This window comes from Dermacentor andersoni, chromosome 2, assembly GCF_023375885.2.
Source record: "Dermacentor andersoni chromosome 2, qqDerAnde1_hic_scaffold, whole genome shotgun sequence".
In the NCBI taxonomy this organism is placed as follows: Eukaryota; Metazoa; Arthropoda; class Arachnida; order Ixodida; family Ixodidae; genus Dermacentor; species Dermacentor andersoni.
Window position 1 is genome coordinate 207,301,397 of NC_092815.1, and position 72,089 is coordinate 207,373,485.

The 72,089-nt window shown below is 46.1% G+C and overlaps 1 protein-coding gene across 1 annotated transcript; it reads left to right on the top strand.

Annotated features, from left to right (window-relative positions):
- The first annotated feature begins 7,012 nt into the window (after positions 1 to 7,012).
- On the top strand, positions 7,013 to 52,551 carry LOC126540194 (uncharacterized). The gene is made up of 5 exons (XM_055075859.2): positions 7,013 to 7,119; positions 21,558 to 21,684; positions 31,851 to 31,996; positions 44,561 to 44,681; positions 51,045 to 52,551. The coding sequence occupies exons 1-5, from the start codon at positions 7,035 to 7,037 to the stop codon at positions 51,292 to 51,294; spliced, it is 729 nt and encodes a 242-aa protein (XP_054931834.1). The 5' UTR covers positions 7,013 to 7,034; the 3' UTR covers positions 51,295 to 52,551.
- The last annotated feature ends 19,538 nt before the right edge of the window (positions 52,552 to 72,089 follow it).

Here is a 72,089-nt window from a genome sequence, read left to right on the forward strand (position 1 = left end):
ATAAATCTCGTGCGAACCCCAGCTTTTAGCAAAAGAAGAAGTTATTGGCGGCCAGTTTCCTTAAATCAGCTTCGCCCCACCGTTATTCTTAAGTTAGCTTCGCCACAATGCGCTTTTGTTTAATCGTGTCCGCGTGTACCGGCGCAGGCAGCCGCAGGCCCAACTTTCTTTAATCTTAAGCCCATGTTAGAACCGGGTAAATGCCTTAATCATTGTGAGATGCAGTTATTGCTTGAACATTTTCCTAAGGCGGGCCGAAAATAGGCGTCTTCGACGAGAGCTGTTCTCAGCGTATATGTTGTCAGCGCATACACTTCCCCCAAAGCGCAGCCGAGACAGTCGCTGCCACTAAAGGGGTCGCTATCGGGGTCACCATAGGGTTCTCCTATAGGTGTCAGATCCGTGCATGCAGTTTGTCAAGTTCGAATTATCTGCTGAAGGCCAACTTTACGATGGAATAACGAAAGTTTGGGCCCATAGAAATACATAGGCGCCGGCCGAGCCCTTCGACCGGGTTAAAATTAACCGAAATATTTAAGTATCAAGAGTCAGATTAGCGGAAGCTAATCTACTGTTTCGCTTGGCGTTCTAGTAACACCTGCAGCTCATTCGCTCTCGTTCAGTTTTGTTTCAATAATGGCAGAATTAGTCCAGCGCGGTATATATTTACTGGTTATTTATACATTTACTGGCATATCTTTACTGATATATCGCTTCCACAAGACGAAACTTTGAGAATATAATACATACTATCATAGCCCCCCGCAGATGTTTCCACATGTCGTGGAGTGCTTAGAAATTCGGCTTCCTTTTAGTTCAACACTAAAGAAGTTTGTCTCGTTATTGCTTAGCTGCATTGGACATCGAAAATTAATTACTTTGATGCTCAATGCACAATGGAAGAAAGAGGAGGACGTAAAGGCAAAACGAGCGCTTACTTTCAACTATTTACTCTCCACGGTGGCGTAGTGGCTACGAGGTCGCGCTGCTAAGTTCGACGGCGCGGGATCAAATCCCGGCCGTGGTGGCCGCATTCCGATGAAGGTGAATTGCAAGAACGCCGGTGTACCGTGCATTGGATAGAGAGAGAGAAGTTTAATGATACGAAATGCTGAGAGGTCGGCCTGAGGTGTATTCCTCTAGCCAGCTACTCGGCATTGGGGGAAGGGGAAGAGGGAAAGAAAGAGAGAAGAGGTGCATGATGGGTGACGATGACGATAGAAGGAAGATGTAGAACATATCGCAAGCAATTTAGCATGCTCAAAGTCTGCAATCCAAGCCCGTAGTTTTTAAGAAGTTCAGTAATGCCTGAATGGCCTTGAAACTTGATCGAGCATCTGGCCAAGGGCCTAAAATAACGTCCTCCGACAACGGTGCGCTGTCGAGACGCGTAAGGTCGTTGTCCAACCTTTCACGCTCTTCCACGTACTTAAGGCAGTCACAAAGCACATGACCTATAGTCTCAGGCACATTGCACACCTCACAGTGCGGAGGCTCGGTGCGTCGCATGAGGTGCACGTATCCGCGCGTAAACGCTACCCCCAGCCTTAGTCTGTGCAGAAGACTGGCACCGCTTCGATGAATTTTCGGTGGTAGCCTGAAATTCATAGCAGGGTCCAATCTTTGGAGTCGTCTGTGGCGATTATCCGGATTGTCCCAGTGCTGTACTGTCAATTTTCGGATGACACTGGAGAGGAGACAGTTGGCGTCCGCTCTTGAAAAAGGAATTGAAAGCAGTGACTCTCGTTCTTCGAGTGCTTTCTTCGCTTCGGCGTCGGCCAGTTCGTTGCCCTGTATACCACAGTGACTGGGAATCCACTGAAATGTGATGTGGTGGCCGTTTTCTTGTGCTAAAGTGTAGATCTCGGCAGTTTGAAGAGCCAACACTCTGTAAGCGCTTTCTTTCAACACCACTCTAAGTAGTTGAAGAGCCGATTTTGCGTCACTGAAGACTGTCCATATTTGAGGAGGCTGTCGCGAAATATATTGAACGGCCTCTCTGATTGCCACTAGTTCCGTAGATGTTGAAGTCGTCTTGTTATGCAGACGAAACCGTCGAATGACTTGATGCGCAGGCACGACGAAAGCCGCACCAGACGCATACGACGATACCGATCCGTCTGTATACACGCTCACCGAGGAGTCATATTCTTTCGATATATATTCAAGTGTTAAATGTCTGAGGCCGACGGTAGGTATTCGCGATTTTTTAGAAATTCCCGGAATAGATAGACGTACCGGTATTTTGGACATTACCCATGGGGGCATATGTGGAAGGTCAGCCGGGGCAAAGTATGCTGGTATGGCAGATTCTTGCCATTTAACGGCTCTTGAGAAAGTGGAGTCCGGCCGTATATCGGGTAATGTCGATAAGGGATGGCGTCCATGACGACAAAGCAGTCGCAGGAATACTCGAAGAGGTTCGCATCGTAGATAGACAGGTAAAGGGGCGACGCGAGCCTCCTCAATTGTTCCGTGGGTTGAGGTGCAACGTGGAACACCGAGACATGTTTTCAGTATCTGTGCCTGGGCACTTTCCAGCGTGCGTAAACATGACGGGCTCATACCTGATAAAACTGACAGGCTATACCGAATGTATCCGACGTAGAGAGCCTGGTACAGCCGGAGTAGCGAATGCTCAGATGGACCCCACTTCATACCGGCCAGAAAGCGAAAAACTTGAGCAAGCCCCGTTAATTTTTTCTTTAACATTGCCACATGTTTCGACCATGAAACACCGCGGTCAATGACAACGCCGAGGTACTTGTGGTGGGTGACATATGGGATGGCATTTCCATTGATCATAATTGGATACCAACACATAAGCTTCCGTGTGAACGCTATCGCAGCGCACTTGTCTGGGGCCAGTTGCAGTCCTTGGCACTGCAGGTACTGAGACGTTAAAGAAACAGCACGCTGCAATCTGGCACGAATTTGCGGTCGCGTGACTGCGGATGCCCACATGATACATGTTGGATACATGTTAAGAAAACCCAGGTGGTCAAAATTAATCCGGTGTCGTCGACTACGGCGTGCCCTGTAATCATATCGCGGTTTTAGCACGTGAAGCTCCACAATCTAATTTTTTTTTCAACTATTCATTTTCACAGACAGTGATCATGTAAAAGGCATCCTTTTTCATAACGCATGCGCGGTGTGCAAGTGCTCGCATCTCCCTTCACACAAACAAACACTTTCATAATAATGCATTACTGAATCAAGCAAAATCAGTGATGTGCCCGCCTACACAATTCTTACTTTTCCTTTCGATAAAAAAATGCTTGCAAGTTTTCGCGAGCTACTTTGTTTTTCCTCCTTCATATGATCCGTGGTTCACGTCCACACGTTGTCACATGAGCTCTTAAATGCGCTCTCTGCTTGTTCTTGACATTGAGTCCGTGTTCCTTCACTCGATCGTAAAGGCAGCGCCCAGTGTGGCCAAGCTGTGATTCACCCGCACGTTAAGGGTATTGCGTAGACCACCTCAACGGCACACTTCATGTACGGTCGATACGCTTCGTTTTTACAACCTTTCGGCTGCTGACGATCATTCCCAGCGATGCGAGGGCACAACTTCGCCAGTTCGTTTGGCTCTACGAAAACCATCGGTGCACCATGCTGACTCGCAGCCTTCTTAAGGTTGTTAGTTACCTTATATACGAATATAGGGCACCACTCCAGGCCTTTCTTTCGCCATTTGCGCTTGAGACCTGCTATGTTTAACATTATGCATAAGGTTTTCCGCCACCGCATTCAACGAGGGAGGGAACCCGGCGGCGCTTGAACGCTCTGCTTGCTCAATGAAAGTTGACTTCATGAGATGCGGACACGATTTCCGAAGTGCGGACTTTAAGCAAAGCATCGCAATGCCGATTTTCACGGTTTTTGAGTGAGTTGAGCCATATAGTAACCAATTCTTTGCATAAAGGGGATATCTTGAGCGCATCTCATTGTCATTAGGAGTCATCTTTAGATCTAAAAGATGCAGCAGATCCAACGAGTTGGAATCCATATCTAGCGAAGCTTTTTCTGGATCCACAGAGAGTGAAAACACGACTTTTTGTTAACTGAATATCCGAACAACGTGACACCGAAGGCTTTACTGAGGCATAGTAGAGCGGCTAATGTAATGCCGCCACGGATGCGCGAAGGCGAGCTTTCTGGTTATTGTTTTTCTTTTTCACCGCACGGCCGCCGCTGCCGCTAGCGTGGAGGCGAGCGCCATCTGGGAGTGGTGCAAGGAACCCGGCGGTGGAGACGTCGCGCGCGTGCTCCGCCGTGATCGGTTGGCCTGTTCGACAACAGGAGAACAGCCACGCAGCACCCATGGCCACGAAAATCCGGCGAGGTTCGTAAAGAAAAGCTTCGCTCTTAAAAACGCAGTGCACCCAATTCTACGCGACCTACAGACTTGGCTACATGCCGACCCTATCCCCAAAAACATCCACCCGTCCTACAATAAAGAACGCCAGAAGGCAAGGGCTCCCTCATTAAAGCCTATGGCGACACCACGGGCGTCACCGTCGTCGACGCAGCTGAATATCAAGGCGGGCACAGCTTTGCGACGGCTACCACAGTAGGCGGTTCGCTCAAACACGCCGCCAGCATCGTAACCCAAAACGCCGAGACGGCCGGGGAAGTGGCCATCGCTGTGGCCACTCTCGATCCGGACTGCCACACCATCGTGAGCGATTCACGCACGGCAATCAGCAATTACATCAAAGGTCGTATTTCACATCAAGCACTACGCATCCTACACCAAGCCCCTCACTCACCCGCAAACCAAATCACACTTGTCTGGTTCCCAGCGCAAGCCGGCGACGTACATCCGCACCTCACCAACCTCAACGAGGTCGCTCACTCCGTAGCACGAGGCCTTGTCAACCGTGCCGGAGACAGCGCAGTTGCACCCGCGGAACGCGATCGCCTCACCAGGTACAACGACCTTACGAAATCATTCAATCTCGAAAGAAGAACCTTCCTCATCGCAAGCTAAACAGAGCACAGGAAACCACTCTTCGCCTGTTACAAACACGTACCCCTCACTAACTTGGCCTGGCGCGCTTTGGTCATACTTGGCCCTTGCGCCACAAAACATTATATTCATCATCATCAACCCTCACTAACACGTTACCACAGGATCTACCCAGACATCTACCCTAGTAACACTAGGAAGACCTGCAATACTCAGGCACCTTCACTTCCCTACGTGCTATGGGAATGTAAACACCAATATCCGACACTTATTTTGTGACCATCTCGTCGAGGTGGCAGCCGCCCTGCGCAGCTCCCAACTCGACGATCAACTCTGGGCTACCGAACAAGCCTGCCAGGCGGAGAAGAGGCAAGACCTCGACGTCCCGGCGTGGGGGGGCTAGGCCCAGCCAACTAAACTGCTGGTTTCAATAAAGGTTTGTTCCTCCTCCTCCTTTGTTGTGAAGCAGCGCCTGAGTGAATATTAAGCCTTGTGCGTGTTGCGCAAATACCTCTAAAACATAATTCACCACTACGTGGTTCGCCAAGTCGTTCTACTTTGTGAACGTACCTAAAATATTTACAACCGGGCCACTCGTAAAAACTTGCTCCAAAGCCCCATGAATTTGGGAAAGGAATTCCCTGTTTGAATCAGTGAGATCCTTTATCGACAAGCGTGGGGTTGTTGACTTCCAAGATTCCGTAGGTATGCATGTGGATAATTTTTTAATCTTGGTGAAATCTTATATTGCCTCTACCTTTTCGTCGAATTACAGTGAGGTCCTCTTGCAAAAATGGCAGATATGTATTCGATAATGTGTTGCTCCTTTCTAAAGTTTCTGTGCACTGATATAAATGATCACACTCCTGTAGGCTTAAACCGAATTGCCGAAAACAATTCTTTCTGCTTTTTCTCATATTATCGACCTGTTGTAATTGCTGTATACAAAGAACAGCGAATTTCTAACGTGCAAAAGAGGTGTTAAAATCCCAACGCAAAACAAACACAACCAGAACACAAAGAATCTAATGGTACTGGTTTTGATAAATCAACGAGAACGGCTGTGTAAAATACTGGTGCTAACAGCGCAAAACGTAGGCGCGACACGAGACGAGAAGACGACACCACAAGCGTTGACTTTCAACAAGGTTTAACGTAGACTGGACACGAGACGAGAAGACGACACCACAAGCGCTGACTTTCAACAACCTTGTTTAAAGTCGACGCTTGTGGTGTCGTCTTCGCGTCTCTGTCCCGTCTACGCTTTGCGCTGTTAACACCTAGATGGAAAACCAACAAGCCCAAGCTGCTATTCTAGTGTGTAAAATAAGAACGCGCTGAAACTTATAAGATACAACAACGAAATTCCAGCTTTCAACGGAGGCAGAATATTACTAAAATGAAAGAAAGTTTGGCAACTGCGGAGATTGCTTAGTGGCTTTGGCGTTACGCTGCTATGGGTCATGGTATAAAATCCCGGCCACGGCGGCCGCATTTTCATGAAGAGGAATGTAAAAAAAAAAACAAGAAAAACGGCCGTCTCCCGCGCATTGCGCGCTCGTTAAAGAATTCCAGGCGGTCAGATTTACTCCGGAGTCACCGCCGCTACGGCGCGCCTCATATTCAGATTGGGGTTTTGGTGCGTAAAACCCAAGAATTATTTATTTCTTTATTTTTTATTCAGCTCCACGACTGAATGCGCCCCACGCATAGCCTTTGAACAATTTTTGTGCAAGCCGTTGCGCCGGAGTTACCCACAGCAATGCAACACTTCTCTTAGGCGGAACTTCCTTGGATCGCCTGCAACTTGTAAACTGCGTTTCTACGGCATTGTGCAATACCTACCACGATTGCACCGGGACTACCGCACAGTCGGCCCATTTACGCCGAGGTAAATGCCTTCCGTTCAGAAAGGATGTGGCGCCTGATAAGCTGACGCGTCAACCGTGAAGCCGTTATCGGGTGCGAAGCGTTCGACGCCTCATGAATGTACGAAAAGTAGGCGAAGCACCAAGGAAGAAGATAAACGCTCTTTATAACCAACATCCGCCGCCGTGGGATGTCATTCGAAGAGTCGTACATGGAGGCCGCAATGTCGCATGCGAGTTTTCTGCTTGCCCTGCTCCTTTTCTCTCCGTTAGCAGGTGAGATTCGCCGCTGACAATCGTAAAGTGGTTGAACATGTACCTAGGCAGCCATGCTCTCTTTCGAGCGCCCGCCAGTCCGTTAATGTAATGTATCAAGTTGCAACGCATGCTCGGACTTGGCGAAAATCGATGCAACAACCTTTAAGATGCTAGGAAATGTATTCGCTTTATACTTAACAGTTTCCAAAAAAAAAACTACCTCTAGAAGTTCCGGGTCATATTATTTGCAACGCCGATGCATGTTCAGTCGGTGCATGATCCATTCCAAGGCGGCGAAAATACTCCGGAACCAAGTAAATAATGCAGAATGTATGCATTGTTCCGTAGGATTAGGGGCATTCCCGCGGTATTGGGATAGACCATGTACTAACCGAACCTTGAATTTGTTGGATACGCAATTCATGTACTTGAACGCTATGACAGTAACATGAGCAAAACGTGAACAAGGTGAATGCAGGAGCCAACGTTTCGACAAGTGGACTTGTCTTCTTCAAGGCGACGTACGCTTTCCTCGCCACAGTGCATATAGGTGGGGTTCTTCTAAAGGGGAGAGGGTGTTAGGCGGGAGGGTGCGGAAACGAGGGAAGGTGTGTTAGCATGTCGAATTGAGAGTATAGGAACGCTGTGCACAAGGTCAAAGCCAGGGCCACCCCCATCCCCCCACCCCGGTCTCTCAAGGCACGCGTGTTAGCCGGCGTGTCAAGGGCGTCTGACACGCCGGCTGAAAAAAAAAAAAAGAGGAATGGAATGGGGGGGGAGAAAGAAAAGGAGGGGGGGATACGGCAAGAAATCAAACTAAATGTTGCTGCCTATAGCTTGAAGTTTAGCTGAGCGAATAGATTCTAAAGATCCCTTTGAAACGTTTATGCCTATTGGTTGCAATGTATTGAACTTATGGATAAGGTATGATTCTCTGTATTTTCTTTCTCGTTCAGAACGGTAATTTGACTGTAAGATGTAGAGTTTAAGTTCATCAAAGTTATGAGATTTGGGCACATGGCGAAAACCTGCCGCAGCACACGTCGATGCAAAATCTGCTCAGAAGATCATGACCACAAAGAGTGCAAGTCACTTCTTCAACCTAAACGTGCAAACTGTGCGGGGAACCATGCCGCCTCCTTCTCAGGCTGCCCTCAGAAAAAAGCAGCGGCACAAATGCGTCGACATGAACTAATCCATGGAAGACAACCGCGACGCAATGAACCCGCCCCAAACCTTCAGATTGTTCATCCAGTGCCAGATCACCCACCTCAGCGGGCCCCGGAACCACCACAGCCAAGAGCACCAACAAGCTATTCCTCCTCTAGAGAACAACCAACAGTGCAATCAAGAGACCAATCAAGAGGATCACAGTCGAGTACCCAGTCTTATGCATCAGTGCTACGGAAACCCAGAAGACAACAGGCAGAAAGTAATACACAAAAAAGCTCCAGTGCTCGTACACATTTCTCTCAGCGACCTTACTCATCTACTGCAGAAGTAACACCAGCTAATAGCGAACATACCACAGCATCGGTGACACAACTGATTTTGCCAATGCTTTTCGCAGCTCTTAAGGCAATCCTATCTGCTCTGCCGGAAGCAAACAACCTACCAGAAGTGAAAGCCTTGTTGCCTCTAGAAGCACTATTGTGTCAATAATCCGGGCCAAAACTGCGGCAGGGAGTACATGAATAACCGCTACAAAAATGTCTCCATATTTCAGTGGAATGCCAACAGTCTTCGAAGGAAGTGTGCTGACTTTCGTAAACAGCTTGTGAAATACAACTTCCCAATACTTTGCATTCAAGAGGCGGGAAACCTCGAATTATGTGATATACAAGACTTCTCGTCAAGGTGCTGTTAGCAGAGTGCTCCTGTGCGTCAGAAAGGGCCTGCCATCTTATCAAATTCACTCCAGTGATTCATACTTCCCGGAATTCATCGCATGTAAAGTATCCTTTGGCAAGCTCTGTATAACAGTGATTAATCTATATCTACAACCTTCAAACCGGATTTCAGTAGAAGCGCTCGTAGATATCTTCAAAATAACTCATTCTAATGTATCTATATGTGGCGACTTCAATGCACACAACATCATCTGGGGCAGTGATCATTGTGATGCACGGGGTAACGTTATTGAGTGCGCCATAGATAAATGCAACTTGACTGTTTTAAACGATGCGTCGCCAACATTCCTTCGTGGATATAATTACTCAAGCTGCATAGATGTTACCCTGTGTTCACATGATCTAGTGAATGATGTGGGATGGACAACAGATATGGAAATGCGCGGAAGTGATCATTTTCCCATCCTTGTTTACCACCCTAGCATTCACTGTGATATCAGGCGTTACAGCAGACTAACCAACTGGCAAGCTTTTCGGTACCGCCTACGGATCAAATTAATCAACATGCAACAGTGGAAAAATTTACAGAATTTTTGCAGGATAATATGACCATATGCACAAAGAAGGTCCCAATTCCAAAAGATTATGCTGCAGTTGACGGAGAATATGAACACCTAAGAGCCATCCGACGTCGATCCGAAAGAGCTTACCGACGGAGCGGAAGTTTAGAAGCATACAGAAACGCTCAGAAAATAGACAATGTAATGCGCAGACGAATGGAAAATTTAGGCAAACGGCGCTGGCGCCATTTCTGCGGCACGCTGTCTCCGCACACGGCTGTTCCACGAATTTTTCTGGTAATTCGTTCTTTAAGCAGACCTGTAGCACAGAGCTTCCCATTTCATGCTCTCGCTGTAGCTCGGGACACGTGTGAAATAATAGTTGCAGATGAATTTTGTGAGCTTATTTCCAGACCTGCTTTTTCATCGCAATGTGCAGAATTTGATATTTCAGTAGTATTGGCTAAGCGAAAAATTACTGCTTGCTACTGGGCCCAACATACTCAATTAGATCATACTTTCACATTAAGCGAGCTTCAATCTGCAATTGCATCATGTCGCCAAAAGTCCGCTGCTGGGCCGGACGGCATTACGTACAATATGCTAAGGAACCTCGGACCGACAGGTACAAATGCTCTCTTAGACATCTATAATAACTTATGGGTAGAGGAAACTGTACCTGACTCTTGAAAAGTCGCTCGAATCATACCAATTTTAAAACCTGGTAAGACGCCCTTGTGCATTGAATCCTTCCGCCCTGTTAGTTTGACAAGTTGTTTATGCAAAGTAATGGAGAAAATGATTGACGCACGACTTCAATGGTGGTGTAATGAAACGAATGTGTTGTCCAACTACTTAGTAGGGGGTGAAGGAAGAAGACGACGAACCTGCTGCTAGCCTGTCTGAGTAGCTCTGCCTACATTTATCGTTATTTTCGTTATTTTCTGGTAATATTACTGGTCAGAACGCTTCAAGACGTCTGTCGACTCGAAAAGGTACCTTCCGTATCGGAGACCGACGGGTGCTGCGCCACCCGCCGCCTCACAAGGTGCTAGAAGGAACCAAGCTGGCACCGACGAGAACCCGGCATGACCTCCCAGGTCAGAAACGCCAGCTGGTTTGTACAAGCCAGCGTGACTGCAAGCGACAAGACACTGGTGAATCTGAAGATGAGTCAACTATCATCGAGGACGACAACGTGGCGAACCCTTCAGACCTAGACATGGACGAAGGTGGTTTCCGAATTGTGCGCCATTGTAAAGACAGGGCGGAGGGCATTCCAGTGTTAATCACTGCAACATCCGAAAGAGATGATTTAAGGCAAGTAAACCCTATTGTCCTGTATTCTGAGCTTGAAACGATTCTCGGTGGAGCACCAGTGAAGAGCCACTTCACAGCACAGGGATCATTGCTCTTAGATGAAGAGACAGAAGGAAAAGCCAACGTCCTTCTAGAGACCAAGAATATCGGCGGCATAGTCATATCTGCCCGTGTCCCACAGAGTTATATGAAAAACACTTACATTGTTAGAGGAGTCCCTAAATGGTACTCGGATGAAGAGCTGCTCACCTACCTGAGACCTCAGGGAGTATTCCATGCAAGAAGAATCATCCGTCGGGTCCAAGCCTCGTCATCTGAATGGGAGTCAAGGCGCACTAACTCGGCGGTTCTCACATTTGCTACAAATTCTGAACGCCCGGAGAAGATCAACCTTGGTTTCACCAGACACGAGCTTGTCGACTACGTGGAGACACCACCACGCTGTTTTAAGTGTCAGCGCTTCGGACATATCGCTAAGTACTGTCGTGGGGAACAGAGGTGCAAGCGCTGTGGGGGACCTCATGACTTTAAGACGTGTGCAAGTAAAGACAACTTTGTGTGTGCAAATTGCGGCGGTGACCATCCTGCTAGCTACGGTCGATGTCCTGCACGGATAGCTGCTCAGCGAATAAATAAGTTGTTTGTTCTGGGTCCAAAGAGTGCAAGTGCACCATCGAGCAGGAAGAAGACGTCCAGAGCGCCACAACTAACTGGTTTGGAAACAGAGTACGCATCTCATTTCCCGCGTCTCACACCGATAAACGAAGTTACTGAGCCAACGCAAACGGTCACAGCGGCTGAGAAACCTGTTCGAAAACAGTCCGAAAAACGCACCTATGCGGCCGCAGTAAACCGACCTCAAGTACCACTTGGCAACAGTCAGTAGGAAAACTGCTCAACGAAGGATAAGATGGAAGAAGTGCTGGCTCTTGAGTCAGTAATACTCTGCTCTGCTTCCACATACCCTCAGTAGCATAATGGCAATTTCTCGCCCACTTGGTACATTCCGTCGTCCAAAAGTACCCTTAATAATGCAATGGAACTGCGCCGGTATTCTACAGCGTCTTTCTGAACTCGGCCTTCGAGACATAACTATACCAATTCTAGCCCTCTCGGAGGCCGGTCTCCCAAATGGAAGGACGATCCCAGGGTACATCAGACATGGAAATCCGAGTATACCATCATTTGCAAATGGAAGTGCGATGATATACATCAGGCGAGAAATACCTCACGTCACCTTACCAGTGCAAGACCTTTGTTCTACCTTCTTGGAAGTCGCCGCTGTGCAAGTGTGCCTAGGAAAACGAAAACTCAGTGTGGTATCGGTGTATATAAGTCGGCGCAGGAAGGTCACCATGGAGGCGTTCATAAAGGACCTTTGCATTCATTGCCCCCCTCTCCTATAATTATCTGTGGCCACTTCGACGCACATCATTCGCTTTGGGGAGATAAGACTGCAGATTCCCGAGGCAAGGAACTTGTCACAGCCGCGGATGCTGCTGACTTATGTATCGTGAACGATGGCAAACCGACTTTCTTCAGACCACCAGATTCATGGAGCGCCATAGACCTCGTGATCCATTCTACAGACCTTGTCGTATCGTCAACAACGGCCCCAGACACGATGGGCAGTTACCACTTTCCGATCTTCACCAACATCACCGGATTTCACACTGCTGGGCGACAATTCTGTGCTGTGACCCGCTGGGACACATACAGAGAAGCGTTGGACGAATCCCCTGGTGAGCTGTTCGCAGATATGCTGCGGAGCAAAAGAGTGGCTACCTCAATGTTGAAACTGCCAGATGATTTCCCTACTCCTGATTTGAAACTAAAGAACCTCTGCGCAGCGCGTAGGAGAGCGGAGCGAAAACTAATGAGAAAAATGGGAAATCCATCTGCGAAAACTGAATACAACAGGATAAACGCTGTCATCCGTCGTTACACAAAAAGGTTCAGACGAGTTCATTGGGCTGCTTTCTGTGAGAGTTTATCGGCGTTTACTCCCATGACAAGGATATGGGGAGTAATGAATAGCCTATCCGGAAAGATTCGCCTACACAGGCCATTCGAAACACTTGCTTTAAAGCAAGGAAAAGATTTGCAACCCCTTGCAGAAGATTTTGCAGACGTATACACATCTGGCAGATCAGCAGGAGTATCGAACCCTCTGTTGTCTGAAGCATTCCATACCATGGATACGCCGTTCACCTTTCGCGAGTTGGATTTGGCGCTTAGCAAATTAAGAAGACGCTGTGCTGTGGGTCCCGATTCGATCAGCAATCAGATGCTGACAAATCTGCCATATGAACGAAAACGAGCCCTTCTGGACATATTTAATCATGTCTGAAGCACAGGAGAGATCCCAGAAGCGTGGAAGACAGCATGGGTGGTGCCAGTGCTCAAGTCCGGAAAGGATCCTGCAAACCTCACCTCATATCGGCCAGTATCGCTAACATCATGCGTATCAAAGTTGATGGAAAGACTAATATGTACGAGGTTAACATGGTATCTTGAGCAAGGAAATAGACTGCCATCGTGTATGACCGGATTTCGTCCACGGTTGAGTGCCCAGGACAGTGTCTTGGATCTACTAAGCCATATCGAGCACCATCGCGTAGATGGCCTTTCCACACTCGCCATATTTATGGACGTTGCCAAGGCATACGACTGTGTGCTTCATACAGGAATCATCAACGGACTCCGAGCCATGGGCGCCTCGGGAAATGATCTTCGATTCGTCCATGAATTTCTCAGTGATCGATGTGTCCAAGTTAAGCTCGGAAGTATAATGAGTGACAAGCGACGAATTTCCCTCGGTGTCCCACAAGGAAGTGTCCTATACCCCTTGCTTTTCAACGTTGCCATGGCCAGCCTTCCAGATGCCCTGAAAGTAGGTCGGACGGCAGTTAAAATGTCCATCTACGCAGATGACATTTGCATTTGGATCTCGGGGTACCAACACAAACGTTTGGCCCGGATAGCCCAGGCCACAATCTTCACTATCGACCGCCACTTATCGACGCTTGGCCTATCTTTATCAGCAGAAAAATCAGCCTTCATGTTTTTCCCGGGAGTGAGACGCAAGTCAACACGTCTGACGCTGAATATCAGAGAGCATTCAATTCTTCGTGCAACTCATGTTCGATTCCTGGGCGTCACCATCGACAACAAGCTACTCTGGCGTGGTGCGGTCGAAAGTGTTGGGGCTGCACCAGTGCAAAGAATCAACGCACTTCGTCGATTGGCAGGTGTACGTTGGGGAAACAATCCTGTATCCATGCTTAAACTGAACGCTGCACTGATAACAAGCAGCATTATCTATCAGCTCCCTCTGATATCACCGTCATCGAGTCAATTCGAGCGCTTGGAGGCAGTGCACAGAAAAGGACTTCGCTTGGCTATGGGAGTTCCAACGACGGCTTCAAACAAGAAAGTCACTAATGAGGCAGAGTCTCTTCCACTATGCCTCTTGGCATTTCAGGCCTTGCTGACGCAGCTATTAAAGCTGGGCGAGTCACGCGCAGGCACGGCGCTTCTCCGGCGGCTAAGAGCAAGACCTCGCTCACATTTCCATGCGGCGCTGAACACCTTCCGATTTTTAGGATTGGAATGGCCTAAACGAAGTCGCCTTGACCCGCCATGGTCTTTTCCGGACGTTACCTGCAGCCTCAATGTACCCCACCTACCGACGAAACGCACCATTTCAACTGCCGAAGCCAAGTTTATTGTGCTGGACCACTTGAGCACTGTGTTTCAAAGCCATCTACGAGTGTACACAGACGGTTCGGTGTGCGCACAAACAGATAGCTGTGCAGCGGCATTCTGCATACCATCCCTTGATGTGTCATGGTCTGGCCCACTGGATCGCGTAGTTTCCTCTACAACAGTAGAAAGCGCCGCAATCACCGTGGCTTTGCGGAAACTACGGGCCTTTTCTGCACGAGATGTCGTGGTGCTGACGGATTCCAAGTCATCATTAAAGAGATTACATCGGGGCCTACCTCCAGAGAAATTTACAAGGCAATCTCTGGCACTGATTGACGACCTAACGAGCAAAGGATTTAACATAAGGTTTCAGTGGATTCCATCACACGTAGGAATTGATGGAAACGAGGAAGCTGACGCCCTTGCACGCCTAGCGCTGACATGTGTCCCAAAAGTGAAAGCTCCAAAAGCTTTTCGAAACCCTAAGGGTGCAATCCGCCTTCACTTTAGAGAGATGCACAAGAATCCACACGAATCCTGTGTGACTCATGGATTTACACGCGAACAAGCGACGCTTTTATACCGCATCAGGACCGACTGCGCGTACACCCCAGCTTGGCTATTCAACACTGGGCTTCCCGCTTCCCCACTCTGTGTTTTCTGTGGTGACATTGCCGACATCGAACATTTCATTTGGCTATGCCCGCAGTTTGACACAGAAAGAAAAGCGATGGTCGACAACCTACAAAAAAGCGGTCTCACGCACAGAACCTTTAAAGACGTGGTTTTCCCCGGAGGGCCCGTGGCATTCAGGAAGAGAGCGCAACGACTGCTGATAGCCTTTCTGCGAGACACGGGGCTCATCGACACCTGGGGACACACCCCTGATCTCAACTCGAAGGAGGATCAGGCGGAAGAATTGCCGGCTATGTATGCCAGGCTAATCCCGCCTGCTTCAACATCACCACCACCACCACCACCGCCACTACTTAGTAGGTTTTAGAAAACAGAGATGCACAATGGATGCAATATTAGATATAGTAGCCTGTGTGCAGCACGAGCGTCCACGCGGAAACATGACGATAGCAGTATTCCTAGACATCAAGAGGGCATTTGACACTGTTAGTCATGTTCATGTTTTGCTAAGCGTGTTGGAACTTGGTCTGTCTGGCAGGTCCTTGCGATGGATTTCTGAATTTCGATCAGGTCGCAAAATATTTGTTCAGACGGGTGAAGGAAAGAGTGCTGAACATGTTGTCAAACAGGGAGCAAGTACCACAGGGAAGCGTACTCAGCCCCTTCCTTTTTAACTGCGTCATGGCTGATTTAACAAGAAGGCTGCCATCACAGTTACAGTTTTCACTGCATGCAGATGATGTGTGTATTTGGACATCTGGGTCTAATGCTAAACTACTTCAAATGGCATTGCAAGACGGCATAAATATAATCAACAAATTTTTGAGAGATAGGAATGGTACTATCACACGCAAAGACAGCTGTATTGCCCTTCACTCGGACAGTTAAAAAATTTCACTCTTAATCTGGAAGGACACCCTCTAATGATTGTCACTCAGCATCGATTTCTTGGCATAATACTTGATAGGCAGCTATCCTGGGCACCCCACATAAAAAAACTCGAAAACGAGGTCAATGCTATAGTGACTGTACTTCGCAGACTTGCAGGTATATCATGGGGCGGATCAGTATCGTCCATGCTGACTGCTTACAATGCATTAATACGACAAAAAATTGCGTATTCCGCGCCCATCTTACACGGACTTTCCCACACGTCAGAAGAGCGACTTAAAGAACTTTTAGCTAGAGGACTACGCCTATGTCTAGGAGTTCCACGAGCGACTTCTAGTTCTCTTGTAATAGCTGAGGCTCGCCAATCACCATACCCAGTTATGCGAACTACAGAAACATGCCGACATTATTTCCGTCTTCAAACCCAGCATAAAACCACCCATTGGCTCTAGACATAATGAAACGAGATAGAAGTTATGTTCATATAGAAATTCAAGAAAATCTTCACGTATAGCCAAGAAATGAATTTTGGAACTCAGACATCGCATATCCTCCATGGCTGCTTACAGTTCCAAAAATCGAATTGTCAGTAGATGGGATATTCAGAAAAAGAGACATGTTTGTTCGAGCTGCTCAACAACTAGCACTATACCAGATATATATGCAGTATTCAGGATACACGCACGTCTATACAGACGGCTCTAGTACAGCAACCTCTTCAACTTCATCATTCTTTATACCGCACCTCAACAAACAAGAATCATTTAAGTTATCTCGTGCGACTTCGTCCACAATGGCTGAACTGTTCGCAATCCTATGTGCGATAAAATTTATATTGTCAGTAAGAGGTGCGCAAAAATAGGTCATTTTCAGCGATTCACAGGCGGCTCTAACATCACTCTGCAACACAAAAGGGAAAACATTCAGTGACAGTATAATATATGAAACACTTAAAAACCTCACAAAGGTAAGCGAAGCTAAACATGCAATAACATTCCAGTGGATACCAGGGCATTGCGACATTCCTGGCAACACAGCAGCCGATGAAGCAGCACGACAAGCGCACCTCAAAGATGATACGGCTCCGCTCCCAATATCAAAGGATGAATTACGCTGCATTATAAGGACAACGTCTCTCAAAATGCCTAGAAACACTTGGTTTGACCAGAATTCTAAGAGCTCGGACTTATACCATATTGATCCATTTATTGAATTCAAATTTTCATTGTCATTAGATAGAACTATGGAAACCCTTATTCATCGATTAAGGCTAGGCACTGCTTACACAAAGCATTTCTTACACAGAATTGGCCGTGCGGAAACCCCCGAATGGGATTGTGGATTTGTAGACGAAGATATATATCACCTCCTTCTTGATTGCCCACATCGCGACACACCAAGATGCCGACTTAAGAGGAAGCTTTAGCTCGGGCCCAACTCCGACGCGGCTAATTCAAATACATGTAAAACGCAAAAACGTTTTTATGAGATAACCCCTGGACCGATTTTGATGACATTTGTTGCATTTGAAAGAGAAAGTTAAATTCTAGTGACTGTTGGAAGCGGAATTTCGATTTAGGGCTTGAATTTTCTTAAATCGATTTTCAAATATTTGACCGTTTGAAAAAAATGGAAGCACGAAGTTTACAAATTCATAGCTCTGCATCAAGAACTGATATCGCGGTTCTGTAAACGGCATCCATTAGGTCATTCAAAGCGGACAAATTCAATGTGTCATTTTACATCTTACGTGAATTTGTTACGTTGGTTACAACGGTTTTGCAAAAGTTGTATTTCCCTACGATTAAATTTTTTTTATATTCATGTGTAACATATCAATTTTGTCCGCTTTAGATGTACTATTAGATGCAATTCACAAAATTGTATTATCATTTTTAGTGGTTGAGTTACAGAGTTGTAAACTTGATAGTTTAGTTTTTTGAAAATTTTCGATTTTCGCAATTTTTAATAAAAAATTCACAACCTAACTCAAAAATTCGAAACCAACAGTCACTAGATTTTAAGTTTTTCTTTTAAATGCAACAAACCTCGTCAAATTTGGTGCATTGGTTGCCGAGAAAAACGAATTCTCCTTTTACATGTATTTAGATAGGAGCACTCGAGCTAAAGCTTCCTCTTAAATCAGCGGTAAGTAAATTAGACCGCAGACCTTTCAGTTTAAGGAGACTTTTGGGCCCTTGGCCAACAACGGCCTTGCAGAAGATTGCTTTAAAAGCACTAAAGATTTCTCTTGAAGACAGCGGCATTGTTGGACGTTATTAGCGCTTTCATTGTTCCCTTCATTTCAATGTCACTGTATATATGCATCTGTTTGTGAATTATGTTATGTTGACTGTTCTGTTGTGACTGTATGTGATAATGCATTTACACGATGTATGTACCACCCGCTGACTAGACAATGTGTTAATAGGCGACAGTATCGTTTGTACTTTTGAGACTTTCATCTACATAAGTGTGGAGACATTTACCTTATATATTGTATGCACCATGTGTTCCTTACGTCATAGTCTTCCTGTGGAAACGTTGCGTAATAAGTCCTAGTGCTTGTGTGAAAAGACTGATATGTAATCTTGAACCCTGTACGATGTATGACGGAACCACTCAAGATATGAGGAGTAGCCGGCGCCTTAAAGTGTGCGCCAACATCTCCTTATATCATATCAATAAAAAAAGCGCTTCATAAGAAAAAAAAATGATCACAGACACTTAAGATGCATCACCTGTGGGAATACGAAAGCATTGTACCATTTGTAGACCTCGGAACGCCATGAACGCGCTCATGTTATACACTCATGACGTGGCGCCACCTCCTCCCCATTGGCTGCGTCGTGACGTCCCAGTGACGCAGTCACGAGGCCACACATTTTCTCGACCAAATGGTTGCGGCGTGACAATGACGCACGCACTAGGCACAGATTTCGTAAGCCGAAGCCGTGAAGCCGTCAAGCGTGCTCAATCGTCTTGCACTCAGGAGCCTGAGGCTCGATTCCCACCCAGACCGAAGTTGGCCAAATTTTCTTTTCAATGTCATCAATTTACTTTGTTCACAGGAACCTCCCTGAGAAATATGAGGTCAATTCGGGGATTCTTTTGACGTGTTTTACTCTGTGTGCCGTCGACCATTTCGGGTACCATCTTTTCGTCACGCCGACTATGACAAGGGATTTCGCCTAATGGGCTATGTAATGCTTTCCCATTAACAATCCGCATATGCTAATATCTGGATGTAATTCCAAACACGTACCGAATATATGCGCGGGTCGACGCTTTAACCTTACGAATAAAAAATAATGATTACTTAAGATCACTGCACTAAATACTAAACACATTACGACCGAATCTTTCTTAAAAGGAAGCTTTTGCTCGGTGCTCCCATCTAAATACACGTAAAAGGAGAATTCGCCTTGCTCGGCAACCACTGCACCAAACTTGGCGAGGTTTGTCGCATTTAAAAGAAAAACTTAAAATCTAGCGGCTGTTCGTTCCGAATTTTTTATTTAGACTGTCAATTTTTTACTAAAAATCGGCAAAAATCGGACATTTTCAGAAAACGAAACTATCAAGTTTACAACTCTATAACTCAGCAATGAAAAATAATATCATAATTATGGGAACTGCGCCTAATAGTACATCTAAAACGGACAAAATTGATATGTTACACATGAATCTCAAAACATTTAGCAATGTGTAAATACAGTTCTTGCAGAACGCTAGTACACAACGTAACCAATTCACGTAAGATACAAATTGACATATTGAATTTGTCCGCTTTGAATGATCTAATGGATGCCGTTTACAGAACCGCGATATCAGTTCTTGATGCAGAGCTATGAATTTGTAAACTTTGTGCTTCTATTTTTTTCAAACGGTCAAATATTTAAAAATCATTTTAAGAAAATTCAAGCCCTAATTAGAAATTCTGCTTCCAACAGTCACTAGAATTTTACTTTCTCTCTAAAATGCAGCAAATTTCATTAAAAGCGGTCCAGGGGTTATCTCAGGAAACCGTTTTTGCGTTTTACATGTATTTGAATAACCAGCGTTCGAGTTGGGCCCGAGCTAAACTTCCTCTTAAGGGGAGTTATTGTGGCGTGAAGCGCTACACTCTTAGGCAAAGTTACACCCCTTGGAGTGTATCTCTGCCACACAACGATAATCGTCACCTGCCTTGCTTGCGTTTCCTTTCTTGAAAACGCCGTGCCCGCTACTTTCCTGTCGGGGATGCTATACGCCATGCTGATAACGCGCATGCAGTTCGTTACTGGAAAGTACCGGGCTCACCGCGTTAAAGAAAGTAAATGCGGACAAGACAGATGACGATTATCGTTGTGCGGCAAAAGTGTGTAAATTTGCTTAACAGTGAACATAGTCTCTCCCTATTTAAACCACTGGCGTTACACTCGAAAAACAGTTGGGGGTGTATATTTGCCACACAACAATAATCGTCATATCTGTCTTGCTTGCGTTTCCTTTCTTGAAAACGCTGCGCTCGTTGCTTTCCTGTCGAGAATGCTCTGTCATGCTAATAACGTGCATGCCTTTCGTGACTTAAAAGTACCGGGCTCGCAGCGTTAAAGAAAGGAAATGCGGTCAAGATGGATGACGATTATTGTTGTGTGGCAAATATACACCCCAAAAGATGCAACTGTTTTTAGAGCGCACATGGAAGGATCAAATGGCGTCACCGACATAAAGCCACTATGTACTGCTCGCACCACAATAATTCTCGCTTTTTCCCTCACCTCCATAGCGGCCTCATTATTCTTGGCGTAACTTGCGCGTTAGCGAGCTCGAAGCTCTTTCTTCCCTTCTTCCGTTAGATTAGGTTAGCGCTACCTATCCGTGGTTGTCCTGGCGCATGACGTAGTAACAACGCTCACCTACTTCGATCGAGACATGCTTCCAATCTGAGAGCAGGAACTGCTGTAGAGAGGGGCGAGGGGCGGCGCCCGGTGTCCCACAATTGCACCAATGAGCGCGCGACTACGTACGCGCTAGTTGCGCCGCAGCTGCGTCTCTAGCGCGTGATGCAGGCGGAGCTTCGTACTTGCGCATGATGTGGCCTTCGGGTTCAGCGGTTCTAGGGCCGGCAAATTATAATACGGTTACGTGACTCACATAGATGAACCGTTACTATATAGATAATACAGCGTGGCTATTTTCGAACTACCAAGTTAGCTAATCACTTAAACACTCATCTCTAAATTGAAACATTGACTTTCATTTTGAATTTCATTATTGACAACTGCATGTATCTTCATGATTTTTCAGTACTATGACACATAATTAGGTCTATATTAAGGTTGTTGCATTATTTTCCCATCTTGGTATACGAAAAATGATCTTTTTAAGGTGAACTGAAAAATGACCATGTCTGACTTTGTTGAAACCTTCCTATATGATGCTTCGTATTAAAGATACCGTGCTGTTCTCTATTAACAATTATGTTTACGTTGAACTCTCTTTGTAGATGGTGCAGTAACGCCAGACGCATGCCAAGAGCACGCCATCATGGATTGTCTGGGGGAGCGGTTTGCAGAGATTCAAATAGCAAAGACACCAACAGATTTCGATAACATTTACAAGGCCATCTGCACGTAAGTCTGCTTTTAGATAAGGGGCTATCGAACCAGGAAGATTTTGAGTTGTTTAGTATTGGTCTATTGTATTCCAAGGTACGCGCAATATGTATGGCTTCATAGCCAAAGGCCGATAAGGGTGATCATTTACTAAGGAATATAGTCGAGAAACTATCAACACAGTATAGAACGAAGACAGAAAATGTGATCAAATACGACGAGATTGAAAAACATATGCTACAGTACGAACAACAAAGTAGAAAGAATACGCTTGCATACTTTAGAATGAAGCTCTTCAGGCGACCAAATTAGTAAAATTAATAGCAAGAAACAGGAATTGACGATAAGCACAGTCGACAATGTCAAAAATAACTACGCACGCATGAACAAAATGATTTGAATATAAAGACCTCCACCAATGCAGCAGGTAGAACGTATCAGCGCAAAACAATACTTTCTGAGTTTTCTTACTTTTCCGGGCAAATCCATGTTCTAACGAACCCTCAGTCCCACGCTGGTTGAAGCGCCATTCTTGCCACTGCCGTACACAGGAGCTTCAGAGTTCCCCTGTAACAATTTTTCGGGGAACTGCGATTTCAACAACATGTAAGGGTACCGCATATTAAACAAGATTTGCGAGAAACTGCGCGGTATCTGGGGATTTCAGTTCTATCTGCTGCCGCAGTAAAAGAGTCCAAGTACCGAATGGTTTCAGTGAATTCTATCCATCCACCATCTTCTTTTTATCTGCGCGGATTTAATTTCTGGGAGAAACTTAGTTTGTTTTGCATATTGTAAATTGGTTCGTTGATTCGCGCGGGGTCCATTTCCGTCCAAAGCGTATCCATGCGTGGTAGCGCAGGCTTTGTTTCTTGCCGTTAGGTATGCTGTTTTGACTGTTCGAACATATCCAGAAACAAGACGAGCATGGATGTTCATCAAGATATTAATGACCTACTTGTTTTATGGGGAATTTACCTTACCAGACGGTATTCCGTCGAACTCTAGAGATTGCGAACAAGGGATCCACACAGATCCCGAAACCACATTTTGTTGTGACTTTGGTCAGTGACCTGCTTGTTTTCTAGTGAATTTACCTGACCAGACGGTATTTCGTCGAACCCCTGAATATATTTTCTGTAGTAAAATACGTTTTCAATCAATGGTACACATAATCCGTAATTATAGTACCAATTGAAGACTTCGCCAGCGTAAACATACGTCAGTGACGTGGCAAGGTTTTTAATCCCGGCCACGGCAGCCCCATTTCGATAGGGGCAAAAACACACGTGTGCTTAGATTTAGGTGCATGTTAAAGAACCCCAGGTGGTCAAAATCTCCGGTCCCTCACTTCGGCGTGCCTCATAATCAGATCGTAGTTTTGGCACGTAAACCCCAATAATTTTTTTCTACTTTTAATAATAAGAAGAACAACAATGGTGAGGATAATGGCGGTGGTGGTGATAACATTTATTTCTTTTAGTAAAGGTGATGAAAAATGCGAGCCTGAAAACGGAAATACGATTGACGTGGGCCTAAGCCCTTTCACAGCAGGAAATCGAAGAGTATATCACATATTTTACAGTCATAACGCCAAGGACCAAAGGAACTTCTTAGCGATAACCGTAGCAAAACCAAAGGAAGTATACTTCATTCTACATCACAGTATACACAGCACACTCAAGCTTACAATAAAAAACATATCCAAAGCACTTATGCAAGCTCTCAGCAACAACTAAAACAAAGAAAATGTAGAAGAGGCACAACGCTTGGAGATTCAACATGACATCGCAAGAAAATTGAACATTGTAGCATACCTGCATATGTGAAGAGTCCTTAGAAGAGAACGCAAAAGTTCTTTTTCACTTTCCATGCGCGAAGGCTCTGCTCCTTACCAAGTAGCTGACGCTGAGATTTGTTAGCTACGTACGATATTCTCCTGTCATATGGACGTCCTTTAACACGCCCTCTTTACGCCAGGTGGCCGCGGACAGATAGGCTTACGTTCGGTAGGCTGTAAGGATGTATTGTCGCCCTGAAGGGACGACGCCTCTTCCTTGAGGTACGCGGTAAGAAAACAACCGTGTCGTTAGTTCAGTAAGCGTCTACAGTAAATGAAGATATTTTCGACCTCGGCTTCACCTTTCGCATAATTATGGGCTTGTACTACGAGCCACGCTGCCGACAAAAAGTAGTAGTCCCGCGTAAGGCTTGGCCTTCGAGACGGTGACGGCGCGCACACCTCAGATGCCATGTCGGGTGCGACCGTTTCCTTTCAGCTGATACGCGTAGAACCGATTTTGACTCGCGGGCTCGACAGGCAACGCAAAGGCTTTACGCGTGACACGGGTCTTAAGCAACGGTCACAGTGGCTGTACTTTGTTTGCTTGATCACAGAGGCACTGTACTTGCAACATTAGCGATCCTGCGATGACTACCTCCTTTATATCTGTCCGAGAGGCAAGTGATGCGCACAAAGCTTGATAGAATGGAGAATCGTCCACTATCAGAACGGATATCGTCTAACAGATATAGTATGCCACGACAGATTTTTAGTTGTTGTTGGCACGTTTTTTTTATGTCGATCTTTATTTTATAAACGGATCGCGAGAAAATCACGAAGGGCAACGCACTTTCCGCCTGCCCCATAGGGGTACTCACTAGAGGGGGGGGGGGGAGGGATCAAAGTGTGCCACTTGCTCTCCCACTTCTGAAAGGGGGCACTTTCGGCTGCACCCTGGAAAGTCCAACAAAACTACAGCTGAGGCTAAATTTTCTTTCTTAATAGAGTTTCCATAGAAGTATCGCTTTTCTTTACTACGTATCCCCTGCTTGGGCAGCGAGGATTGTCTTTTGTGCCTCCTCGGGGCGTGCTGTAACGGATGACGCATGGGATTCCCCATACACGCTCGAAATTTCGGAGAAGGCCTGGCTCTGGGTAGGTCTCGCCTTTGCGAATGTCAGCTTGCGCTACTGGCAGCATGCCCAGCTTTTAGAGCGCAGCTCTCAGGTGCCCGTTCCTGTGGCGAGCGTCGGCGTCCATCGTAACCGAGCGAACGAGTGTCGCGAAAGATGAGAGAGCGAATGCGGAACGCAGCGGGTGCCGAAAAACGGCTATAGCGAAGAAAGCCCGAGGAGGATAGCGGAGGAGGAGGGTATGGCGAAAGCGTGAGAGAAAAGCGTAGTGCCGCGCAAGACGGGCTCTGCGGCGGCGACGGCTACGAGGTGGCGCCAGAGTAGCGCGCGTCGTCTGTTCGCCGATGACGCCACCGATACCACATACGGAAACAAAGCGCTGCATGAGCGGAAGTCCGTCTGCGGCGGCTGCTGTGAATCACGCCCATGCGTCACCTACGCGCTGCCTCTCACGATCTCCCGATTAGCGAGGCAGTCGCGCCACACTTTGCTCCGTTTGCAACGTGCCGCACAAGACAGATTGCCCGAGAGAGCCAATATACCGCGAAATGAAAACACGCATAGAGCTAGACTCAACTTTCGCATTAGGGAGTATCGTAATTGTCGGTAAATTTTTTGGGGAAGCCTGCACTTGTATTTGAAAAGTCAGCTAGCTATATTGACCCTGTGGGCGAGGGGGAGGTCCGGATAAAGTATTATGATCAGCTGCGCCCAATGAGTTACGTGCCTTACGGCTAGAAGTCGTTGGATTATCAAATGCTGGAACTATTGAATCTCCGTCCACAGATAGCCTACATAACGTTGCAGTCTCAGTATCTTATCACCGTCGAAATTCTAATCAAACCTCTTACACGTATAACTGTCGAATTTCACTATGTAATGACCACTTATCGTACATATGTTCGTGAAAATGACCTTGGTCGAACGTGCAGACCCATTTCAATACCAATAGAACATTGACTTAATTTTTTTCTAAATAATGTGTCGCTACTGATTTGTGGATTTCATTTTCAGGCTGCTTCTACATAAAGACTACACTATTACTTGTTTCCCGGTAGCAGCGAAAACAGGAGACATTTCATATTCTGAAGAAATAAGGACCACTTTTTGGTCACTTGTACCGAAAATTTGAACTGTGTAGGTTGCTTATCTGCTCTGAAAACAGTTACTGAATACTCGCCTTCTTGTATTTTTATGCGTTATTCATGGCATTTAATTCTTTTCCCCTGGTATCCTCGGTAAGCTATGTGGAGCATGGTGGTCATATTTATCCATAGTACGAAGCGATATTCTGAGTTACAAGTGATAAATGTTATTTGTGTGTACGTTTAATACAGTCTTTGTAGAAAGTTACTCATCGAATCATTGCAGGGTGCCATACTACCGCTAACCGAGATGTTTCCCGGATTCCTAAAACAGCAGCATGAGATACGGACGTGAAATTACGTGAAATGCGAGAATTTTAAGCGCAATGGGTTGCGAAACTGTCAGTTTCCTGCTTTAAATACGGGTGCCGCACATAATTACTAAACCTTCGTTTTTCCACGTGTGTTCGTGCATATTACGATACTCGCAGTTTGTTTCTCCGGTGCCCTCGATGAGCTAAACAAGGCACCTTGTTTATATCTGGGGAAAATTAGGAGCGTGCTATGGGTAATGTTTAGGCAACGTTTCAAATTGGTGAGTTAAATGCTCTTTGTCCTGTCGAATACGTATGTCCGTGGTCCATGGCGTTATTGGTTTGTTTTGCGAGTGGTGTAAAACGCAGATGCCTCATCATCATCATCATCAGCCTTGTTACGCCCATTGCAGGGCAAAGGCCTCTCTCATACTTCTCCAACAACCCCGGTCATGTACTAATTGTGCCCATGTCGTCCCTGCAAACTTCTCAATCTCATCGGCCCACCTAACTTTCTGCCGCCACCTGCCACCCTTAATGACCATCGGTTATCTCCCCTCCTTATTACATGTCCTGCCCATGCCCATTTCTTTTTCTTGATTTCAACTAAGATGTAATTAACTCGCGTTTGTTCCCTCACCCAATCTGCTCTTTTCTTATCCCTTAACGTTACACCCATCATTGTTCTTTCCATAGCTCGTTGCGTCGTCCTCAATTTAAGTAGAACCCTTTTCGTAAGCCTCCAGGTTTCTGCCCTGTAGGTGAGTACTGGTAAGACACAGCTATTATACACTTTTCTCTTGAGGGATAATGGCAACCTGCTGTTCATGATCTGAGAATACCTGCCAAACGCACCCCATCCCATTATTATTCTTCTGATTATTTCCGTGTCATGATCCGGATCCACCGTCACTACCTACCCTAAGTAGATGTATTCCCTTACCACCTCCAGTGCCTCGCTACCTATTGTAAATTGCTGTTCTCTTCCGAGATTGTTAAACATTACTTTAGTTTTCTGTAGATTAATTTTTAGACCCACTCTTCTGCTTTGCCTCTTCAGGTCAGTGAGCATGCATGCAATTGGTCCCCTGAGTTACTAAGCAAGGCAATATCATCAGCGAATCGCAAGTTACTAAGGTATTCTCCATCAACTTTTATCCCCAATTCTTCCCAATCCAGGTCTCTGTGTACCTCCTGTAAACAGGCTGTGAATAGCATTGGAGAGATCGTATCTCCCTGCCTGACTCCTTTCTTTATTGGGATTTTGTTGCTTTCTTTATGGAGGACTACGATGGCTGTGGAGCCGCTATAGATAGCTTTCAGTATTTTTACATACGGCTCGTCTACACCCTGATTCTGTAATGCCTCCATGACTGCTGAAGTTTCGAGAGAATCAAACGCGTTCTCGTAATCAATGAAAGCTATATATAAGGGTTGGTTATATTCAGCACATTTCTCTATCACCTGATTGATAGTGTGAATATGGTCTATTGTTGAGTAGCCTTTACGGAATCCTGCCTGGTCCTTTGATTGACAGAAGTCTAAGGTGTTCCTGCTTCTATTTGCGATTACCTTAGTAAATAGTTTGTAGGCAACTGACAGTAAGCTGATCGGTCTATAATTTTTCAAATCTTTGGCGTTCCCTTTCTTATGGATTTGGATTATGTTAGCGTCCTTCCAAGATTCCGGTACGCTCGAGGTCATGAGGCATTGCGTATACAGGGTGGCCAGTTTCTCTGGAACAATCTGCCGACCATCCTTCAACAAATCTGCTGTTACCTGATCCTCCCCAGCTGCCTTCCCCCTTTGCATAGCTCCCAAGGCGTTCTTTACTTCTTCCGGCGTTACTTGTGGGATTTTAAATTCCTCTAGACTATTCTCTCTCACATTATCGTCGTGGGTGCTACTGGTACTGTATAAATCTCTATAGAACTCCTCAGCCCCTTGAACTATCTCATCCATATTAACGATATTGCCGGCTTTGTCTCTTAACGCATACATCTGATTCTTGCCTGTTCCTAGTTTGTTCTTCACTGATTTTAGGCTTCCTCTGTTCCTGAGAGCATGTTCAATTCTATCCATATTATAGTTCCTTATGTCAGCTGTCTTACGCTTGTCGATTAACTTAGAAAGTTCTGCCAGTTCTATTCTAGCTGTAGGGTTGGAGGCTTTCATACATTGGCGTTTCTTGATCAGATCTTTCGTTTCCTGCGATAGCTTACTGGTATCCTGTCTAACGGAGTTACCACCGACTTCTATTGCACACTCCTTAATGATGCCCACAAGATTGTCGTTCATTGCTTCGACACTAAGGTCCTCTTCCTGAGTTAAAGCCGAATACCTGTTCTGTACGTAGCTTGATCTGGAATTCCTCTATTTTCCCTCTTACCGCTAACTCATTGATCGGCTTCTTATGTACCAGTTTCTTCCGTTCCCTCCTTAGGTCTAGGCTAATTCGAGTTCTTACCATCCTATGGTCACTGCAGCGCACCTTGTTAAGCACGTCCACATCTTGTATGACGCCAGGGTTAGCACAGACTATGAGGTCTATTTCTGCGCTAACCCTGGAATAAAACTTAGATACCTGCGCTGGCATAATGACAACTACGAGTAAGTTCAAATTTTGCAAACGTAGGGAGATACAGCTTAAGCTGTATCGTATCAAAAATTCGCAAGGAAGTATGCGAAAGTATCACGCTGCTATTATTAGCTATATTTCCCAATGTCTGAAGAGAACTTTTCGTTTCTGATATTTTATATTTTGAAGAAAGAGCCAGCATTTTAAGTATAATGTGTAGCGTAGTTTTAACGTTTTTGGCTTCTTTAGAAGCATTACAAATAATTATTGAGCACGCATTTCCTAAGTTTTCGTATGCGTGATATGTTAGGTTAGCCCGGACCACTCGCACTACTACAGGAGGCAGCTTCTTCTTTATGTTTGGTGACGGTAAGGACAAGGTAATGGGTGATGTTTAGGTAAAGTTCAAAATAGATGGTAATTTGGACTTTCGCAATAAATTACGTATGCAAGCACTCTAGAGAGTTATGAGCCTGTCTAACGAGCGGGGCAGAATTTAGCCCGCTGCCTTGGCAGAACTTCTTATACAAGTGTTGGAGGGTGCGATATGGCAGCCATCAGCTATGCCTCCCAGTGTCCCGACTTAGTTGTAGGTTACAACAGGTCTATATTTCGTGGAATGGAGAGGGGGGTCAGAGTAAGCGCAACGTGCGGCATTTTTACGTTCCTGGTCCAGTTGGAAGCGTTGTAAATAATTACTGAGTCGCCGACGCCTCCTCCCTCCTAATTAGGATTAGGAGCGTCATAAGACGTTCCTAGTTGGTTTCGGCGATGTTCTAAGTAATCTTAACAAGATACTTTGTTTGTGTTTGGCGAAAACAAAGCGACAGTTCTAGGTAATATATGCGCAAACCTCCATGGCAGGGGACTAATTATGACATCGACAGTAATTTACGAATGCAAACGATCCAGAGTTTTCTGAACGTGCTTTACCAAAAAAAGCACAATTTATCTCTCCGCCCTGGGAGCGCTGTGAACTCAATGAACATCTAGCCGAAATTAAGGTGTGCGGTTGCAGGAAGGGAAGGCAGCATAGTAAATGTCATGACGAAGTAACATCTGTATTGTTGAATTACTGGCTATTTAAAAATTCCCTGCAAGAAAGGCTTCAATGCATTAAATGTGGGCAAGGTTCCAAACGCAACAGTCAAATACGGGCAACTTCTTTAACGTGCGCAATATAATTACAGAAAACTGAAACTTTTAATGCAACTGTTCGAAACAAACGGCTTCACTGGAAATTTGGTTGTAATTCTCCAAGATCGCAAACATCTGCTGTCTTTATTTCTTGTGTTGCAAGTCATTTCTGTTGATTATTGTACACTTCGTTGTACATAACTTCGACAATACTATTAGCTAAAATCGCGATATGTTGTAGACGTATACACCAAGTACAATTATTTCTTTAATTACTGAAATAACTTGTAGCAAAATATGCATTCCTATGTGTGCTCTTGCTGCTACTGGGCGGGATTAGGGACTTCTATCCTCAAGCCTCACTGCCTTTTCTCCCGGCATCATCATGAGACCTTACATACTCGTAGTTATAAAGGGGGCCCAGAACCACGGGGGCCCAAAATAAATTTTGGGCCTCCATGGTTCACCGCGTGTAATTGATAAATAAATCTATGTCTGTTAAATATAAAAGTGACTGATAGACGCATTTCCACGCTCTTTCAATTGTTGTTACAGTAATTCACTATATATATATATATATATATATATATATATATATATATATATACAAATAAATATATTGACGGAGCAGAAATTCCTAGGCGTCATATTATATATATATATATATGGTGTTTCAGACGCCCATGTACTTAGATTTAGGTGCACGTTAAAGAACCCCAGGTGGTCGAAATTTCCGGAGTCCTCCACTACGGCGGGCCTCATAATTAGAAAGTGGTTTTGGCACGTAAAACCCCATGATTTAATTTAATTTTGATGGTGTTTCAGCTAACTTTAGCCAATGTGTAAAAAAATGTGTCGATGCACTCTAAGACGACACGACCAAATGCATGTTACTCATTTTTGTACGCAGTGTGCCACGCTATCTTGTGCGCTTGGCTTAATTAGATAATTAATGAACATGAGTGAAAAAAGTTCTGAAGCAACGAAGTTAGGCAAAAAAATTCCAACTAGAAAGTTGTAGAGCGCTTTGCAAAACGTACGATTACGCAGTTTCTAACTTCCTATCTATTAAGTATTAGTGTTTTTCAGCTTACTGCGGATGCCCGCGAGATACAAAAGAAAATTACACCACGTGACATGCCCGCTAGCGGGTCGTCAGTGCACAGCTCCCAAGCGTTCCGCGCACAAACAAACATAGCATTTAGCAGGTTGTACTGCCGCTGCATCTGCTTATCGCTATCATTAACCGCCTCGAGGGAACCACATCGCTGGCGTAAATCGCACGGTCAACGCCTTCGTCACTGCCCTGTCGCCTTTTAAGCGGCAGCACGCCCTGCTGGGTTCTTTGTTCTTTTGTACGCGGACAGTTTGAGAGCGCTGCAATCACTGCGCGCAAACAGGTATGTCACGTGGCATTATTTTTGTATTTCGCGGGCATCCGCAGTAAGCTGAAAAACACTAATACCTAATAAATAGAAGTTAGAAACTGTCTAATCAGACGGTTTTCAAAGCGCTCTACAACTTTCTCATTGGAATTTCTCGCCTAACTTCGTAGCTTCAGAAAACGGTTAATAAATCTTGACGCATAATCTAATTAAGCAAAATACAAAAAATAGAGTGATACACTACACTCTTAGACAAAGGTAAACCCCTTGGGGTGTATATCTGCCACACAACAATAATCGTCATGTGCCTTGCTTGTGTTTCCTTCCTAGAAAACGCCGCGCCGGCTACTTTCCTGTCCGGAATGCTGTCATGCTGATAACGCGCATGCCGTTCATTACTGGGAAGTACCGGGCTCGCAGCGTTAAAGAAAATAAATGCGGACAAGACAGATGACGATTATTGTTGTGTACATAGGTACAAAAATGAGCCACATGCATTTGGTAGCGTTGTCTAGAGTGCATTGGCAAAAACTAGCTGGAACACCCTTTGTATATATATACATATATATAGTCCAGTGCCTGCGTGTGACGTCGAAATGAACTAGCGCCTGTCAGTGCACCTATATGTATATATATAGGGTGTTTCAGCTAATTTATGCCAATGCACTCTAGACAACGCTACCAAATGCGGGATGTCGCAATGAACTAGCGCCTCTTTCAGTGCATATATATATATATACATAGACTGCTACCTGATACGCTTCAATAGTTTCAGCGGGAAGAACGAGTCTTGCACTGACATCCACGCAAGTCCAGACTGTCCCGAGGAAGACAAGAAGGTGCTGGCTATGTTAGAGAATTCTTTAGCGGCAGGGCTCGACAACCTCTGTGAGAACGAAGGATCCCTTCTGAAGAGTAAGTATTAAAGCTCCCATTCACGCCTAAGTTTTTTGTTTATTTGTTTTTTGTCGGCACACGGCGTCAATGTGCCGTGTGTTCTCATTCGGCTGTAATGTCACTAAATGCACCGCAATGCACCATCATCACACATTTAAAAGTGAAGGAAAATTAAGTGAGCATGATACCACTTCCCCCGTATTGGTGCTTGGAATTTCGGTGTCTATTAATTTTTTAGTGCACTTCTAAGCACGTGGCAGCATTTAGCCGAATTCCGAATTTTAATTAAGGACAAAGAAAACAGAGTTAGAAGACGCTGTACTGAAGGTGTCGCATTTTGCCCTTTATCTTACCCTGTGGCTGCCTTTACACTTTGACTTTTTACCGCGCGCGGGGGTACATCTCGGAGGCCATGCCCCGACATGCCTCTGAAGGGGAGAGGAGGTAAGGCGGGTGGGTGCGGCAACGACCGAAGGTGTGTTAGCGGCGAGGGTGTCGAATTGAGAATAAAGGAGTGCTGTGCAGAAGGCCGGTGACACGACCGCGTGTCAGCCGGCGTGTCAACGGTTGTGTGCACAGCACACCACTCTTATCTGCTTCGCTGGAGGTCAGTGGGCTATCGTCTCTCTGAAAGAGATAATAAAAGGAGCGGCAGGAAACGGTGCTCCTGAAAAAACATCATTGAAATAGAAAAAGAAAACAATGCAGGAAAAAAAGGAGGGGAAAAGCCACTAAGGAACCAAAGGAAGTGTTGTTGCCTATAGCTTGAAATTTAGCATAGCGAATAGATTGTAAAGCTCCCCTTGAATCGTATGCCTATTCGTTGCAACGTCTTGAACTTATGGATAACGTATGGTGATTACAGAGTGATTACAGTTGTAGTCTAAATATTGCTGGCTATCCGTGGGCGTCCGATAAAGTGTCGTTGTCAGTTTTTTTTTTTTTTTCGATGTACCGAGAAAGTTGGTTTGACTGGAAGAGGGGTGATCAGTAAATAGAATAGTCGGATGAAAGCGACTGAAATGGCTAATTAAGTCGGTTAGCGTGCTTGTGCCGTGTTCCCATATTATAAATATGTCGTCAATGTAACGCGGATAGGTGTGGAGTTTTAAATGGTAGGACTTGAACAGGTCTGCTTCAAGCTGTCCCATGAAAATGTTCGCGTACGTGGGACCGAGTGGTGGTCCCATGCTTGTGCCGAAAGTTTGAGGTAGTGAGTAGAACCGAATACGAAATATTTGAGCGTGAGAACTAACCTAAGCAGTGACAGGCAAACTTCAGGAGCGTGCGCTTGGGGATTGACCGCGAGGGATTTAGATACGGCTTGAATTCCTGCACTCATGGGTATGTTAGTGTAAAGGGCAGAAACATCCACAGTGACTAGAATAGCGCAGTTGGAAAGTATTTGATAGGCGTTGATTCCGTCAATAATTAGAATAAACTGCGGCGTCACTTCAACAAAAGATTTGAGGGTGGTAGGGATGTTTGACAGGTCGTATTTAAGAACTTAGTGACTCGGTAGGTGTGTTGTTATTAGACACTATAGGCCGACCTCGGATTTCTGCCGCAAATATTTCTTCTACGGGAAGCGTACGTATTTTAGGGAGAATACAAAAGCGGCTTGTTTCTTTCAACCCAAGGCCATCATGCCGGAGCGATCACGTGATAACAAACATGACCGCGCCCGCGCGCCGCTGCTGAAAAGCGCTTCTATAGACGCTTAAAAGTTTAGAGAAATAAAACCCACTATAAAGGAGCTTTATTGGGGTTCGTAGCGACCACCGGTCCTGGGATGCACCGAGCAGTTCCCGAGCTCGAGCCTCTGCTGCGCGCTTGATGCTGCCGATGCTGCTGACTCTGTGCGCACGTCCGTCATCTTCCTTACGATGGCCCCGCGGAAATAAAGGAGCCATCCTGGCGACTTAGTTTTCTGGAAGGACGGTAGAATGGTGATACGGCTTGAGACGCTGAACGTGAACGACTTCGTGGTTACGACGTCGCATGTCGGACGGCGGCGTTAGCGGCTCAACCAGGTAATTGACAGGTGATGTTCTCTCGAGAACGCGGTATGGCCCGTCATACTTCGGAAGGAGTTTTGAAGCGAGCCCAGGCGTGCGGTGTGGCACTAACAACCAAACGAGAGCGCCCGGGAGAAAAGTGGGAGTCGAGTTCTGGGCATCGTGAACGGCTTTTTGACGGTTCTGGTCGCTCGAGGTGAATCGGCGGGCCAGCTGGCGACATTCCTCGGCGTGTCTGGCGGCTTCCGAGATCGGCAGGCATTCAGATGGGTCAGGCCGGTAGGGTAGAATGGTGTCGATTGTGTGCGAAGGATGACGGCCGTACAGAAGGTAAAAGGGTGAGAATCCGGTAGCGGCCTGAGTCGCGGTGTTGTAGGCGTAGGTGACAAACGGAAGAACTAGGTCCCAATTAGAGTGATCAGGTGAGACATACATGGCAAGCATGTCACCAAGAGTTCGATTAAAGCGTTCCGTGGTACCGTTAGTCTGTGGGTTATAAGCAGTGCATTTACGATGAACAATGGCGCATTCAGCAAGCAGTCGTTCGATGACTTCAGATCGTGGGCTCTGTCACGGAGTTCACGTGGACCTCCGTGACGAAGGAGAAAACGACGAAGTATGAAATTGGCGACCTCCTGCGCTGTAGCATTTGGTAGAGCAGCAGTCGCCGCATAACGGGTTAAGTGGTCTACCGCAACGATTATCCACCTGTTGCCGGTAGGAGTCAACGGAAGTGGCCCGTAGAGATCTATGCCCACGCGATCAAAGGGTCGGGATGGGCATTGTAAAGGCTGGAGTTCACCGGCAGAGTTGTGCGGTGGCGCTTTGCGGCGTTGGCAGTCATGACAAGAGCGGACGAACTTTCGAACGAAATTGTACATTCCCCGCCAGTAATAGCGGTGTCGAAGTCTTTCGTAGGTCTTGAAGACTCCCGCGTGGCCACACTGAGGGTCGACGTGGAACGAGGAGCAGAGCTCTGATCGCAAGATTCTCAGAATTACGAGTAACCAGGTGCGTCCCTCTGGGGCATAGTTGCGTCGATATAGTAGCTGGTCGCGAATCGCAATATGAGGAACTTGGCGCCGAAGCGTACGTGACGCCGGAACTTTCGACGTATCCGAGAGAAGGTCTAGCAGAGATGCAGTCCAGGGATCATTACGCTGTGCAGCAGCGATAGTGTCAACGTCCAGAGAGGATAATGTACACTCGCAGGCGGAGTCGTCACTGGCCTTCGGGGGAAGCGGCGATCGGGATAGCGCGTCAGCATCGGAGTGCTTTCGCCCGGAACGGTAAACCACGCGCATGTCATATTCTTGGATTCGCAATGCCCAACGGGGCGGCCCAATGGATCTTTGAGCGTCGACAGCCAACATAGTGCGTGGTGGTCGGTCACTACGTCAAACAATCGGCCGTATAAATATGGGCGAAACTTGCCAAGCGCCCACACAATGGCCAAACACTCCTTTCTGTAACGCTGTAATTCGTCTCCGCCTTCGTTAACGTGCGACTCGCGTATGCGACGACGTATTCTGTGCGGCCAGGTTGACGCTGTGCCAACACAGCGCCAAGGCCTACACCGCTTGCATCGCTATGGATTTCGGTGGGCGCTTGAGGGTCAAAATGGCGAAGAATGGATGGTGTCGTGAGAAGGCGGCGCAAGGTTTTGAAGGCGTCGTCACACGCTGGAGACCATGATGAGAGATCTCTAGCGCCGCCAAGGAGCAGCGTGAGAGGCGATATAATTGACGCAAAATTTCGAACGAATCGCCGGAAGTAAGAGCAGAGTCCGATAAAACTGCGTAGCTCTTTCATAGTAGTAGGTTTTGGGAACGCAGTAACAGCACGTAGCTTCTCGGGATCCGGGCGAATGCCCTCCTTTGACACGACATGGCCTAAAATTGTTAGCTGACGAACAACAAATCGACACTTCAAGTTAAGTTGCAACCCGGCGTTGGTCAAGCAAGTGAGTACGTGCTGGAGGCGGAGCAGGTGCGTTGCGAAATCAAGGGCGAACACCACAATATCGTCAAGATAGCAAAGACAGATTTTCCATTTGAGGCCACGCAGAACATTATTCATCATTCTTTCGAACGTAGCAGGTGCGTTGCAAAGTCCGAAAGGCATGACGGTGAATTCATACAAGCCGTCTGGTGTAACAAAGGCAGTTTTTGGGCGATCGGCCTCTGCCATCGGAACCTTCCAATAGCCTGATCGCAAATCCAGCGAAGAAAAGAACTCGGCTCCCTGCAAACACTCCAGAGCATCATCGATGCGTGGTAAGGGGTAGACGTCCTTCAGCCGTCCAACCGTCGTTCAACCGTCGAAAATCAACACAGAAGCTGATGGAACCGTCTTTTTTTCTGACGAGGACCACGGGAGAGGCCCATGGGCTTTGGGAAGGTTGAATGACGCCTCGACGGAGCATGTCATCGACCTGGTCTGCAATGACGCGACGTTCCGTAGCGGACACGCGATATGGTCTTTGTCGCAGCGGTGAGTGAGAGCCAGTGTCGATGTAATGCTCGACCGTCGATGCACGGCCAAGCGATGTTTGCGCAACGTCGAAAGAATGGCGGAAGTACTGAAGGACTGCGAGAAGTTGAGATCGCTGCGAGTACGTCAGATCTTCGGCGATGAATGGGCTGAACACACCAGTCCATGTTGAGTCGGGTACGGAGCGGGCATTCAGTTCATGGGCGGCAGTAGAAGGCACTTCGTCAAAGACGGAGACAATTCGTGTTGAATCGACCGACTCGACGTAACCAAGGCATTCGCGGCGGAGCAGTGATAGCGGCTACGAAAGATGATTGGAAATGGGCTTCGTGCTGACACCGGCGGCAAGGTCAAGAGCTGCAAAGGGCAAAGGAAGCGCTTTTCTGGTAACAAAGTGATGAGAGGGCATGAAGAAGACCGTCTCGTCGGATATGGTACTACAGAAGAATGGTACGAATGCTGAAGAGCACGGGGGAATACAGGTGTCTTCTTTCACGAGAATTTTAGCGGCAGGATGAGCATCAACGGAGGCCAGGTCACCAAAGTGGAAAAGTTCAATCTCAGCCCGAGCGCAATTGATGATGGCATTGTGGCGTGAGAGAAAATCCCATCCTAGAATAACGGTGTGGGAGCACGATGAAAGAACTATGAATTCAATCGTGTACAAAACGTTCTGTATGGTCACACGGGCAGTACAAGCAGCGGTAGGGCAAATGGGTTGAGCACTCGCCGTTCGTAGCTACAATCCAGATAGAGACGTCGTCACTTTACGAAGCGAACGGCAAAACCTGGCATCCATAACTGAAATAGCGGCACCGGTATCGACGAGGGCGACTGTGGCGACATTTTCGATAAACACATCAATGACATTGGCAGGTAAAGGCGGAGGACTTCGGCATGTCGACACTTGCGCAGTTCTTGCCTCAAGAACTGCGTCGTCTAGTTTCCTTCTTCGTTAGAGACGGGTCGTCGACGCATAGGGGAAAGCGATCGGCGACGTGGAGAGGGTGATCGGAGGCGTTCGAAGCGAGGACGGCGATCAGTCTGGGAGCGAGCTGGTGGTGGGTCGAAGGGTCGGTAAGGCGCAATTGAATCAGACGGCACATAGGGCGCTCGGCGATCGTCATCGAACGCCTGCCATCGGCGGCGGCAGAACCTTGCGACATGACCGGGACATCTACATGTGAAGCATATAGGGCGATTGTCCGGCGTACGCCACGGTTTAGCGACGGCAGTGGTGGTCCAGGGGACGGGAGGGGGAGGGCGATGAACAGGCTGCTGGAAGTGACGCACGGGCACAGTGCGAGGGGCCATTGCAGCAACTGTAGCATAAGTGACTGGTGCAGTCACGACATCCTGCTGGTGAACAGCCGGCAGCGCTTCTGCGACCTCTCCATGGATCACGTTACGGAGATGAGACGGTAAAGTGCTAGCAGACTCCTGAGTGACGGACACCAGATAGCTGTCGTGCGACTTCTTCGCGGACGAAGTCCTTGATTTGGGTTATCAGGGAGGCTTGTTCTGGGCCGGTGGTCAGGCTGCAGAGTGACGCCGCATTTGGTGTGGGATGTCGCCTTGTCAGAGCTCGCTGCTTACGCAATTCATCATAGCTCTGGCACAAGCTGATGACGTCGCCAACAGTGCGCGGGTCCTTGGCCAGAAGCATTTGGAACGCGTCATCGTCGATTCTCTTCATGACGTGCTTGATCTTTTCCGCATCCGTCATGGCAGCGTTCACGCGCCTGCACAAATCTACCACGTCTTCTATATAGCTGGTGAATGTCTCACCCGTGTCCTGTGCGCGTGTACGCAAACGCTGCTCGGCTCGTAGTTTCCTGACGGCGGGTCGGTCAAATACTTCCGTAATCGACGTCTTGAACGCCGACCACGTTCGGATATCCTTCTCATGATTTCTGAACCAGAGACTAGCCACGCCCGCGAGGTAGAATGATACGTAAGCCAGTTTGTCCGAGTCATTCCATTTGTTGTGAACACCACCCGTTCGTAGGACGACAGCCACAGCGGGTGGCGATGGAAGAGTCTGCTGGTCGGCGTCCGGCATGGCAGAGGGTAGCGTCCGAGAACGGAGTTCCAGGATGGTAGAATGGAACGTTACCCCGCACGGCTCCACCACTTATAAAGGAGATTTATTGGGGTTCGTAGCGACCGCCGGTCCTGGGATGCACCGAGCAGTTCTCGAGCTCGAGCCTCTGCTGCGCGCTTGATGCTGCCGATGCTGCTGACTCTGTGCGCACGTTCGTCATCTTCCTTACCCCACAAACATAATGCAATGTAAGCAAGAGTGGCGTAGTTCAATTTCGTCTGCTTGTTCCCAGGTCGTACAGTTGCGCGCGCAGAAAACGACACATTCAGCCACTTTCTGCCGTGTTCCAACGCTCGATCGTGCTCTTTGACCCGGCCGCTTGCGTCTGAGTCAGTGCTCGTGACTGTGGCATTGACTTATACCGTTAATCACGTGTTCTCGCGCAGAGCGCACAAAATCGTGCGCTACGCGAAATGAGACAAACGCAACACCTCGCGCGGGAGACCGTCACCGGAAGTGCCCCACGCAGCAAAAACGCGAGAGAGGGAGAAAAAAAAAAAGACGGGGTCCGTGGCGTATCTGTCACGCGATCCTCCGGCTCCAGCATGGGAGAACGCAGGGAAGGAATTTCCCTTGCGGAGTCTAGTCGGAGAAATGTGGAGATAGCGTCTCTGTTGGCTGTGAAGCTCGCCTCCTGAAATTATGAGTTCGTGGCACTGGAAGTACTCCTATGTCTGCTATTAATTAACTAATTTGAAACTTTGCGGTAGAGCACGGCTTTGAGTGCACGTAACTTCCAGCATATAACCGAAATTTTGTATGTGGCTTGGTGAGGGGCCCTTTAAGTAAAAGAGATGTCGATCTAGACAGAGTACGGAACCACGCCAGTGGAATAAGACTTGCGGTTTCTGTGCCTCTCAAGCCGTGTCCGACTTCGTCTTCCTGGTGCACGTTCCTCATTTTACTCTGCGGCCAATTTCTGAAGAAAAAGAAACTCTGAAAATATATCATCTTTCCTTGCTTGTTTTTTTCACCGCGCAATATTTACAAACAGAGGAACCGCATCTAATCTGGCAAAACAAACTTGTTTCAATAAATTCAACGTGAGCTTCAACACGCAAGCCGTGGCCGCAGCTGCGCTCTCGACAAAAACAAAAAAAGGGAGGAGAAGGTTTCGCCACTCCAGAAATGCGCATACCCCCTCGCTTTACGCTGTTCGCTTTCTTCGCGACGCGACAATGCAGTGGCCCTCAAGTAATCCCGTAAGTCCTTAGCCCTTGGCGCAGCGTGCTTCGTCATAGCGCAAGCTAACCTAGCTTTGCAATCACTCTTGTTTTTTTTTTCTTTTTTTCCTTTTTATCTGCGATGCAGCGGTAGCTGCTCGGTGGGCCAATGAATTAACGTTCCGCGAAGAACGCGTACTACGGAAAGCAGGGGGTATGCGCGTTGCTCAAATGGCGACACACTCTCCACTTTTTTGCTCAAAAGCGTCCCTGCAGTCATGACCCACACGTTGCAGCTTATATTGAGCGCGATAGTACAATGAGTAATTGAAGAATTTCACTTCACTCAGTAAACTACGAGGTTACGCTTCTAGATGTTTTATTGCACACTGGATTGCCTATACGTGAGCGCAATCACGGCACGTATAAGACGAACACACGCGTAATCTACAGCTTCTCCTTGACATTTATGAAGTGCCTGTAATCTTGTGAGCGGTTCTATTGCGCCCGCTACCTCGAGTATTTGCCAAACAAGCGATTTCTGTCGGCAGCGTCCTTTTATCACCCAAAACGCCCTCACGGGTGCTTTGATCTTCTGAGATTCTTACTGGAGCTCTCAGAATAATAAAGCGACGCAGGCGGGAAGCTATCTGTCTCGCAACAGGTAACGTCATCCTCGCCCAGCATCTACCCTATGTGCAAACGGAATATTCGTAATCTTGATATGAAAGCATGCGGGTGCAGCACAAGCGATAGAGAAAAAAAAAAGAAGTGTAGCTGTATATGTCTCCCGAAGACAACACCATGCGCAATTGCCTGACGAAACAATGGGGAAAACGAGAACAGTAGAACATCACGCACGGTATGTCTGAGTATAAACAATACAAAACGGGCATTTCAATCTCCTCACCTAACTTTCAGTTCTACCAGACTCTCGGCTGGCACTTACTCTATCCAAACCGAATACGCCACTTATCCTGACAACAAATTTATTTGAATCCAAGACTTACCAACTCATAATGGTGCTTTTATGGTTTTCTCTGCTTTGGCGTCAATAAATTCAACCACTGAAAGTCTATAGCATGCAGGATCAGGCCACAGTTCTGTCGTACATTCTCAACCACTATTGAGGACTGTATTGGTTTTGCAGGGGAGCTTACCCGCTTGTGGTCGGCGACGTATGCTTGCAGTGGCAGTTTAAGGCGCTCTGTCTTGCTGCGAGGCCGACGTAGAACGAGACGGTAGGATAAAATTAAGAAATTTGCAGGCAGAGGGCGCAGTCGGCTGAGGCAAGACAAGACTGATTGGAGATTGCTGGTAGATGCCTTCGTCGAGCAGCGTACGTACGAGGTGATGAGGAGGAGGAGCAAAACGAGAATTGGTGCACGTGCTATGAGGATAAGCAGCTAGTCTAGACAAAGGTCATTCTAGCTTCACGCTACCTTACTGCAAGAGAGAACCTGAGAAGACAGGATAATATAGCTAAAATATATTATCTAAAAGCATACTACAGAATTTCTGGAATTTCATAATATTCTCTGCCATGCTCCGCGTGGTTCCCGTAGCACGTATAGTACAATTACCCAACCAACAGAATTCACGCATGATAGCATGCAGGCCCCTGACATAGGTAATCGGATTGATGCAATATTCATAGATTTTTCCGAAGCCTATTTGCCACCGTCACGCAATCAAAACTTCTGCACAAACTCGGCATCATACTAAACAACCCGAACCTCGTTAACTCGATAGCCATCTTTGTTTGAACCGCACTCAATATGTTCGTTTCAATTCATCCGATTGTACAGTAGCACATCTGTCATCAGTTGTACCGCAAGGCTCAGTTCTCGGGCCTGTTCTTTCTTCGTTGTATATAAATGACGCTCCTTTTACAGTTTCCGCAAAGATACATCAATATGCTGACGATTGTGTTTTGTGTAACACAATTACGTCGCCTAAGGGCAACAATTCCCTTTAAACTTATTTCTCGAGTTTTTAAATATGGTGTAAAAGGTACAAATTATCATAAACTTTAATAAAACGGTTGTTATGTCCGTCTCAAAAAGTTCGTCTCTTTCTCTATTTAACTACGGTTACTCAACTACGTCTTTGCAGTGGGTAGCAGAGTGTAAGTACCTCGGGCTTCATATTCCTGCTAACACGTCCTAAGCTACGCGCATACAACTTTGTGACAAGGTCCTCAAAAAACTAGATTACTTGCGACGCATTCTTCGAGTAGCTCTATCATGGCTTTTAACGTATAAAACCCTCATGAGACCAATATTCGGGTATGGTTTTACGGTACGGAATCTATGCACAAATTCCGACATTAGTAAAGTAGAATCAGTCTAAAGGAAATCTGTTAGTTTTATTTGTCACCGTTATGACGGTACCGCCTCACCTTCCTCCCACCCAGCTTCATTAGGGCTCACCCCACTCTCCGAGCGGCACCGAGTAGAAATCTTAAAACTTCTGTTCAACTTGGTTAACTCAAATGACTACTTCCCCACATAAATTTCTATCCCATGCAAACATGTCATCAACAAAAAACAGTCACCCACCTAATATTACACCATTTACCTCTCGCACTCACTTATTCAAGCGTAGTTTTAAGGTGAAGCTATCTTTGCCTACCATTCCATGGTTTCGTCTGGGTCTGTCATACGTCGCTGGTCGGATTCTCGCCGAGCAGATTCACATTCACTTAAAAAAAATTCAGCGCTTCTGGTGGCGGGGATTCAAGCCCTGGCCCCACAGCGCAGCAAACTGATGCTCTATTAGGCGACAGTCGCTTTCTTCTTTTTTTTTCTGTGTTGTAAGGATTCCGCAAGTAAGTATGCCGGTGGCGATGTCATTGGGGCTTTAGGCACTACCTCTGTAGGATGCCTATTATGTTGTGTTCATATGTAAACACTTCATATATGTTATTCATTAGGCCGCAAAAGCACGTACGCTTTTCTCGTGCCAACACCAGCTAGCTATTTGCGATGAGAGAGAGAAACAAGCTTTAATGGTATGCTGGAGATGTTAGCCTGGCTGTTCGCCTAACATGCTATTCCAGGTGCTGGGTGATGATTATGATATATGCAGTGATAAACACTTGACAGCACGTACAGTCACTCACACACACACAAACACACACACACACACACACACACAGATACACTATACAGATATTTACAAAGTTTAGTTAAGGCTCGTGGCCCACAAGAACGTCAGCAGCGCCTTCGTGGCACATAACGCAAAGGTGGTGCTTTGCCATGGGCCGAGATTGTGCTGTAGTGCCAAGCTCGAGTCCCGTTGAAGGCGCCGTGACGCCTTCAGAGACTCTCACTCGTAGCAGTAGCAGTCGCACAGAACATGTTACAGGTCTTCAGGGACGTTACATTCAGCGCACATTGGCGAGCCCGTGAGTTGAATCTTACACCTGAAGTAGTTTGTGTAGGCAACGTAGAGGTTTTTATGCGGTAAAAGCATGCTTGGTCTTGTCTGTTGAGGCCTCACGGCATGCAAAAGTTGCACGATGGATCTATTTTGTATATGGATCCGTACTGGTAGCTCACATCTGTCCAGAGGGATCGCTTTAGACGCCAAGCCAGTGTCGCCGCGTCTTTTCTCGAGAAAGGTATCTGGACCATTTCTCTCGAAGTGTCGTGTCCAGCTTTGGCAGCATGGGCAGCCTGGACGTTGCCTTGTTTTCCGCAGTGGGCTGGTAGCCACTACAGCACAACATTGTGATGCAGTTCGCAGGCTTTATTGCATAGGCGACTAATGTCCATTGCGAGTTATTCCTGCACGCGTGGTGGCGACTTCGGGTTTCCGCAGAACAACTACGTCAAACACTTGCCTTTGCTTCGAGTTGTCGATAAGTTCGACTTCGCTCTGCCATCTGCTAGCCACCTCGTTAGCTTAGACGGTAGAGCGGCTGCTCCGGAAAGGTGGTGGTCCCGGGCTCAAGTGCCGGACGAATTTTTCTTCAACTGCAAGGCTTTTCTTTCGAGGAACCCTTATGTGTTTCCTTAGTAGCAATTGCTACGATTGAGTGCACGTCTAATTTTCCCTTTATTAATTGAATAATTATGTTTTAAAGCAATAACTTGGGACTGCGATGCAGATTGCGTTGCTGACTGTTCTTTTATTGACATTTAATACCGAGCATGTCGCTCCACCAAAACGTTTGTCCTTGACCTCATGACAGCCTCGCCATACTTGAGGAATGTCTGTGGTGGTGAACTCAATTGCTGCCACAGCAGCAACAGGCTGTCACAGCTCACAGAGCCATCTTCTGAACTACTACTTTGCGACGCACACAACGTCGACTTCCTTCGCAGAAGTGTGCTGTTTGTTGTGGCCTCCGAAATGAGCGCACGCATTTCGGAGTGTGCACGTGTGGGACGCAAGACCCATGTGCAAATTACCAAGCGCCAACGTTGTACAGAGAAGTCATCAAGTCACGTGGTATATATATATATATATATATATATATATATATATATATATATATATATATATATATATATATATATATATATATATATATATATATATATATATATATATATGCAGCTCGGTATAGAAATTTACGTGCACCTGGAGCGGCGACTGGGGGACAAGAGCACATGCTACGTCATTGTCACCGTGTGCACGATGCATGCATGCACTTGTGGCGAATTTCTTCAGTCGCAATGCTATGCGAACGACTTTTAGCTGTTGGTTTTCTCTTTTGCTCATATTGGGGGGGGGGGGATTTTTCTCTGTCTGTGGCTATCTTTAATAGCATAATATTTCCCTTTCTTTTGCGCAGAGCTGCTAATTACTTTCCGGTGCTGGAACTTGGAAATGTTCGTCAGCTGCGTCGGGAAACTTCCCCAGACGGCCAAGGGTCTTGACTTCTTCCGTGAAAAGCGGACTCAAAAGGATTTGGAGTAAGACTATATTTTCTTATGTTCTTTTTCTGACCAATCTGTTGCCTTTAATAACTGGGCAGTTTGTGCGATTAACTTAGCTGACCATACGCTCACACTTTGATTGTTAGGAGTGCGGAAGGAAAGGCGTGGCCTTATATCGCTACTCTAAAACTGGTGCCCTTCTATTTTACATGTTTTGTTTATGGAACATTGTGTGCGCAGTCTTCGGTTTAAATTGAGAAACAAAGAAACAATTATAGTATGCCGAATTTTATTTCCGAGAGTCGGCTTTAACCGAAAAGTGCCAGTGAAAGTAGGTTTACCTGATAGCTAAGACAGCGATCTACAGGCAGCTGTGAGCTTGCCGAGGCCAATGTCACGTGTCGGCCTGTCACAGCAGCAGTCTTCACTTTTTTCTTGCTTGCGTCCGTTCGCTTGCTGGTGCGACGACAACAAGAAGTGGGAACGGGGTTATGCAGAGGGGGTGGTGGGCCGTGGTCCTTGCACTCTTCAATCTGTGGCCGAAGTGGTGCTATCTATCTATCTATCTATCTATCTATCTATCTATCTATCTATCTATCTATCTATCTATCTATCTATCTATCTATCTATCTATCTATCTATCTATCTATCTAGCCTAGTCTAGTCTAGTCTAGTCTAGTCTAGTCTAACCCGCCGTGGTTGCTCAGTGGCTATGGTGTTAGGCTGCTGAGCACGAGGTCGCGGGATCGAATCCCGGCCACGGCGGCCGCATTTCGATGGGGGCGACATGCGAAAACACTCGTGTACTTAGATTTAGGTGCACGTTAAAGAACCCCAGGTGGTCAAAATTTCCGGACTCCTCCACTACGGCGTGCCTCATAATCAGAAAGTGGTTTTGGCACGTAAAACCCAATAATTTAATTTTTAGTCAAGTACGCCGGCAGGGCAGGCGGTGCCTTCTAACTTGAGTTGCTGGGTATACAGGGTGTCCCAAACTTCAGGCACCCAGATATTAAAATGTGGAAATGCCATGTTGCTGAACAGAACCAAGGTAATGTTGCTTGCTGTCACTTGTAGATACTCAGATTACTTTTTTTATTCCCCCTAACTACATAATTAGTCTTAACAATGAGAAACTAGTAGCGCAACATGAAGAACTCCTGATGCAGCTTTCTGTTGCTCGATACGTGCTACATAAAGGTGTTTTTTCCAGCATGAAAGAAGCCCGTGAATAAAAGCGAAATTGCCGCGCGGCTGGCCGCTCGAGGCACCTTGCTTATCAAAATACGCGCGCGCTGGGTAAAATGACATATACATCGCCTACTATTTAAATATCTAGTCGCACTTCATCATCATCATCATCATTTATTGACCCTTAAAGGCCGCTGTTGGGGTATTACATAACGGGGGAGCATACATAAGAAAAAGAAACGTACAAACAGTCATGACTGAAGTATGAAACAATAATAATAAGCATTCAAAAGGGCAAAGAAGGTGCAATCAAATGAATGTCAAACACAAAAAGTAATAACCATTGCACTCAAAAAAGTGTGATGTAGTAAGAAGTAAAGTCTATTAAGCATCAATACTCAGAAAGTTCGTTAGTATGTTTCGAAACTTGGTAAGAGAAGGAGAGAGAAAGCTGTTTAGAGGAACACAGGGAATTCGGCAGCTTATATGTGAGCGTCTAATCTGCTCTGCATAAGGATGGGGATCTGGAACACCAAGTCCCTAGCTAGAATAGGGCGGCGAAAGGAAATAAAATCACAGCTTCGGTACAAAGGGGAAGCGATGAATGCGATAGCAACATGTTAGCATTTTACACTAAGCGTAAAGCTCGTAGCTGTAGTGGCAGCCTGAATTCAAGTAAACATAAGCTCAGAAAGTAAATAAAAACGAGCTGCTGTGTAGCGGTGTATTGTTTGAATCCTACCATCGGACAATTTCATTTATGTTTACTTATTTAAGCCAGTGTCTTTCTTAACGACTTTCCCATCGCTTTTTCGTATCGGGTATGTTTCAAACCTCTTTCCTGGGCCGATCCCGTAGCAAGTGCTCTACAGCGCCAATAAAATTTCATGATTTTCAGATTTGAGTTCTTTTATTCTTCCCACTTTTAATATTTAAGTCTGAGAAGATTTAAGATAAAAGCATGCGCTGTCGCTGTTTTGTTTCACGACATTTGTTTGTGGGCCGCCATTCTGAAAATTCTGAGGAATAATTTTGTCATTAATGTAAGGCCTGGTATGAGCAACTATATTGATAAAATGGAGCGGAAATATAACCCTTATGTCGATCATGGCACGGCATATAGCATACATATACCTAAATATATACGGAACCTCACGGCGACGCCTACGGCAAAAATTCGCTTGGTGTGTCCATATAGATGCTATCGCAACAAAAAAGGCAAGAAAATATACGATCATGTGGATTAGATATCGAACGCATTGACTAGACTATTTGAATAGACATTTATCAAGTCAAGCTTGCGTTGAATGCGAGTATATGCTGAATTTCCGCTGACACCGACCAATCAAAATAAGGCAGCCGGAAACACATAGCTTCCAAGCACACAAACAGGTTTCCCAGCAACGTGCCGCAACGTGCTTGCTGCTTCGGAAGACGTGGGGTCGAGTGCTGTAGATCAGCTTCAAACATCGGCATTACGATGACGAGAGCAGCGGCGACGAGCTTGTTAAGCTCTCCAGTAGTGCTGGCACTTTTTGTGTGCATACTGCTAAAAATCGTTTTAAAATTTTATGAATTGCATTTTATTGATAATACGATACATGCGTTAATGAAACAGGAAGCAACGCAGATGCGATCAAATAAAGTAGGTATTTCTAATTATTTTTTTTCTTAACGTAGCGCAAGTGCGAAATACTCCGTTGATGCCCAAAACACTAGAAAAGGAAGGTATCAGCCACACTTGCATTTATTAGGCAGTATTATTAGCCGTTTATTAGTCAGTTTCGGTCATCTCACGTGCCCCACTTCTGCCGACTATATTCTGCGACCTGGGCCCCAATCTTGTACGGGTTCGAAAAGCCGACATTCGGTTTAGTCTCAGGCGATTGTCGCAGGCCGCGCCAATATGGCGGCCTAGGCCAATCTAGGCCAATCGTGTGAGGAGAAATCGAACGTGAGCTTTTCGAACGCGTACAAGATAGCTACCCTGCTGCCGCTGCTGCTGACGATGGTGATTTTTGAAATTCCCTTTGAAACGGAGTGGTGACAACTAGTCGCCTATCCTGGCTGCTTGATTTATTTAGGCATGCTAGACAAGTTTTTAATTCTAGCATTTTCGTATAGATCTGCATCACCTTTCCTTTTATTCCTCAAAACCTATCTAGCTTGTAGCGCTACTTATGCCTGTACCGGATCCGGTCGTATCAATTTATTATCTGCTGCTTTTTTTCACCAATACTCTAAACGTCTCTGGCTTATCGCGACAGCTGACCGGTTGATGGTTCCATCCACTTTAAGTCCAGGCGCTTCTGGAAGGTGTACCGCACCTACGGGTCTCACTCGGTGAATTGCTTCGAATTCCATCAGGACGTGTTGAGGAGCCTCTATATTTTTGCTGCGGCATACACATGCCTCATCTTGTTGCTCCGGTATGTTTTTCTCCTTGGGCAACAAGTTCAAGCCCCAAATAGCAAGGTACTGCCCTTTGTGTTATCGTACAGATTCTCCCTTCTAAGTTTTTTTTTGTCCCATTCTTGTAAATCTCGATGGATTTTTTTTTTCCATTCTTTGCATCCAATTTGTTGTTTACGTTTGTCTCACTTTCTTTCTGTTGATTCCTGGTTGTCTATTTACACTTTCAATTACCCTGTAATTGGTTGCCGACTTTCTCGACCTCTTCCTCCATTCTGTGTCCACGCTTTAGGTACAGATACTTCCACACTTTAGCTGCCCATATGTTTCGACCCATCTTCCCGAGTCATGAAAACTAATTTTTTATCTGCGCTTCTCTGACTTCAAAAGAGGACCAGACCATGTCATCCTACGCTGCCTCATTTGACGTTTTAAACGTTGGCTCCCAAAGCCATCCGGCCTACCGATATTTGGTTAGCTTTCAACCCTACCAGATATCCGATTAGAAGCAGAGAATTGCATTTGCGAACTTTAGCGCTGACACCATTACTCCTTTCCAGATTCCACGCGCCACTTCACATTTATCGTTGTGCCAAAGTGATTTATGTTTCATTATTGCTGCATTAATTGCGCTTCCCCTTTATTTTCCAATTATCTTGACGGGTGCTTGAGTAAGTAATTCTTTCGTTGATGTATACGTCGAGGTAGTTGGCTATGGGTATGACTAGCCGTTGAATTCACACTGCGTAATTACTCGTCTCTTCATTAAAGATCTTAGAGATCATAATTCCCGATTTCCATGTGCTAAAATTAAGACCTAGATTTGTTGCGGCGTTGCCACAGATATTCGTAAATATCTGTACATCGGTTGCACTCTCCGCTAGTATCACTATGCCGCCCTCATACGTCAGTCCGGGGACCTTCTATTGCATTATTTGTCCGTTACGCATGTTGTATAAAGCAAACTTTTATTCACTGCTTTCCAGTCATCTCTTGATGCCCTCAACATAAAGCGTGAAAAACCATGGAGACGCAATCCTTAATTCGGTCCTTCGTGAATTTTCACCATTTCATTACATTTTCGACCTCACGATGCAAGTGGTACTCGGTTTGCGCGCAATGTGCACAAATTTTATCAGCGCCCCCTACTGAGAGTACGAGACGTTGCCGCCAAAGTAAATGCACAAAGTCCATTCATTTAAGCTGAGGTGCCTGGCCAAGGAGCAGAGATGTGTCCCAGAATTACCTTTTCGTCAATTCGACCCATGTGATATGCAAATGGATATAACATTCCGACGCAAGGACCACAAGGTGCAAGAGATCTTGTTTTATATGAAGCGCTAGCTTCAGAAACTTCAGCTTTCTCTGTCCTAAGCTACTCTGACGAAAACTAGCTAATATCGCACGCCTGTAATATGGCGTCCATCGCCCTTGCATTTCGTGTGCTAGGAATTTTTGGTAGTCTCCAAGAAGGATTTGAATCCCGTTAAATATCTGTAAGGGATGTTTTTGCACCACCGAGCGTTCACCATGCCGCCGTTAAGGCATTAAATCAGCCAGGTCCAGCGGGGAGTCTGCTTAGATGACAGCAATGCTTTCGTCTTACGTAATTCAGATACGGGCAGCCACGTTGCACAACAGGACACAACGTGGCGCGACAACATCGTGCCCGTGTCAGGCGCATTCTGATGAAGCGGGAGATGGGAGAGGTGAGGTGATGGGAATACAGAAACGCCCGCATACTCACATTTTATACGCACACGGCATAGCCGCGGGATGGCAAAATTGATGCGCAGACATGCACTCAAGCAAGCCCTTCAAAGCGTGCCGAGTTAATGACCCGGATATTACGACTTCCTGGTGTTCAAAATCAACGAAATTTGCCATTGTCTCTCTGAACGAACACGTGATATAAACTTTCAGTGGCTGCCGGGGCATTGTGGCATCGTTGCTAACTAACCACCTTGCTGATGACTCTGCCCTACATGCCCAGGCTTGAGCAACGACAGTCTTTTTACCTTTATCAAGGGTGGACGCGGCACGGGAGCTCCGCCATCTCGTGCATACCATCACGCTTAGTCACCGGAATACTCTGCAGAACTCCAACCGTCGATTATACAGCCCCCACTCAGTACTAAAACTGCAGTTACCAACAAATATTTCATAACGTCGCTCAGCACTGCTGTGTCGGCTGCGGGTAAGAGTACCTTTCACTAACTCACACAACTATTACATGGCTGACTCATCCATGTGTGCTAAGTTAACGTGTGAAGAGACCGTCGATCACCTTCTGTGCCAGCTGTCCTCGCCTCGATAAACAACGCCAGACTCTCCAATGTGCCTTTATTAGACTGGACGATCGGCCATTAGCAGAAACAAAGGTCTTGGGAGCCTGGTCTCACCGCTCTGCTGAAGGCTACAGACTTGAGTGCCCGACTTTGGATACGCTACACCTGGCTTAGTGCATGTAAAACTGTTACCAAGGCTTGTGTCCTCTCTCTCTCTCTCTCTCTTCGACTACCCCATGTCCCTCCCCACTTGTACTGGACAAAGTATAGTTAAGCTCCCTGCCTGTCCTTCCTGCCTTCCCTTTCTCTTTCCACTCAATCAATCTTTGGGTTAAAGAGACACTTCAGGACGTTCAGCTCTGATAATTAATTTATGCACCTTACAAGCAAGATGTGCACAGTAGATCAGGTGGAAAGCAGCGTCAACTTCTCACGATTTCAGGAGCAGTAATTCACGCGATTTGCAGCAGTCACAGGTAAATAATGTCGACCTTTGCGTTCACTGCAGGGTACTGAAGGTGGAATTGCACAAGTGCGTCGACGGCGCCCGGAATAACAGCGCGGAGTGCGCACAGGCCGACGTGGAGCCAGCTGAAAAATTTATCGCGAGCTTCATGGAAGGCGCGGTGCCTGGATACGCGGCGCTTGGAACGCGCGGCGACGGCAGTGGACGAGGCAACGTGGCCACGCAAGCCGGCTCGAGCTCTGCTGCCATGCTGACTGTCGTCCTGGCTGTGGCTTTCACGAGGCGTAACTAGAGCGCACACCGTGAACAATGACTAGCCTGGGAGCTAGGACGCTAGATAGGTCCAAAGTTGCGTACATTTGCGAAGCCGTATTTTAATGTTTGTATGACATACATACACGTCTGAGCATGCTGTGCCAGCACCTTCTCCAGGACGTGCGGAACACGTATGCTGGGACGCCCTGTATAGACGCGTGCAAAGTTTCAAGGAGAAAAGCTTAACCGTTAGCCTTCAGCAACAAATGTAAAACCTAATTTACTGCTGAAGGCAGCAATAGCGTTTAGCAACTATCCTACTTCGCTCCACAATGCACGTACAGCGTCGAAGCTTTTCCCCCAGCTTGCCCCTCGCAAAATTTAATTCCTGGAAAGTACCCGTTTTATACGCACAATGGTTTTCAAGCGGCGTGGTGTCGAACACTGCACGGAGCTCCAGAGCTTAATTGATATTCGGTAGTTTCCCCACAACGCGTCCCCTAATTACTCGTCCACCTATACCTCTACACACCTAAACAAAATTACACCCTTTGGGTCGCATCTTGCCACACAACGATAATCTTCATCTGTCTTGTGCGCATTTCCTTTCTTTCACGCTGCGAGGCCGGTACTTCCAAATCACGAACGGCATGCGTGTTATCAGCATGACAGAGCATTCTCGACAGGAAAGTAGCGAGCGCAGCGTTTTCAAGAAAGGAAACTCAAGCAAGACAGATGACGATTATCGTTGTGTGGCAGGATATGACCCATAGGGTGTACATTTGTTTTAGAGCGTACTTAAACACATGCAATGACTCCCAGAAATCTTTTAGCCCAATGCGAATGCTCTTTCAAACTTATTTCCACCGACATGTCGAGCGGTCAGAATTTTTATGGATGTCCTTGGGCAAACGTTTTCCCCCGCATCTAGTCGCACTAATAAATTCGCTGTAGAACGGCTCGGCTGCACATAGTTGAACTACATGGCGTGATGCGGTCACCAGTTAACAACCACACAACTTCTTGACCACCCATGACGAGATGCACTCAAGGGCGGTGTCTGTTCTCGAACCGTGCAAAATTTCTGAGCGCACAAATTCCTTGCACAAGCTTTTCCCGGCCTGAGACTACTTATTGGACACGTTAACGATGACAAGTCGTTTGTTCGGTGATAACTGTGTACCGCGTTCCTTGCTGATCACTGTACCGTCTGTACATAGCTATGACAGAGATATTCTGCGTTATTTATGCTGTTGTCATCGACATTCTTGTAAATAAAAGGTTCATGCTGTAAGCTGCGTCTTTGTATTATTCACGCGTAGCGTGTAGAAGGCGCGAAGGAACTGTAGATCATATTTTGCTAGCACATCGCAATATTCATCCAGAGGTAAACGATTACGGTGTCCGAGGACTTTGACGTTAACGATAATAGAGCAAACGTCCCCAAGACCGTCCGTCCCCAACCTTGACTGAGCTAAATACTGCTCAACTTCGGCGACCACACCTAAATTGCATGATGCATACTCAGCATTCAAAGGTCATTAGCCGATCCTAGAGTCTGCATTCGTTTTCTGTTTTTTTTTTCGAAAGAAAAAAATATCGGAAGAACATAGCAAAATGGGCTGGGCAGGGTCATGCTATTCTCGTGGAAATCAATCGGCATTTCCTCGACGGAATAACGACATTTCCGAATGTGAGATGGTAGGCGAAATTCTGCAAGCACGATTTTCCACACACCTAGTTTGTGCTGACCAACGGCATAAGATGCTTATTATGGGGGTTTAGGATAGCGGTCTAGAGTTTATCGTTCTCCAACGAGTGACCGCTTTGCGTTCGCGGTCTGCCCCGCCCGGAAGGTGCAAGGGTCGCTCACGCGGACCCCCATTTTATTACTTCCTGCACGCGGAAGGAAAAGGAAAACATAATGCCAAAGAAAAAAAAGAAACCCGCCTTTGTTTCACCCTGTGAAAGTGCACGTACAGCGAAGCTGGCGCGGACGTTGGACGACGTTGCACAAGCTCCAGCGCCACGAGCTACATACGTCACGCGCGCACGCACGCGCCTGGAAGTGCAGCACACGTGCTCATTCTTGTGCGCTTGTGCATTATTGGACTGCTAGAATTTCTCAACGTAAAATGTGTGAGAAAGTGAGAAAATTCGTAAAGAACGGCTTACACAAAGCCTACAGACATCACAGCATCAGACTGCAATTCGAATACGCAACATAATTCTGCTACGCGGAAACTAAAACACAAGCCCCTTTAGCAGCCATTTTTCGGTCAGCACGCCACGACAAATCCCGACGAAGTAGAGGTTAACAGCTTCGCTGTAAAAAAAACAAAACAAAAAAAAACAAAAAAAAGCACGAATAACGCAGCCAGTAATATTTTACGGCATGAAAGGTATACCTGAGAGTTCTTTATCTTCAGTTTTATTTTCTTGTCACCATTGAGATTGACGATGCAAAGCGGCTTTGGGACGTTTCGCGGCACCCACGATATTGCTGAAATGTAGCATTAGGGATGTGCGAATACCCAAAGATACCGTTTGGGTTGGGCGCCTGCGCTGTGGCGAGATACTAATCGTTAGTGTCTCCCTATATCTCGGGGCCCCTATTCTAAAACGGCCTACTATTTTTCACCGCACCCTAAGCTGACCCACATGACCGACCCCCTGGTAATAAGCTAGGAGGCGCGCTTCTGAAAGCGCGGATGGCGCGAGAAACGAAAGCCCACAGGAATGGCAGCAACAGTCCGTACGCTCTTTCATCCTGCTTGGGTCAGATGAACTGCCTGGAGAAATGCACTCGCGGATTTTACTATATCGTCTTTTGGAGGCGGGACTCACTCAAGCTGAGCCTCGGGCATTTTTACTTGGTCACTTTTGAGCACCACACGCTTTCGAAAACGATGAAAGATTATTTGCAGCGTGCACACCTTCCCACGCGCATACGGGCTCGTTAAAGCACCCAGCTACAAGTACCGAAATTGAAGAAGTGCGTTTCATTTCACCAAAATAGACTGCAGAGAACTGCCGCCCACTATATAACACCACTCAAAAGTTCCGTTTTCTCGAGAGGCAATATTTCTCGCAATACCATGGCGAGTTGGGCTAGTTGGTTGACGTTCGTATTTGAGTTAACTGGAAGCGCACCTAAGACGCGGACACGGAAAGGAAGCGTGTCGTCCTCTCGTCACTTCCTTCCTCTCTTCACTTTTGAGCATGCGCCGGCTTCGTTCACGAACCCTTATACGACACACTTGGACAGCAGTGTCAATCAGTTGGCGAGAAATACGCTAAGTTTAGCGAGCTTTTCATTGTCTTCTTGAAGCCTGAGTGACTGGTTCAGTGACTTCTTTAGGTACGTAAATAACCAGCGAATGTCATTAGCAAGGTTCTTCGATCAACTTTGTCTAAGTTCAATGTCTCGCTCCCGCATTTTATACCGAGGGGAACACGTTCGCCGCGTTGCGACTTACACGGCACGGGACTACGCAATGCTTTAGATAAAGGCATGCGCATATATGATTGTCTATTTTCTAACCCCCTAAATAAATGGCTGTAAAACGCTCCTTTCCTGTGCGTGAAAGGGGCAGTAGCTTGGCACAGGCGCGGATTGATAAGTCGCGGATTGACGCTTTAGCTCCTCTGATTAGCCCACGCGCGCCGTAGTCTTCGCTGGACGTCGCGACTAGGCATGGCCTGGACGCCACAACCGGCAACCTGAAGGCCGCCCACAACGCTGCTTTTTAATTTTTTAATTTGTTTTTACTTTTGGCCTTCTCATCAATAAAAGTTTTTCACCACACCACCACCTGCGCTGCGAATGAATTGTTTTTGTGCATGGCGCCACGGGCTCCCCCTTGTATGCGCCGCAGACGTCGACGGCTCGTCCGCGTGGCATGGAGCGTGTGTGACTCACAGTCAAGCTCCCTACCTAAGGTATACGCTTAGCGGAGCTTGGCTGCTTCCCATGCGGATGGAAGGCGATCCATCATATGCGTTCCGCATTCGTTCGTGCGTTCTCACGCTTTCGATACACCTGCCTCGGGCAGGTGTATCTCTCTCTCTCTCTCTCTGTAACTGTCAGCTGTGTTCGCTACTTTTTGTTGCTTTGTGCAACAGATCCGCTCTCTTTCTGTAGGCATGTAGCCGCAGCGGTGACCGCAGGAGCACCTGTTGAAAGAAAGGAAATTACCTTTTCATTGGCTGTGCAAGAACAGATATTCTCGGGCTGTGACAGAAATTGTTCACCCTGCGGATGCATGTTCTTGTTACAAGACAAAACAGTCATGTTGTGTACACTTTCGCTGCGTCTAATATTGAATGAAAGCATATGAGCGCTGTTTTAATTAACCAAATATACAAAACACAGCCAGGCAATGAACGCCAGACAATAGCAAGCATGTGTAGTAATCTAAAATGCGCAGGTCATTTATTTACATTGCCTTTTCACACGTTGCTCTCACACAAGCTGAAGCAAGAAATGACAGATTTTCATAGGTCTCTGCATGATCATGCGTCCGGTTGCACGACTTGATTGTTCGCGCAGCATTGTCCTAGTAAATGTCACAGCCAAAGTCTTTCCTTTCTCTATGGCCACAGAATCGATGTAGCTTAGTAGGTGAACGGGTCCCTAGCGCAGCCGCCCATCTCAACGAATTCAACCAGTAAATGGCTTCTAATGGCGTGAATGTGACAGTAGCCGTAAACAGAGGGCTATGAAATGGCTGGAAAATTCTGCGCAAGCCATGCCTTGTCGCGCAAAAATGAAGTGCGCAGCGGTCGGAAGCCGACAGCGTCGGCAAGCACAAAGCGACGAGCTATACGACGCTACCTACGATTCAGCCGTAATAGCTGCCTTTCTGCCGCAACGTGGGTCACGAAACTAGGCATTTTATATCCTACGTAACATATCTTTACGAACTGGTGCACTTCGTTTACTAGGAAAAAAAAAACGTACCATGTTGCTGGCCCGGGCTGCCTGACCGTGGCGCGGCCGCCTGCTCTTCATCGCCGCTTGACGCGGAAAGCTCGTAACCGTAAGCGGTTATATTTCTTACAAAGTTGGAACGGTCCTCGTCTTCCGACATGTGTTCATCACTGCTAGAGGCACCAGAACCCGAATCCATGCTCGCGATGACGGCAGGCCTCGAATAACCGCGGCCGGCCGGCTGGCTGTCCGACGAGGGTGTGGTGACGTCACGCCTTCCGACTCGCCTGGGCCGGGCGGCGTTGCGCGCGCTCACAAAAACGCCAAAAATGAAGCCATCCGCTGAAAAATGAGCTAAGTGACTACTTGTTTTCGGCGTACTCGCACACTGAGGACTTATCTTCAGCATTTTCGTAAAATGTCCAGGTTTTGTGTTAAGCCATCTGTGCTCAAACGATCGCACATTTCTCAGTCGTTTCGTTTATTTTTTTTTCATTCATTTGCTTATGTTCTGAAATAACAAGCAGTCACTGGCGCAGCAGTTTGGGCCTCTACACTCCTGCCTCCATACTTTTTGGCTGCCTTTAAAAGAGCAGACGTTGTTTTGGTCTTTGTATTTCGCGTGTCTCTCGATGTGACGCCCATTTGGCTACTCGTACCTAGAGATGTGAGCGCTCGGAAAAAGGCAGAAGATTTTTGAGAAAAAAAAGTTCCTCCTTCTTTATCAGTTCATAAAAAGTGAGAGAAAGCGAACAGTCCAAATTTACTATATAAACTAAAGGCATTCGTGCAAAATATGAAAACGTCGGGTTGGGGTAACTGTGTGAGTAAACAAAAATTCAGGCAACGTATTGTTTCCTCCAATTTAGGCAACATTTCTTATGGTAATGGTGTCATGAACCTCCATCGTTTGCTCCTCAGAAAAGCAAGCTTGACATGTGCCACATATCGTGGGACACATGATCCGACGTTTAACGGATAAAGAAACGGCAATGTCCATCCTCTAACGCTGACATTAGCGATGATAAAGAAAAACCGCCTTTGAAAACCACGTCGGACGCCTTGCCTAGTCTGTCAATGTACATCTGAGCCGGTATGCAGAACAGAGTTCGTCATTGTTTTAACAAGGTTGGGTCTATACCGAAGAAAGCTGGGTGTTTTATGTGCCCTCGAAATGACACGGGGACTTTTCAGCGTCCTCTAACATTTCTCATCTGAACCTAGACCCGATCGTAATACGTCGCCACATTCAAAACTTTCTGCATATGCTAATTAACCCTTAACGCAGTATCCGCCGAGATAAATTCACTAAGTACACTGTACCTTGCCCGTACTGGTAGGTAGGCCTAAGTCATTTATTGTTTCAACCTATAAGACCAACTTGCACAAATACAGTTTTTCTCACCCTTTTACAATTCAGCAGTGGAGTGCTTTGCCTGCAGATGTACGTTCGTTGCCATAGACAGATTTTCGTGCCTGCAATTGATATGTGATGTTTTACTCACCCTTGCAATAGCCCCAACGGGGCTGAAGTATGTAAATATAAATAAATAAATAAATAAATAAATAAATATATAAATAAGTAAATAAATAAATCCAATGCTTAAGTGCACGTGAGCCAAGGGCTTGGCAAATCAGTGCAGCATTTCTGAGTGTGTTTCTTATTATCAAAATTAGGTGAATCCTTAAGTTTTCACCTGATTTTCACTGAGGTGGCATATAACATGCCCCTCCCCTTCTCCTCGTTTGCATATATAGAAATTGTTGCACCCGTAGCTTTTGTCTGCAAAGGAAACGCGTAACTTGGCTTTCTATTTCATTCTAACAAGAAAAGCCTCCACCGACATTCCTTCCTTTCATTGACTCTTAATTTCGATGCAAGCCTTGGTGCTGTCATATAACAAGGTGGTACATTCTCTGGCTGCATAAATCGAACTGGCGTAGTTGTAGAGCAACAATTCAATCGTAGGTGTTGCTTCCGACAAACAGGTACATTCCTGAGATTTTATGTCATGCGGGTAAGTTCAACTCTTAAAGGTACACTATAAAATATTGTTTATTAGTACATTACGCTTCACAAGTAGCTAAAAGCCCCATTTTACCATGACAAGTAAGGCAGAAAGAACGCACCAGCGATGTCCTGGTTGTACCTGAAGTTCTCCGCATTGAGCTCGCCCAGACAGTTTAGATTTTGACAGCATTTCCAAAGATGTAAAGTCAACTGTTTTTAATTATGTAAGAGCTGCAGTCCAGACTGCATTTTGAAAAAAAAAAGGTTCTACAGGGCAAGTTTTGAGAACTTACTGACGCTAAAAAAGGGCCCAGATACGAGAACAAAATGTAAAATTCGTGACGTCAAACTTACCTAACGGCTTTGAGGTAGGACAAAAATTTCCAAAAGCTTGGCCTTCATTTCTTCAATTAGTATTTAGAAGCTATTTCCTACAGAGTGAATAAAAAGCGTTTCGAGAGCATGCTTTACCATTGTTCTCTGGTTACAAGTGAGTCGCAGATGAGAATCTATTTACGGCTCTTCATTTCCCATCGTTTTGTACGCCTAAAGGCGCCTGCACGTGTGACATATAGTTTCTGCCATGACGAAACCTCAATGTTTAGTTAACCATGTGGCATTCGCAATCCGAAAAACTAAGCGTACAGAAGTGTGCAGATGGTACACCAGCCTCCCCTGTTTAGTAGAGTGAAGGAGCGCAGCTGTCATGGTTGGTAGACGAAAATTCCGAAAGCTACCTAGAATGTCATAGCGAATAAAGATATGATAGTTATTTGTTATAGACTGTGAATCTCCTGTCATAACTTTTAAAAACACCTCATTGCTTGCTCCCTTCCCCCCCCCCCCCCCATCTGCCGACGTTCTTACTTCCGCATGCTAAGGAAGGTTAGATTATTTTTCCAATCTTTCCAAAACTACCGAAAAGAAATCTTTTTTTTTTCGTGTTTCTTTCTTTCACGCCTTCGATATTTCCGGTAATTTCACACCACTACATAGCTGTGATGCAATGCGCGAGGGACCTTTAATCAGAATGCTCAGAATTTATTCTGAACTCGCCATTGAAACATCACAATGGAAGTCTGCTTTCATCTCGAGTTTCATTGCTAAGCTTAAGGTGAACCACCGCATTAGCTCTCAAAGTCTACTATAGACGTGAGTTACATGCAGCGCGGGATTCTTTCAAATTCGGGTCATGGGCTAAATTTGTCCCAGGGCCCAAGCGATGATGATGATGACGATGATCACGGTAATCGGCTAAGATGCCAAACATCTAAACTATTAGACGTTTTGCCTGCTGTTTTCAAATTTATTCTCAGATAAAAGTTTACGTGCCTATGAACTTGCGCACAAACGTGTACGTTGCATGATAATAAAACGTTTGTAGCATATCTGATTTGTGAGAAACTGCACACTTTCTTCTGCTAGGTTGTTGCCTAATGCGTATTGTCTATGGAACACTTGGCTATCATTTAGCCGTGAAGTTTGTCAGAAATACATGAACTTCTCCATCGCCGTCAGTCAGGAAAAGAGAACAGCGTGTAGTAAAGCCAAGTAAATTTCAGTTATACATGGACACATTAAATTGTTATGCATGTGTCATACACTCTAGATTAATACCACCGAGTACGTGTACTAGGAAGTGATACCTCGTCTCTTATGTGAGATAATACAAGAGAAGAAAGTGGTCGAGAAAATGAAGAGAGCCTCTGTGCAAGACGAGCTGGCCACCTCTTCACAGCACACATTCTTTTCTTCCATTGGATCTACTATTAAACTGTTTTTTTTTTTCAGAACTCTTGAGGTAGAACGCCCTGTAGACGAAGCTTTAAAACTACTCTTCCAGAACTAGTTTCCAACAGGGCTCTGGGGAGGGGCCCATAAACTTGTTGAGGGGTTCATCAAAGAAGTATTTTTAATGGTCGGCAGCCTGGAGCTGCAGCTCTCTCTTAGTCCAAAGGTTAATGCGGCCCTGCGCGCACACAATGGGTTGCCGAGAGCTTTCGCTGCACAATGTGCTCTGGAGACTGTAAGCCGTCACATGTGTTGCGCATGTCAAGGGCGAGGGATATGATGGCGCTAGTTTTTGTGAGCGTGGAAAATATTACGACCGCAAAGTAAGTTGACGTACTTAAAGCACGTCGTTTACTGTATGTTTGCAAAATACGCATGCGTTTAAAGATTTGTACTTCCCGATTTAATCTACTTTCACCACAAAAAAAATACATTAGTGTTGTGAAAACAATTCAACGAGGTCAATTCATTCGTGTCAATGTAAAACTCCGGCGCCAATTCGCTTTCTTGAAAACGGCAAAACGACGCTAAAGACGGTATTTGCTACGCTGCATCAAGATGTCGTTATACGCTCGACTATCTAGTGTTACTTTTCAGGCTCCATAATGCATGAGAAATTTCCTGTTATAATAATTTGATAGCTTGGTTACTTATACTACAACTTGTAGCTAGAAAGAAAGGACAGATGCCACAAAATTTGCGCGAGTGACGGAGAATTAATATGAGGGAATGTGTGTGTGTGGGGAGGGGGGGGGGGGGTCGATGACCCAATATTTAAACAACCATGCATTCCTATAAGAGTACGGAAACTTCATTTACGTAAAGGTACCAGCAAAGCTGATGCAGTTATTCGGGACGAAGATTTAAGAGCGCTAAAACATACAGAATTTATCAAAATGAACGTTATTTTAACATATACGGAAGTGAAGGCGGCCACTATGGCTGCAAAACCACAAGGGAGTCAAGCTGGCATCGCAGAACGACCATGAAGAAAGTAGTGCGAGTAAAGACAAGCGTCCAACCACAAAAGATGAGACCCTTGCGTTATAAATAGAAATATTTAGGCCCAGAAGACGAATGATGATGTAGGAAGGCATGTATTGGCACTCACTTGGAGGAAACTAACAAACGCCCGAGGCACGTACTTTAACACTCGTTAAATAGATATAAAAGGATGTAAAGGCAACATATTCGCTACTGCTTTGGTGGAGATAGAAAACCGAGAGTTGTAGCTCGTCTCCGTCATGTGTGCGCCTTGGTCCATCTTTACTGCAGCGCATGATTGTCATTGCCACAACCTCTGTAAGACAAAGATATCTTCCAATGATTTGCACTTACCCCTGTCTCGAATCAGCTGATATAGCCCCATGGCGACCAAATTTATGTGGACTTAACTGCATAGTACTTATTCTCTAGGCTCCGAAGGCACTATATAGGGGTAAAGAGTGGGGAACGGGTGGAGGGCGATACTGATACTTTGTAGTAAGGTGAACACACCTTAACAACAAAGCAAACTGGCGTTATTAACTAGTCGCTGTAGATATGCTAGACAAAAAAAGCATGAAAGTGACACTTGTAAATAACAGGCGTAACAATGTAGAACAACTACGACGTGCAATCGTAACATGAGCAATGAACTATATATGTCTGTCGATACAAGCTAAATTTCTAAACAGTAATCCGGAAAGAAAATATTCAGAGTCCACCGTCACCAAAATCAACAGTGACATGCAGAAAACCGGGCGCGTCGACAGTCAATGCGTCCACACCGATGCGGCCCGCAAGTGACCCTCAAAGTCCACTCCTCGATGTCGGCAGCTGCATCCCACGGCAACCGGCGGTGTTCGGTGTCGGGACGTCATATTGGTGGCTTATTTGGCCGGGAGTTGCTCAGCATTCATTTATCGTCCCCGGAGCAGACTGGTGAAGTGTCGGGTCGGCTCGTTTTTATAAACCTCTCGAGACGTCGCCATTCACCTCTTGCCGTCTAGACGCACACTTGGATCGTACACACGTGCACGGGTTCTCGACGTAGTTCAGGCTCCACTGGCGGTTACCTTCACCGGCAGGCAATTTAAAGGGAAGCTGAAACACTTTTCGAAAAAAATGAGTTCTCTGCGGCATTCTACAGTTTTGAGTCCCCTGAACACGAATATCTGGTTCAAAAAGGGCGGAAACAAACGCAAGCGGCTGTTTTTCCAAGAAAACGCGCACCAGCGCCTCAGGGCATCGCGCGAACGCCGCTGTTGCCCGTGATTGGTCGGGGCCGCTGTGACGTCGTTGGCGGTAGTCGCCGGTCGGCGCCGCCGCATGTCTCCGTTTCAGAGCGTAGCACCATTCCTTGCTCTCTGGTAGCACGCGGTTCTGCTGTTCTGGCTTCATAGCTGAGTTGCAAGATGGAACGTTCTCGCTGTCTCCGACAGCTTGTATTGTCCCCGTACATGTTTGAACCCACAGCCGATACGGAAAACGATGGCGGCAACAGAGTCAACGACGATATTGAGTGTGCCAACAGCGAGAGCGATGTGTGCACCTTCTCGCGCGCTGGAAATCTTAGCTGGTACGCATGTTTTTTTTTTTTTTTTCATGTAGCTGCACGTTGCAATGACGGGAGAAAAAATGCGCTAAAGTGTCACTGGGAACATGCTGCTGGAAGAATGCCGAAGCACTAACTTCTAATTAGATTTACACGGGTGCAATTCCGCGATGTCAAGCACCTTGCCGCTGCTTGTCTAAAGTCCCGTGGTTTTTTCAGCGTTGATACACGATCGCGAACATAAGTGCCGCGTTTCAAAGCGCGCACATGCAGTGCTGTGAGGTACAGTCATGGAAGTTGCTTATCATACACATCCAGAGATGACCAGAGGTATTATATGTGCAATATTCATACTATGGTTCGACGACTTTGCGAGTGTGGCTCGATCAAGAATCGGTATGCGTGCTCCATGCTAGTGTTGACATAAAGATATTAGGCAGTTTTAGCACCGCCGTGTGGTAAACACGATAACTGAACCGTACGTCGAATGTCACTAGGCTAGCCTACACTCCATTTGATACCTCAGGTGCATCGCTGTGGAAGCTACGCTCGAAGTCCGGTCACCAAAATTTATTACTGCGCGCGTTTCCGTCTATGCTTCGCAGCGTGCCAGCGGCGTTTGCTCGCGCGAGCATGCACGTGAAGCTGCCGCGACGGGCTGCAATTAAAAAATACCGAAAAGAATTTTTTTTAAAAGAACGTGTTAGCAGCCGTATAAGTACACGGATGGTTTCTATGGGTAAATTCTTTTATTTTTTTTTCATTCCGAACTGAGCTTATATATGGAAAGCTTTCTGAAAAATCGGGTCAAGAAACACCGAACTTTTTCTAAGTGCGAACTCAAGCCTCCACAGCGTTGCACCTGATGTATGAAACGGAGTATAGCAACGCTAGCAACAACGCGTTTTCGCATTTGTCGTAAGGCTATCCGGCTACGCTAAAACTGTTTTACCAGACGTTAATGGCTGCAAATGTTCGTATTTCTCCAGTGCATCAATGTGGGCCTAATCACGCTTTCATTAAACTAGGTGCACCTGCATGTGCTGCGTATTGATGGAAGATGAAGAGAACTGCTTGTGCTGCCAGGAGGTGCAAGAGATTAGGAAAAAACAGAAGCGCACGCAGTGCGTAACAAGTTCAAGACAATTCAGGACTGTGTGCCTCAGCAGGGCAGTACTGGAAGTGGCACTTGCCCAGAAAGGAGTCGAACCGGCTGGACAAGGCAAGAAGTTTACACAAAGGTGTGAAATTGATATGGCCAATGGAAAAAGAGTGATGCGAAAGCAATTTTTTTTTACAGGCAGTTGAGGTACCCGTACAAAAAAAATTATTGAGAAGGCATTGAATTAATATTGGTCAATGTTGAGTTTTTCATTGAGGAATTGTGGAAATTTTGTTGGAGAATTGTTGGGCTAACTGTTGAGTGGTCTTGAATATTGGCCACTGAAATTTAATTGAAACACCATTGGGTACCTCAATGTTGACTAATTGTTAAGTTACCATTGAAAGTCCATTGTGCTTAGACGGCTCGTTGTGTTCATTTTGTTGAATGGTTGTTGAGTTACCATTGATTCTGCGTTGAACTAACGTTGTGGTAGTTCTGTTGACCTGTTGTTGAGTTATTATTGCCCCAGCATTGAAAAGCACATTGTGGCACAGTTGAGATGGCATTGAGATTTCAGAAGTCGCCATTGAAATATGATTGACGTTTTGTTGGGCTAGTGGATTTTTATTCATATATTGAAATTTCTTTGCTGTTCACACTTGCATGCCCCGGTGCCTGCTCATAACTTTCCCAAACACAAACAAAATCAAAGCAGATACTGGTCCAACTTGAAGTACCTTTATTTACACTAAAGATGCGTGCACGTGAAACATTATTACAGTACATAAGGCACCACTACATCGAACTTGCAGACATAGGCTCGTACCTACAGCACTCTAGCAGTGTAAATACATCTGAAAAACCTATACATATGAAATAAATCAAAACGATCATTGTGGTCTTTACTTTCGACTTAAGCTTATGACTAGAAGGCAAAGCGACTCAAAAGGCAGGGCTTAAGCATACCCTCGTAACAACCAACTTTGAACACATGAACACTTGAAGTTGCTTGCGTGTGCATACACACAAAACATCTGAATACGCTATATTAACATGTTTCGCACACTAACCCATCACAGGAAAAGTCACGGCTGACTGTGAGAAGGCAAAATAACACTTGAAACAAATGACTTCACGTAAATATATACAAGCTTTAGCACACGTCTTTCATCGCGACTAAAATTTAATGAAGTACCAAAGTAGACTTGTCTGAGCTTTTTGTCTTCGAGATGTATATATTTTCAGGTTGCCCAATTATTTTATAAAATAAAATCACTCAACTTAGCTATTAATTGATGAGACATCATTTAGAAAGTTGTCGGGCATGGCGAACACCTGAATCATGTTTCTGACGAGCCAGGTTTGCAAGAACAGTACACCATTTGTATATGTTAAATTGAGGTACAGAAGAGTTTGTTGGTGGTATTTCCTCAATTTAGTGAGCTCATTTTCAGTTAATTTTTCTGGACTTGCACAAAGCTAATTAGAGCATTTTTGGGGCCTTTTTCACTGTACCCAGCAACTAAGTGGTTTAAATAATTATTTAGCACAGAAAATTGGTAGTAACACACGGCTAACACAATTCCAGAGCCAAATAGATGGTCACCTGCACTTGCAGTATCAAGTAGCCCAGAAATAGTCATAAAGGATGGGAAAAAGTTTCAATGACTGGACAGCCAGATTGGTGAGAGTGAAAAACGCAAATAAATGTGTATACGAAAAACCAATGACCTCAATTGCGCAGGTAAAATATTATTAAAATGCTACCAGAATTTTATTGTATAAAATACATAAAAGTTGCATAAAAATTGGGACAAAGCAGTAAGAAAGACAGAGGGAGATACAGCACCCGTGTTGAAAAAAAATTACAAGTGATATGCATGCATATTTAAGCTCAAGACAATTGTTTCTCCAATATATACAAAAAGAACCCATGCACTGACGGCATAAAAGAAGGTTCCTGCGCCTGGAGAATGCAGCACAGTACAAAGCAGCGTCATGAGAACCGAAAACTAGAACTTAGTATGTTTAAAAAGTACGAATACTTGCATACCTACAGGCATGTGACATGTCATGCCTTGACTGGATGAAATTCATAAATCTTACACAAATGAAGTTACCATCACTCTTATTGGCTTCCTCAGGGGACTCCTTGAAGTTGAACTAGAAAAATGTACATCAGTGTTAAAACAGAGAAGATAAGACCCTATAGCGTTCTTCCTGAAATAAACAGCACAAATATTTCATGTATAAATTATATGGACACTTCGCCAATTCGGTGTACATTAATATTTGACAACCACACAAACAGAAACGAGAAGGATGAATTAAGGTAGGAACACACATGAACGCTGACTCAACTAGAAGTTTATTCGTGAAGACAAATATTTTAAACAAATTGGCCAACTTCAGAAAGAAAAAGCCATGGATGTGCAGCGGAAACAGCCCGGCACAACAAAAAAGGACCGAAAGACAAGTCCTGTAGAACAAACATATGCGTAAAAAAAAACACATGAAAACTGAAAGGTTTGTCCTGTAAGTGATATTAACGAGAAATAATGCAGCAACTCTTTCCCACTTAGAGTCACAGAAATCTTGCTTATGAATTTTTCTTCGTGATCAAAAAATATTTATTTTATAAGTCCTCTTGTGTTCTGGTCTTTGTGATGAAACAACCGTTATTTCTGCTCTATACCTCAACACCGGAGGAGTTCTAGCAGCAATATTTATTGATCACAAACGAAACAAATACATAAGCAAGTTATCTGTTGCCCTTAGTGGGAAAGACTTGCAGTTCTCAAGAGTATTTCTCGTTGGGTAGTATCACTCATCGAACAAATATTTCACTTTTTCGAAAGATTTGTCCGCTAGTTCTCGTTTTTCACGCACGTTTATTCTACATGACATGGCTTTTTCATATTTTTTTCTTGTCGCTCGTGGCTGTTTCTTCCACGCATGCACGGCTCTTTACCTTTGTCAAGTTGACCAGCGTCTTTAATGCCTCTGTCTTCAAAAATAAACTTAGTTGAACTTGCGCTCGTGTGTGCTCCTACCTATTTCGTCGTCCGTCTGTGTTCGCGCTGCTGTTTCCAGTATGCACGTATCACTTGGTTAGGCTGGTAAACATTCTCGCAAGCAAAAGGAAATACCTCCCCTCAAAAGGTAGCCCATCCTTTATTTACTACTACAAGCCAGAGCAAATCGAAAGCCTTCACAGCGTCCATGCGCGGCAGCTAGTACACGACAGAGCAGCAGAAAAAACTGTTAAAAATCCCACTTGATGGAGAGTGGCAACGGAGACGCGAGCTTGCTAGTGAATCAGCCACATATCAACAGGTGTCTCTTGCATGACGCCAAGCTGCTCTTGACGTAGAACACTTTAGCATCTGGGCATTTGCTACATGCGTAACCTGCGAGAAGGGAATGCGGACAGAAAATGAGATTGCGCGGATTCAGAATCTGCCACACACTGCACATAACTACGCACAAAATAGAAGTACATACTACACTGGCAAGTAAAAATTTGCGACTCTTTACGAGTGCTGTCTAGAAAAGGAAGAAATAGGTTGCTACGGTAAATGTTAGCTAAGACACGCACAGCGATGTTTCACAGCGGGGAGAAATATTCCCGGCTCTCTCACAGAACCGAAGACCACGCGACGGTGCATAGCCGATCCCAAGCAGATATCGAATCTTTGGGTAGAAGTCCAGCAGCAGGAATGGCCTAAAGATACGCCGAGAGCGATGCGAGTGGTGAGCGTGCCTGTACAAGTGAGAACATGCACCGTTTCTTTGACGCTAGCCGCTCCGGCGTGTCTCCGATCATCCCACGCGATTTCTGTGCAGAACGTCGCGTACACGCCCTTGCGCGTTTTGCGCGGTAGCGTCTGCGCAGTGAGCTAGCTTCATGCACGCGTCATTCTTCACCGCGCAAACGGTGCTCGAGGCGACAACGCGCCGAGTGGCGCTCCTTTCGCTTCTGCAAGCATCGCACATTCGTATCGGCCCAGCTCAAAGAGGCAGCAGAGAACGGTGGCATGTTTCGGTTATCGCCAATTGAAATTGTACAGTACGCCTTCAACAGAAACGCGCCGCGCTAGATAAAGATGGTTACTGCGGTAGTTTTGGCGGTGATAGGCGATAAGGCGACCCCGTCGGCAGCTGCGTTCTTTGCCGAAGTCGTCACCACACCTCTGTTCATTTGCGCTGCGTATCCGTGTACAGTCACCGCGCGGAAGCTGCGACTAATCGGTTGGCCGTTCTCCGCAAATCCCAAAGAGGCGAAATATATTTTGCGGTGCGCCGCATCATTAGGCGCAACCTAAATCGAGGCGCGCTTAACCGCTACGGCACAAAAGGTGATCACACTAACCGTATGGTATACGATGAGCCACTACGGATTGAAAAAAATAATTATGATGTCCTACGTGCGAAACTAACGATCTGATTATGAGGCAGGTTGTAGTTGGGAGACTCCGTATTAATTTTGACTTCCTGGAAATTTTTACGTGCATACAATGCACAATGCACGAGCGTTTCTGCATTCCGCTCCTTTGGCATGCGGCCGCCGCAGGGATCGTATCCACGACCTCGAGCCCCAAATTGCCACGGCGGCCGCCATAGTTACGAAATGCGTATCGCGCGCTTTCGCTCCGGGGCATACGGTTTGCTTGAAGAAAGTGAACGGTGTGATTAACATCTCACGCTTGTCAATGTCAAAATAGAAAAAGGCTATGTGCCCAAGAAAACGAGATTACTTACCTATCTGCAGAAGTTCGGCTGCGACTGTTTCGGGGTGCCTTCTCTCGAACAGGCATCATGACCTCTGCCGCGCAACTCATCAAAACAGCCAGGCTCGCACATCAGTCGAAGACTAGTAGCTGAGTCAGCCAACGACTTCAACGGATAAACGTCTCACTTAACTTCGTTAAAGCATTTCACTAAAATGTGCGTCTTGATGACCGAAAAGAAAAAAACACTTTCATCAAAAAGCACGATGCGTGAACCACCACGCAACGGCACCCAACTAACGGAGTCCGAAAGCCGTTCACAGCTTCACTATCGTATTCAGTTATCAAAACCTTTCAAACACAAAATACCGGCACTTAAAAACCGCTAATTAATTAGCAATAATTTTTCATCAACTAACCTTCATAAATTTTTAAGAACAACCTAATTTGTAGCGTAAACAATAAATACTACGACCAAGAAATGCGACTACGAAACTAGCGGTAACGATGTGTACTGTTGAAAAAGTGTGCATAAAACAAAGCTACAACGGTTGCAACCGCGCGCGCGCGCGCGCGCACACACACACACACACACACACACACACCCGAACGCTACCTTGACGTTGGTAGCGCCACCTAGAAGTAAAAATTACTACTAATTTTATTATCTTTACAAAAGTAATGCTACTAGAATAGTTTATTGCACCTTTGCAGATGACGAGGTGACAAGTAAGGTGTGATAAGAGTCCACTACCTGTATTTCTTTCATTTCCCTTTGGTGTTCTTCTATTTAACCGAACATACGGGACCTGTCCTGCGGACAACAGTTCGGCGAGGTTCAAATAAATCGCATGCTTCTTGCAAGGCGAGAGTCGGGAGCAGCCGCAGATACAGCGATTTGCTGCGATACTGTTGCGGCTGTTTCTGAATCAGAAGCTCTTTGAAGTCAATGGTTATAGCGGCTGCGCGCTGCGATCTCAAAGCGTGTTCGTTGCTTGATCTCTAGTACCACGGCCGTTGGATAAAAAAAGCTATATTTACTTTCCGGACGGAGGGTGCGTCGCAGGAAATTCGAAGATCTCTCACGTGTATGTTTGCAGCATGTGCGCCGCTTGGATCCTACAGTTCCCACAGCGCGTCGGATGCTCGAAGGTAGTAGCGTCGTCGCGTGTCGGCGCCTGTCTTATCGCCGGCCGCGCTGCCGCCGTGTCTACTTTTGGGGAACTCAACATGCGCGTAGTCGCCGTGTTTACGAGTGAACTTCGCATTCTTCTGCTCCCCGAAACGTGCTCACTTTGGATCGTACCAATTGCTATGTCATCTGGTGTATGTTAAAACGACGATGGCGTTTGTGCACCGGCGAAGAAATAAATCGTTATGAACTTGGGCGGTCATGAAACTAGTCTAACGCTGCAGTTTTTACAGAGAGAAAACGGCTACGAAAGTGGGGCAGTCCCGGAGATAGGCGCTTGAAAGCGCCAGCGTTAGCGACAGCACGAGGAAGTGGCACGCTGCGCACGCGCCAAGCCTTTCAGAACTTACTGGCTTTCGAACGAGAGGAGCATGCGCGCGTTCATGGCCTAATGGTTAGAGCACCGGGCTTGACGGCCGACGTTCAATGCCACCCCATCGGTCACACATTATTTTCTTTTTATGAAAACGAGGCGAAAGAAGAACCTACCTGCCGCAAAGTGACAGCAATGAGGTTGGAACGCTTCGCATTTTAATTTTTGGTATGTCTTCATATGCGAGTCCTAATTATTGATACTGGACTCAACTGCTGCACAACAAAAAAACAACTACAAATATCAACACAAATTACCCAATACATTGTTTATTGAGAACACTCAACGGTAATAGTGTTGTGCAAGTGTTGAGCGAACTCAATTGCTTTTGAAAATTTGTTGAAGTCCGTTGTTTCAACAATTCCCCAATAATATATCAATGGTTAATCAACAGTCATTTTTGTACGGGTATGCAGCATACCGCCAGTTTGTCTGGCTAGTATGGAAAAAGTTGGGAAAGAAGAACCGTCGAATTCTGCCAAGCTGTGTACTTGAAGTTGTTCGGGCTTCAGTCGCGCCGATTTAATTGGAATACCGATTGCCCGCATCGTTGTCAAGCTCCGATGATAGTCACTGTCGCGGAAATGGTCCGAGCACAGCACAGTTGATTTCGTCGGCACGAACTTATCTCTCCTCACCGCACGTACCCACTGCGCTGCAAGCTTCTTTTCCTTCGGGAATTTGTGAAACACCACATCGTCTCGCCCGCCTGTGTTCGCGCAGCCGAATGCTGCACAGAACGAGGGCATGTTGGGCGCCCTTGGCTGTAGGCACTCACGCAGCACAGAAGGAAAGAACAGTTTACGAAAATCGCAAAACAAACGTGAGCGGCGGCGGCGGCGGCAGATCTCTCGTAGCGTCGTTCAGTAAAGCGCAGGACGGAAAGACGCATGCCAGCACATGTCAGCACGCCGGTCCGCAGCTCGGTCTCCGCCCATGACGTCACTCTCGCCGGTTCTCTCCTCTGCCAACGTCCTCACCCGGCGCTCCGGGAAGCGATGGGGGCGTGTCCGCGCGGGTGATTTAGAAAGCGATTTCCGCCCGTTATATTAACAAAACGAAAAAAAAAATTCAGAACCGTAAATTATTAGGTCTGTTCTTCCCAATCCCAGCAATTCATAGAAATTGAAAACCGTTTCAGCTTCCCTTTAATCACACACAAAACAGTAGCTGCGGACGAAGACGGCTTCACGTAGTCCGGGCATGCTCCCCCCGTGGTTCAGACTCGGCTAGCGGTCACGTTCACTGGCAAGCAATTTAATAACGCACAAAACAACAGCCACGGAAGCACTCAGCTTCACGTAGACCAGATATGTGGCCATCATGGTTCAGAACCTTCCACTGGTCTCCTTCTCCGGTGAACAATTTAATCACACACAAAACAACAGTCACGAACGCGCATAGCTCAACGTGCAATGGATGTGCCAAAGATCACGTTCCCTACCGTTTACGCAAAAAGCGGAGGCACGTAGGCTTGCGGCCCATTCTTAAAGAAGCGATGCTTAATTGGCGCGTATACTTAGGAGGCGGGGAGGTTTAGAGTTGAAGAAATAGTGCGACTTTTGTGACACCTAACTGGCAAGCGTTCACACATCAAGATGACTCGTTAAGTTGTGAATCAGCCTGTGACGGTCAGAAATCCACGCTGTCTCTCGCGAACGTTTATTCCAATTGTTAATAACGATCGTCCAGATGTGAATAAATGTAAAGGGCGCTTAGGTATCACTACGGGGTATGAATGCGAAAGCATTCCAACCTCGTCCCGATGACGACTCGTTTTGCGAAACGTAATGGTATTTTCACGTTGCCTTGTGTACCACTTCTCGCATCGTGTGCCTCGGCCTCATTCCCATACTAGCGTAGGCGTCCAAAGGAGCCGGGTGCATCTGCTGTCTGAGAAGTCGAAGGCTCGTCCATCGGAGCGCACAGTAGAACTGACCGAAGTGACCGCACCGACTGGCAGCGCCTAGACGCGGGCAGTTATATATGCCGTATTTGCACGATTCTAACGCGCACCCTTCTTGAATAAAAAGTGCGTCGAAATTTGCATGCGCGTTACAGTCGTCACTAATTCTACTGAATATCAAGAACTAAACCGTTTCTTACTAAAAGAAAGAAAAGCTGAAAGCAAAGTAGCTAGCCTCTCTCTCATCGAACGATC

What these genes read in the sequence shown, in the direction of transcription:
- LOC126540194 (XM_055075859.2), top strand. Translation starts at nt 7,035, where the DNA reads ATGTCATTCGAAGAGTCGTACATGGAGGCCGCAATGTCGCATGCGAGT. An exon ending in ATTTACAAGGCCATCTGCAC is followed by an intron (nt 21,685 to 31,850) that starts GTAAGTCTGCTT and finishes ACGCTTCAATAG; the next exon opens with TTTCAGCGGGAAGAACGAGT. An exon ending in CGGACTCAAAAGGATTTGGA is followed by an intron (nt 44,682 to 51,044) that starts GTAAGACTATAT and finishes CGTTCACTGCAG; the next exon opens with GGTACTGAAGGTGGAATTGC.